This window comes from Aythya fuligula, chromosome 8 (genome assembly GCF_009819795.1).
Source record: "Aythya fuligula isolate bAytFul2 chromosome 8, bAytFul2.pri, whole genome shotgun sequence".
Lineage (NCBI taxonomy): Eukaryota > Metazoa > Chordata > Aves > Anseriformes > Anatidae > Aythya > Aythya fuligula.
The window spans coordinates 9106702-9178043 of NC_045566.1; the positions used below are offsets into that span (position 1 = coordinate 9106702).

Sequence of the window (71342 nt, forward strand, 5' to 3'; positions counted from 1 at the left end):
CAGAAACGCAATTCTCTCAAACAAAAACAAAACAAAAAGTTGTAAAAGCAATGGTGGCATTTCACTGGCATTGTTTGCACAAAAAGCTATTGCGGGTCTGGAGGGAGACGTCACTGAGCCACGAATTCTCTTCCAGTGGGAAAAAGCCCTGCAAGAAATGCTTCAGCGCCTAGATTATTTAGTGGGGACTGGCTGGAATGGGCTGCTCAGGGAATCGGGCCCTGCACCCAGTCAAACATAAGGGGATGCTGAGGATGGTGAGAATTGACTCATGCAGTAGGTAACAGAGAGCAGCAGTGCTTTGCTGGGTCCCTTCCAGCTGCTTAATTTGATGCTGCCTCTTCAGCTGCTGCCTGTCACAGCTGCTTTCACACCGCGATCAGTTAGCGAGGTTTGGCAGGGCGACAAGGAGCCACGGTTCATCAACTTTGCTTCAGGGTGGAGTGGGAGGGAAGGGGGAATGGGGCCTTCCGAAATGCTTTGCTAAGGGAGAAGTAGGGCAAGGGCTGCGTGTGGCAGACACCAAGCAAAGGAGCTGGGAGCCTGATGTTTTCTGTTTCATTGACAGCAAGCTCATAACCTAATTTGGTCCTCCTTCAGATCAAAATCCTATGGCAAGTTATTAGACAACACTGTCACAGGGGAAGTAGGGTATAGATTGTGTCTCCCCCACCATTCCCTCACCCTAAATCACCCTGGACTTCATTCAGAGACTGCTTCTGGTCAGCTGCACTGAGAGCTGTGGCGTTTTCTTTAGCTCCAGGCTGCTTGTGGGGAAAGCAGAGTTGCTTCATATATTTCCTGCTCCTTTTTCTTTCTTTTTTTTTTTCTCTCTCTTTTTTTTTTTTTTCCTTTAGCTCCCCCAGTTTCACTCGTTTGTTTCCAGGTGTTTGCCTTGCAGCAGGGGGGCTCCAGCAGAGTACCAGAGCTTCTCCAGGCTGTTGTGAAATGAAAAGGAGAGAACTCCTGGAGTTCTGTGCAGGAGGAGAGCAAAGACTAACGCAGGTTGGTGAATTGGGAACCTGGGGCCAAGTCCTGTGCTCCTTGGTCAGAGAACTGTTTTATAGGAACAATTTCAATATGAACTGTTGCAGCCTTAAAGCACCTACAGTGGGCAATTACAGGTGTACCCATGGCTCCCTGCAGTAATGTTTGGCATGGTTTAATTGCAGCCTGCTTGACCAGTACACAAGGTGGTTGCTGTGCCTTTCATTCTGTATCAGGAATAATAATTACATAATAATTACATATTACAATAAGGAATAACAAAAGGCCACATTCAGCACTGTTCAGCTGCGAGGAGGCACTGTGGCACAATCCAGGAACTGGATTTCTTGTGATGTCATGTGTGCATGTTTATGTTTTGTTTCTGTGACTTTATCCATGGAACATGCTGCTTTTGGAGAAAAACGCCTATCCCTGCCATGACTGGTACCAAATTTCCATCTGCCTTTGGCAAGGATTGGTCCCACAGTGGCTTTCTCCTGTACTACCCCTCCCTACAGACAATTCCAGTTATCTCCCACGTGTCCTCCTGTGAAACCAGCTGGATGAAGCTTTCCTAGTGCCCTGTCTTAGAACTGTCTCACCATGATATAATGCTCCGTGTTGCCATTTCTCTGCTTTTTCACCAGAGCAAAGCGCTTTCCCTCATATCTCTACAGGTGTTGTCAGCTTTATTGCAATGCAGGAAGAGGCATCTATAAAACTTGCCCCTGTTCTGAGCAGTTTACTTCATCTCACTTGAACCTGGAAGAGGCTCCATATCCTATAGGGGAATATCATGAGGGGCCCTCCAGGGTTTGGCTATCCCATTTCTCTTCATTTGAAGTCTAAACCACTTGGGCAGCTTTGCAAGCCATCATCCAGCTATTTATGCCAAAAAAAACCTACGATAGCATCCAATTTCCCCATGCAGTCTCATCGCAGAAAACCAGCAATGATCTCTGTTCTAGCAGCTTGAATACAGCCCTGGGGTTTGGGCTGAAAATGCAGAACAGTCTGATCCTGAACCTGGTGCACAGTCCCAGCTCCCAGCCCCGTCTGCAACCAGAAAGTTGTCCCTGTTACCTCTCCCTGAAATCTCAGCTACATTCCTGCAACTGTTTCTGTCTGAATTCTAGGGCTGACAAGAATTATGGCCTTGTAAAATTAATTGTTTACTAATATAACAGCCTGCAACTTTGGGGAAAAATCAATGGCAAAACAAAGGAACCCTTCAGAGTAGAGAAAAAGAGAGAAAAAAAGGTAAGAAATCGTTTGCAAATATCCCATGTCCAGAATGGAGAGCAATATTACTTAAATTCTTCTTTATTATGTTTTTTATTATTATTATTTTAAATCATTGCCATTTGCCTCTTGCTATTTTTGGCAAATTAAATTTCTTAGCATTTTCCTTCTCTGCTGTCGTATTTTTCTTTCTCCTGGAACTGAGCATTTGGGGGAGGGAAGGAGGCAGCTTTGAGTTCTTTGCTTTGTGCCCAGCTTTTCTTCTGTCTTGCTTTGTCCCAGACACCTGTGAGTCTTTCAGAACTGGAATCCTCTTTGGCATATAAATAAGGTCTGCAGTGGTCAGGAGCTGCAGTTATGAATTTATAGGGGAAGTGATCGGATTAATTGAGCAGCAGTGGGAGTGTTCAATTACACTGACTTTGGATTAATTACCCTTTGTCAGACTATGTCAGCACACTTCCCAGTGCCGAAAGCAATGTTTGAGATCTGTGGAGCAGTGAGTCCTTTGTCTTAACAAATGGCAAATCCAAACGTGCCTCAAGACTAATAGTTTTTTCCCTGCCTTCTTCTGTCATTCAAGTATTTTAAGCCATTTTAGAAAATTTGTTTCTGATTCTGAAAATTTGACTTGGGGGCGGGGTTAGGAAATTGAATGGCAACTTGTATTGGTCCTTTCCATACAGATATATCAGCTATCCTCAGTATAGGCCAGTGCAGTCATTTGAAAGTGACCCATTTAGTATTTTCTTTCTTTGTTTTCTTTCCACACACACTGTCCCAAAGGATGATCAATCTAGAGGGTCTCTGGGGAAGACAGTAAGATGGCACTGAAGCTGCTCCAAGAAGATTTGTTTTATCTGTTCAGCCTGTGTCTCATGGCTTCCCTGGAGCACTTTGCAGGTCTGGAAGTAATGTTTGCTCTGTAGCTCAATTTGCCTGCTGGAAATCAGGGCTACTCGCCTTTCCCACTCTGAGTGCAATGTAAAGATACCATGAGAGGTCTGGGCTTTTGAGAGGAGAGGCTGAATGGAACATCTTCCAGTGTAAATATCTCTACCCTTTTCTAAACATTATCCCTGGTACTCGCATTCCTCCTCAGCCTTTGCATGTCCAGGTAAATACACTTAAGCCCTTTGGGTGGGAAAATCTCCTGACTCTAGCCACTGAGGCATGTTACTATTGTACATGCTAGCACCGGTGATTTCCTGTTTGCCAGAAATGTTTCACCTGATAATATAAAGATTGCTCTGTTGTCTAGGTATTGCAGCCGCTAACTTGCTTCTGTATACCCAGTCCTTTCCTGTCCTCTGGGAACGATAGATTGGAAGTCAAGTCTTTAGCACTTAGAGCAAAAATTATAATTGCTCCCTAATGCCATTTCTGCCTGCTATTGAATTTCAGCCCTGCAACCTTACTGAGGTTGTCATCATCCCACTTCTGATATTCTGGTCCTTTTCTGTTGATGACACTGAGCCATCACATAGATCTCACTGCCTGACTTCTCCTCCTGTCTTGGTTACCAAGTAAAAATATTGTAGCTGCTTAATGGATTTGATGGTTGCCACTTTCTCCTCATTTGTTAGATCCTCCTCTATCAGCACAACCATGGCATAAGATTTTTTGGTCCTGCGCAAATTTAGGAAGCTACTGTGACTGAAGTTACTTTTCACAAGAGCTGTATAACTAATCTCTTCACAAAAATATGCAAAATCTACTTGGACAGTGTTTCTGGGTGAAAGAACGATCGTGCCTGGGAACGGAGGAGTGGGTGGTAGCCTGCCACATGAGCTGCACTGCTTTCTCAGGCTCTGCAGCAGCTAAAGGACACGCTTCCCAGATCTCCAGAGTCGGGCTTTATCTTCCTAGTGCCACATGACAATTAAAATAAGCGGATACCTGCAGTTTATAAAGCTTCAAAATACTTGATGCCTTTTGCTTTAGCACAGCAACTCTATAGCTGTAAGTAAAAGTAAAGATCTCGTGTATGTGTTTCTCTTCTGTTTTCTTTCCCATTTCTGAGTAATGTTTGGCATAACTAAATTAATATCTAAATCCCCCAGACCCTGTTTGTGAACCCTTCAGGTAACACCCTTTCTCTCCCTGCCCATGCTGCTTCTGGAGTTTATGCAAGTGAAGGGATCGTCCTGCTCTGCTCTAGCACTGTGTGCAGTTTTGGGCACCACTAAATAAATAAATAAAATCCATGAAACTATTGTAGAGTGCCCAAAAGGAGGGCTATAAAGACAGGAAGATGTACAAGGAATGGGTGAGGCCCCTTGGTTTGTTCAGCCCCAAGCAGAGCAGGCTGAGGGGAGGCCTCATGGCGGCCTGCAGCTCCCTCACGAGGGGAGCGGAGGGGCAGGCGCTGAGCTCTGCTCTCTGGGGACAGCGACAGGACCCGAGGGGACAACATGGACCTGGGACAGGGGAGGGTCAGGCTGGGGGTTAGGAAAAGGTTCTACACCCAGAGAGGTGTCAGGCAATGGGACAGGCTGCCCAGGGCAGTGGTCATGGCATCGAGCCTGCTGGAGTTGAAGAAGCGTTTGGACAGCGCTCTCAGACAGATGCTCTGAGTTTTGGGCATTCTGTGTGGAGCCAGGAGTTGGACACAATGATCCTTGTGGCTCCCTTCCAACTCAGGATATTTTATGATTCTCTTCTCTGCAGTCCAGTCTGCATGTGGACACCTCTAGCGAAGGACTTTGTTCTTGAGGTTTCTCCAAGATTTGAAATCTCTTTTACCTCACATTCGGGTGAAATCTCTTACCGGAGGCTGTGCCCTTAATCACTTCCCTTTGCTATTAAAATTCAGATACTGTTTTTCCCACTCCTAAGCAGTTCCCCAGAAATAGGGATTCCTAAAGGTTTTGCCTGGGGCCAATTTTGTGTCTGAATCAAGCTCTTCCCTTTTGCTTTTCAGGTTACATGAAAACAGAAACCAGACAATCCTGACTTTCCCATCAGGGTTTTGTTCCACTCTGTTTTGTTAAAGGAACAAACAAGCTGCCATATATCAACTCCTCTTGCCATTGACATGTGCAAGGCAACTCACTCCTCTCTCGTGGGCAGTTAAGCTCTTCTGAATTACATGGTATTTATTGCGTGATAAGCACGCACACAACCTGTTACTGGGGATCCTCATGGTGAGTTATTTGCATGCTTAAAGCCTGTGGCTGAATGTGGAAGTTTGCCAACACCACCAGTTATTCACAAGCTGCACATAAACAGATCCCTTAAATTACGGTTTTGGAAATACTCCCTGGTTGAGCTTCTTCATCATCAGTTCCAAATTGCAACAATACAGTACAGTATCTGGGTTATGACTGCCAGATTCTGGCTGCTTTTGTGCTGCCTTTCCACCTCGCCTAAGTTCCTTTAATGGGCTTAATTCTACAATTGAGCTTCAAGGGATGCTGCCAAACTTTCCCAATAGCACCAAAGTCAATAAGCTTCACTTTCTTCCCCATTCCTGTTGTAGCTTCTTGTCATGTATTTTTTTTTTTTCTGTTGAATAATTCAGCTAATAGGCTGGCGCTTGAGCACTTTAGAGCTGTGTTCCCTAATGAGGGAAGTAGCTTGCCAACTTTTTATCTTTCCAGTCATTTGACTGCAAACCCAACATCGTTAACAAATCACCATGGAATAGCTGTGGAAATACAGAACAAAATGTTGTTGTCTTAGCTTAAGTGGGCAAGGAATTAAAAATAAACAGAATGAAAGAAACCCAAGCCCTGCACAGGAAAATATGGAAGTGAAGTGTGCATTGAAGGAAGGGATGATAATAGAAATCTCTTTCTAACCTCACTTTATTTCTTGCGATATCTGCAAACAGGAAAAGATGTATGGGAGAAAGGACGTTAACTCTCCCAAGAGACAGCTGCACTAATTCAGGAGATAGGTGTAGGTGTATCTGTTGGCAGCTCTGCTTCTTTCGATGTTTATGGGAATAAAAGTTTCTATACAGTGTTTTTTTCTTTACTAACTCTTTTTTTTTTTTTTTTTTAAATAATGTTTTACAGCCCATATGATACAGACAGGATTTGAAAAATCAATATGATGCCTTTTTGCACATTGCTTAATCCCCTTTAAAATTGCATTAAGGTCATATTGTGTTTGTTCAGATCAAGATTCCTGCTGACATGTTTCAGATGAATGTTTAGTCCTTGGCCCTCCCTGCATTTTTTCTTTCCTGGATCCCTGTCTCTGCTTACTAGAGCAGAGATCAGCAACTCTTGGTGCCTGAATGGTCCCACCAGGTCTCCAGGCAGGTAAGGACATGTGCAAGGTCTCATGTCCTTTGCAGGATGACAGTGCTCTCATCTTGGGAATCAGACAGAAATGCAAGCTGGGTGAGAAGGAGGAACCTAGCTAAAATAATATGTCCCCACATGCACAAGGTAAGGGTGGTCAGATCATGTTCAGGGCCCACTCTACATTAGCATAAATGATGCTCTGGGAGCAGGTCCATAAACTCAGGATGAATCTCCTTTTGGTGGTAGATGCTAAATATGTAGCTGAAGTACTGCCAAAGAATAGTACGTGAGCATCGTGTCAGCAGCAAATGCTCTTTGCATTTATGTCAGATAAGTGCTAAAAGCTCTTATCACTCTAGGCAGAAGTGAAAATTTTAGCACAGTGTCCTATTACATGCAGAGAGCATAGGAGCCAGCAAAGCACAAACAGACATAAAGGTTTGGGAATAAACTATTTCCCCCAAAACAAAGAGAGATACCTACAAAGATGCTGGTCATCATGTCCAACAGACTTCTACCTCTTAAGGATTTGATAGTGAATTCCTTTCAGAACAGGCTGGATATCAAATAGTGTCTAGTTCTTAACATCTGTGCCTAAGGAATGGCTACTTTCTTGTTAAGCAGCAGTTTAGTTTTGGCAGAGTGCAAACAATGTCAACATCTCAGGTTTTGAAGCAATGTTCATAATGAGAACAGTCAAAATAATTACAATATTTATATATTATATTTATTATATATATAATAAATACAGTTTTTCACCCAGGGATATCAATGCCATTCACATTTCAGGGCTGAGGAAACGGACATGGGAAGCTTGCCCAAGACCAGGGCTCTCATCTTGAATCCCTGCCCAGTGAAATTCTGCAGCTGAACTAAAATTATGCCAAGTTCTGCATGAGTTTAACATTGCTATCTTAACTGCGTGACATCGTTTTCTACAACACAGGGAAGATGATCATCTTCAGTCTTGGAGGCCAAAATCTCAGTAGCAGATGTGAGATGGGATGCTTAATGCCCTAGAAAGTCATATCTCAAATATACTGACTTTAAAATGTGCATCTAAAAGCCTCGCATATGGGAAGGGTCCCTGATGTGCTAGATGCTGTACAAAGATGGCTCCGAGAGATTGTCCTGATCCCAGAAAGTGTGTTTTCTGCTTTCTTTCCTGTTGTGTTGCCTGCATTTCCACAAAGCACAGAGCACTGAACTGAATGGCAGATCTGGGCAAAATTTGGCAGTTCTGAATTGAGCTAAACGGGTTTAATTGGAAACTAAAATCCCACTCATCTGGCCTGTAATTGCTATTAAAGGATCCTTTGAAGATGGATGTTCAGGGAGCCACACCAAATTAGAGCAGTTAAAGATCTGACTTACTGTTTGCACTCAAAGCCTGGGGAAGTGCCGTTGAGATGAACACAAATGACGATGGTAGCAAAGACAAAATGAGCGATTGAGGTATCTCATAGAGCGTTGCTCAGAATGGGTCCTCAGGGAATGCTGATTTGCAACTGTTGCTTCTGAAAGGCAGATCCCCTTTGGTTTGCACAGAAGTATCACTGAACACCCTCTTTCTGTCTCCTGCTTGTTTATAATCGATCTTCTGTTTCCTATCAATCTTGCTTGTTTCTTAGTCCATCCTTCATCTACTGGTGGCAGGAGCTAAAATACCCTTCTGCTTTGCATAGCAGGGATGTGTGTGATACGAAGCCAGATGGCTGCTGAGATGAGCAATTGAGAGTGTCTGCACGTTATTAATTGCAGCTGCTGTTTTTGCAGTTGGAGGTGATGGTAAGGATCTCAGCAGCAGCTGGGAACATATGGACAAAGGGATTTGGGGTGGTGGTATGTGATTAATACCCGCTGGAGTGGGGTATGCTCAGCCCCACTCTGGGCTGAGGTCTTCTGCCAGACAATGGGATCATAGGAATGGGTTTATTTGAGCCTGCACTAAAAGGTGGTGGTCAGGAGCATATTTTGACGCACCAGTGTGATCCCGTTGTGCTTGGTTGGAGCTGAATTCATTTTCATTGTTTCTTGCTCTTTCTCCTTTGTTTTCCTCTTACAGCTGCATTGCATTACTAAAAATACTTAAAAACATATCATTTACTGAGCTGCTTCCTCTGCTTGTTCTGTTCCAGGCACAAACATCCATCTCGCTCTGAATACCTACCTCATCTGCCTAAATTAAGTCACTGCTTCAAAGCAGAACTTCACCTTTAGGGAACAGCTTCTGTAATTCTAGCTTGTCTCCTCCTGTGCTAACGAGAGATCTGGCACTCAAGTTGAGGGCCTGGTTTGGTAATTGCTGAAAGGAAGGGTTGCTAATCCCATCATCCCCTAAATGGGAGGTTGGAACACCTTGGCTTCTTGCTGAGAATTAAAAGGGCTGTTTTGGGTCAGGCTAAATCTTGTCTAACTCTGCATCCTGTTTCTGTCAGTGGCCAGAAGGAGATGCAGAAGAAAAATAATTAGTAAACTTTCCCTGCCTGTAACCCCCCAGCCTCTGGCAATCAGCAGCTTAGGGACTTCATGAAGTGGAGGTGTGTTATGCAGTCAGCAAAAGGCAGAGAGATATCCTTTTATGAAGCTTGAGTGAGACTTGCTATTCCTTGTTTTCTGCCTGATTTACTCATGACACAATACTCCTACAGCCTCATGGCTCAGGAGATGGGCTGAACTTTGGATTAAGTTGTTCTTAAATCAGGATCTCGTCCTGTAGGTGATGAGTTTTGCTGTATGGTATCTCCTGAAGATGCTAGTTTTCAAGCTGTCTTCTGGTTTTTTCTTCTGGAAAGCAGCAGTACCAGAATTTGGTGACCTCTGCATGGAAAATGTGTCTCTCCTAGTAGAAGGAACCAGAAATAAACCCCCCAAAAGGAATACCTGGAAAAGGACCCTTTGAAGAAGCAAAGTTGACATAAAACAGTTCAGCTCTGTTGATGATGCCATGAAAACTGTCCCACTTCAGAGCCAGAGAGGGGCTGGCTTGTTATATTTGGAAGCCTGCGGTGATGACAGTGGCCTAAGGCAGGAACCTGACTGGTGGCCATGCAGGTAGTTGAATCCCTAGGGAACACATTTGAGATTTTCCATCTGCCCATATCTGGCATTAAGGAATTTCTGCCACAGCAGCTCTGTCTGTGAGGGATTTTGTGCCTAAGGCAGTGCACACCTCTCTGCTCAGGGCCTCAGGCATTTTGATATCTGTAGTTCAAGGGTTTTCAAACAGGGAGGGCATTGGGTTGTCCTGAGTTTGGCCTGTTTGTGCTTTCTGCTTGGCTTCCTGCCCTGAGGATGGGAAGCAGTGGTTGCCAGCCACATGGTGAACTGAGGAAGGGAGATCTCATGAGTTTCTTTTCCTGTGGTGTGTGACTTTGACATGGTGATGTTACTGCATCAAGATCACGTTGTTGCCTGATCTATGGTTTTTATGATGTTATCAAGGCTTTTGTATTTGGCCACAATTTTTGTATCTCCCTGTACTTCTCCTCCAGAGAAGCCTTCTTCAGCTCTCAGGAGAAGGAGACTGATGTGACTTGCAATTTGGGATGGGATAAATTCCTCCTCCAAATGCAAGGTAAAGAAGCTATACATTTTCCCTTCCCATAGGGCAGTGATAGGTGAGTAAAACCCAACAAGATGCCTCAGTTGCACTCAACGTGATGGTTGTGCACAGTGGTCTCTATGTTCTTTGTATGTCTGAAATCGAGTTCAGTTTGATTCTACTTCTTTAAAAAATTATATTCCCACATAAAAACAATTTATTTATTTTTCACACATTTAGCCACAGCCACGTATGCAATTACGTATATTTGCTGTGCATGTGTTCGCACATACAATTGCTCTAATTCTGAGCATGGCTATTTCCTATCTGATGTGATCTGACTACAGCAAAAATTAAAATAAAGATTAGATTAGTAGCCATGGTAACAGCTACCCCTGCCTCATATGACGCACAGATTCTGTGAAGCGAAGGAGTACATATCAATTTACACTCTTAATTTTTGGGGACACGCAGGGTTCAGCTCTTCCCAGGAGGTCCTCTGATGACACCAAGTGATATCTCAGTTTCCATTCAGCAGGCTGATCCTCTTCTACTTTCTCTAATTCACAAGAGCTTCAGAGCTGTTGCCACCATCTCTTGGTAGAAGCAATCTCATCTTCATATTAGTTTCTTTCTTAAGCAAATGAGCAGAAAAACAATGGAAAGAAGTCTGGTATGGGGGATACGGAGGCTGTGAGAGATGTACTAGCTAAACATGCAAAAGAGAGTAACTGTCAGATTTTCTGGGCTGTCTTGGCTCATTTGTTTTCATGATGTACATCAAGGTTTTTAATGTTTCCGCCTTGTATTGAAGAAAAAGAAACAGTCTTGAGTTGCTGTAGGCAATCTAACGATGTCTTGTGGTGTAAGATCTCACTCATTACATCTCCCAGCTATCAGATCTTTTAAGGTGTAGGATGAGACAAATTATCAGGTCTGCAGGAACAGAGCACATGAAGAGATAATGCACTTGACTGCAGTTAATGATTACTACTATGTGTCTGTGTACATTGCAGGGATAATATGTCTTTCTGATTCTTGCCCATTAGGCACACATCCATGTTGTCTTGCAAACTACCTCCTTGGTCCCTTCTCAGTATTTATTCCACAGCTATCACCAGTCTCAAAGTTGCATCTGACAGTACAACATCTCATGTCATTACTTAATCACTCCGTTCCCTGCCACTTTTTGTCTAGTTCTCCCAAAGAAGTGTATTAAAGGTCCCCAGCTCCAGAAGAACCTGCTTACCTCAAGTACATTGAATACCTAGCTCAGCTATAGACTAAACAAACAGTAGACTTTGGAACTGGAAAATAAAATTTTATCTTTTAAATATATTTTTTAAAGTTTCTTTATTTCCTTTTCCCTCTGTGTCTAACTTGCTTGTAAAAATCAGTCTCTGTCCTCCGCCCATGACAGAGAGATCTCCATGCTGATCTGTGCAGCAGTTCATGAGCCTGCCTGACAGCAAACCCCAGACCTCACAGCTGGAAGCACAGCTCGGGGTTTCTTGCCTTCTTCTCCAGCAATGCACACTTCAGTGCATGCTTGTCCAGTTCAGGGAACTTCAACCAGCTTGGAGCTTCTCACCAGTGCCATCAGGACTGGATTCACTGGATCTAATTAGACTCTTTCTAAAGCTGGGACAAAAAGCCACAGGCTCTCATCAAACACCAAATCCTATGAAGTCTTTAGTTTCTTATGGCCAACCTGTCAGGAAAAGCTTGCTTTGTGGCAGCGGTTTAATGTGCTGGAAGAGGACAGACATCCCAGCTCATGCTGGAGAGACACTGGTGTAGTGTGAGGCATCAGTGCTGTCACAGCTGTAAGAACAAATATATTATGACTGCTAATTATATTAATTAAAGTAGTGCTGCTGTTTGTGTGAATGTTTATGGAGAGGAATACAGATTTTTTTCCCCCACTGTTTTGCTTCCAGATAGAAGCTGGAGGTCTGAAAGGGGCCAAGTCTGAAATACGTGATCATGCATGCTGTGATTCCTGAAATATAACAATATATATGTAAAAATATTATTTAAAAATGTATTCATTGAAAGAAATATTCCTCCTTTTCAGACTAATTCCGTACTGATTTTGACCTTTGAAATACGTTTGCTTTCTCTAGCATCCCTAACTTGAACCATGACAACAGACATGTGTCCTGGAACCTCTCTCTGCCTCAGTTTACCTCCAGTTTCAAGGAAGAAAATAAAATAACTGTTTTTCCTGTGTCCTTGCTTTTTTGTGGTACATCCAGTATTCAGGATCTTAGCTTTTGTTTTCACGTAGCCTAACACTATGGGATTGTCACTATTCCAGCCTGACTGTAACAAATCACTGTCAGTAATGAAGATGTGCTCCCCTGTGCGGTTCTGGAAGTCTTGGACTGCAGAGAACCTTTCTAGCTCCAAGGATGAACAGGGCTGTTCATCGAGCTCGCTCAGTCCCTGCTGCTTGCCTCAAACCCACATGCAGTTCCTGGGGAGCCCTGCGGTGCGTTTCCTGGCTCTCAGCTTTCTGGTGCTTTCCTAAAGCTCTCACTCTGCTGTTTCGTTCTCGCTTCCTCCTTTCCAGTCTCCAGGGCCCCACTGCTAGCAGCTAACACGAGGCACCAGCTCTGAAGGGGCAAGGTCCTTTCTTCTGCAGAGCTCTTGCTGTGGCTAGGAGAGGGCAGCTGCTGGCGGCGTAAGTGGGAGGGACGGGCTGTCTCTCAACACAAGTGCTCTATTTCTGGGCTGTTAAGGACTCCTGCAATAATGCAGAGTTCTGGATGTCTCCTTGTGGGGGCTGCAGAAAGCATTGTCTTTCCTGCTTTATGGCTTGTGACTGAAGCAGCTGTCATGGGATGGCGATGGTAAGAAATGCAGGAGTACCCGTGCCAGCTTTTGTCTTGTATTAATGCAGTCACCTTGGTTGTGTTAGCAGTGAGCACTCACAGAACAGTCCCGGTCTGGCCTCGCTAAACATCCTCATTTTCTATCTAGATTCACTTGACAGTAGCCAAGTGTTGCCCTTCCTTCAGCAAGCTAATTTCTTCCTCTCTGCTTAGCAGCCTGCTTCTTCAAAAACTCCTATAACCACAGCCTCCCTCCCAAACCGGCTGTTAGGCCCATGGGCAGTTACAGAGCCACATCCCCTCCTGCTCTGAGCATCCTGAAACTTAAGGCAAAAGGGGTAGAACAAGTACAGGGGCTTTCTAGCAAGCCCTGAAAGAAAATGCCTCCTTGTTAAAATGTCACTTGTAAAATTAGCAAAAACTGATGCAGAAAGGAAGATAGGTGTGCTCTGTGCGGGGCAGCATTGCTCCTGTTTGCCTCTCCAGCACCTGACCTTGGCATCACTGCTGCATCTTTGTCCCGTTAGATAAAGAAAACCTGCTCAGCTCCCTTCCAGCTGCTGCCTTAAGGAAGAGTGGAAATAATAGATTTCAGAACTGGAGAGGGCTTTGAGAAGACTGTCCTGCTGCCCCGAAGTGAGCTTTGTATGTTAATAGGATCAGCGCAAGCATTTTCATATGTTGTTAGATACAATAACTGCAGAGTATTTACAAGCTATAGATTGAGATAAATCTGCCTTCTTTTGGTATATGTTTCACTACAGACATTATCAGCACGATCTGGATGAGGGAGAGTGGTGGAAAAAAGAGCAGGTTCAGTTCTCAGCTCTACACCAGTATTGTGGTGCGATCCCAAACAGGCCACTTCGTCTCAACATGCTCCAGATCCCTTCTGTAAAAGGGGGCCAGAAGGATTTCTCTGGTGGCACATCCCAGTGGCCTGCCAGCATCCTTTGTCTGGGCTTGATCCCGTTGTGAAGAGCTGATGGATTTGCTCTGAGCACAGTGGGACCCCAGTCGTGCCCACCCCAGTGGGTCTGCAAGTCCTAAATGTGGGATGCAGACATTCGCCATGCTCAAACAAAGCAAAGGAGCAGGTGGCAAAAGATTTTAGTTATCCTACATGTTATTTAACCATGCCCGTTGCTATGTTTCCTACAGCAGTAGTGGTTTGCCGTGTCTGGAGGACAGTGCAGCCCCACCGCCTGTCTCAGTGCCTAATCTTGTCTGATTTGAACAGCATTCAGCTTTCCCTTTGTGTGGTGCTCTTCAGTGGCCCAAAGATTTGAGCCTCTCCATCTCTCTGCCTGATACTTTTCCAAGCAAATGTAATCTAATGCTTACAGTGGGCTTTCTCAGGCACAATGTGTTGTGCTTCCTTCCTAGTACAAGCTGTCTCTGTTGGCTCTGAACTGCAATAACAACCATCTTTAATCATCTCTCTCATTCAGCACATAATAGGCAGCTTAACCACAGAAGATGAACTTGAGAATTTTCCTAGCCCACGTCTGGTATGATCCCAGGCTGGTTTCTATTTCCTATCCCTTTGTAATAATTAGTTGGTGGTGAAACCCGAGGAGAAGTTGTCTGGCCTCAGAGAGCTGATGTTTGCTTCCTCCGACAGATGAAAACAGGAGGAGAGTGGGAGAAAAACACCGGGTCGCACTGCTCTCACAAGACTTACAGAGAGAACCAGCAGCTAATCTTCATCCTGAAATAATCACTTGGAAAGTCTGAGCTCCCTTGGGGGGGATGTGTCAGCTACAATCCTGGGAAGAGCTCCTGTCTACTGAATCAGTGACCAAACAGTCCAGCAGGCGATGATTATCCATTTCCATCATCTTCTGCTTTCTAGTGCAAGGTCTTCCCCAAACAATGTCATGAAGTCTTCCTCTCCCAAGTGGTACATGTCCCCAGACAGCCTTGCTGTGCCCTTGCAGCCCAGAAGATGTGGGATGGTGGTGACTACATGTGGAGTGGAGGAAGGAGCCCCGTGCTGGGTTAAAGAAGGCTGTAGGTGTGAAGGCTGTTGGTGTAAAGGGCTTGCATGCAGGCCATGTGTTTCCTTTCCTGCTTTGTTTTCTGTGGGTACACCTCTGGGTGAGCTGAGCAGCATGGTGTTTGACAGAAATTGCTTCTGGAACTGGCGTTTGTCCTCGGCCGGACCCAGAAGACCTGTGTGAGTGCCTCACGCAGCAGGGCTGGGTACATTAACTCGGCGGGCGGTGGGGCCCTGCAGTGCTGGCACCACAGGGCTCGGCTCCAAACAGAAGCAAAAAGAGCCACCGAGAGCATTTTGAGAAGGGCCTAAAATACAGCTTGCCTGGCAGTAATGCTGCATACCCAAGCAAATTTTGCAGAGAGCAAAGGAAGGCCGGAGAAAGTGGGAGCTTGGGGTGATTTTAAACTGAAGTCATCCTCCTGTGCTTCCTCACTGAATGAGCCGCCCTCAGGTGTTTAACTCCTAACATTTCCAGGTGTCCACAGCTGCTCTGCAGGGCAAATAAGGCTTTAGCAGGTGTTAGAAGCTGATACCTCATTGTGGATTCCTCTTATAAATAAACTGAAAACTGTTCTGCTCTAAGTCTTGGTGCTTTCCTTCTGTAACAAAACATTTAAGTATGCAAATATCCTTTGTGATTTATGTTTGAGGATTGTAGGTGTCCTTAAGTATGTAAACAGGCTAAAAATTATTTTTTTTCTGTGGGATGTAGTTGTGTTTTTGTGTGAGCTAGGTGCTGTCAGGCCAGCTGCTCTGGGATGTCAGTGTGTTTTGCAGTGACTCCAGTTTCTTCCAGTCGCTGCAGCAGGCTCTGGGGATCTGTGGCTCTGGCCTGGCACACTGCATAGGCCCCAGGCTCTGTGGGATCTCTGTAGCAGCCCCAAGGCATCAAGGTCTCTGCTGGGAGCTCAGCCCTGCTTAATCCATATGTTAGCAGGCTATGGGTCCTGGTGCCAGTCCCTGGTCAATCTAGGAGCAAAGCAGGCATCAAAGCTTTTACAAGAAAATCAGATTAGATTCATGGAACCTGGGATGTTTTGGATGAAATTCTGTATGCTTTTCTTGGTGAACCAAGGCTTTGGAAGATTTCTGACCAGCTCTGCTGCTCACATCTCCACTCAAAGAATGGAAATATCCATTGCCGCGCTGCAAACACAGCACAGAGAGACAGCTCCCTGCCTTGAAATGTGGACTCTCCAGTGTGGGTTGGTTTTTCTGGCTTCCTTTGTGAGTTCCAGTATGATCTATGCCTGTATTATTCCTGGAGACTTTCATCTTTAGTCCACATAATGTCCTCATTACACTGTGATTTTTTTTTTCTTTTAATGCTTTTGTTGTAAGGAGCTTAAAGTGTTACAGGACAGACGCAGGACACAATTTATGTTTAGTATTTTCTTAGTGAAATCAGCAGCTTTCCTGGCTGCGTCCCCAGTCTTGATGTTGATATGTTTCTCTCTGCTCCAGGATAAAAGCAGCACCTGCATAATAACCAGCTCTGAGATGGTATCTTCTGGGCAGCCCGTTTAACAAATTATACGTTGAGCAAATTAAAAGCAAATGGGAAAGGAACAATAACAAGCATAAGATATGTTTGCTGGCACTTTCACTAAGAGGTCAGGGCATTTAATTCTTGAGTAGCTCTACAAGAAGCTGCCAACTATTTTTCTCCATCCTTTACAACGACTTTCTTTCCGTCATTTCGGCTGGATGCTTCGCAGGGCTGGATGAAGCCGCGGTGTGGGCAGGCACTGTGAGGAGGAGGCTCGGAGCATCTCCCCATCACAAACCAGCACAGCAAACCTAACCCTGGCAATTCCCTCTGCCTCGGGGGCAGCAGAAACCAATTCAGATGCTCTGATAACCTACTGGCATAGACCAAAATCCTACAGAGATTTCTGACACCCTAAAAGATTCTTCTCTTCCCCAGTTTTTCCCCTCCTGCCTGCTCTGGAGAGCAGGGAGAGCTTCCAGTCCACCCCAGATCCTGTCTTCTGGAAGTGAGCCTCAGCATTGAGAGAATAAAACTTTGCAGCAGACCCATCAATTCCTGTGTAATGATTCCTCTGAATCCTCCTGGATTATACAGCAGGTTTTATTAATGCTTTCTAACAAAAATGTCACTTGTGATATAACCAGATAGCCAAGCGCTATCTGGGGGAATTTAATTGCATTAAATTTTTTATTTTTATTTCTCCCGCAGACAAGTCCTGCTTCCTTCTGCTACTCCCTCCTGACACAAACACTTCTGCCACTTGAGTATTGGAGACAGCTTTATGTTGCCTATAAAATGGGCTTGATGTCAGCTCAGTCCCTCGGCTGCCTTTTCTGTTTCTCTGGTCATTCAGATGACGGGAAGCTTGAAGCAAGGTGCAGAGCAGGAGAGTTTATGGCTGAGCAGATGAGCTAAAGAGGCTCAAAATGTAATTAATTGTGTTTTGTGGAAGGGGTGAGCAAGGTGCGGGGGGCTGTGTCATATGTAAGGTGCTACGTGACACCCAAACCATCAATAACACCTAACACGAGTTACTGAAGGTTAAAGAGCTCCAGTCTGGGACAGCACAATCCAGCCCTGCTGGGTGATCTCTGGAGGACACAAATGAATAAACTGGATGTGAAAGACCAGAAAAAAGCACTCAGGCTGTTTCTTTAGTCACAAGGCTATAGCTGTGCCCAGGGGACAAATGGCCACACCTGAAATAGTCATGGATTTCCAGGCATTGATCCAGAGTGCTTGTGGATCTCAAGCCAGGAAAATAGGCTTGAATGGTTAAAAGGTATAAATTACTTTAAATTAATCATTGATTTACTCCCCCTCCCCAGAAGCTGGATTCTATATCACTGAATGAGGAATAAGCTCCTGTTGCACACAGAACTGTAAGAGAAATGCTCGCATTCAGCATTTTGGCCTCTTGTTCTTTCTGTGAGGCATCAACCACTTCCCGCTGAGATGAGTAGGTGTTGTGCAGTCCCCAGCAGCGAGCAGAAAATCTCCAGGGCCAGTACAAGCACATTTTCAACCCTCCCAGCATTGATTACACCCATTCAGAAAAGCAGAGGAGCCAGCAGGTTTCTCCCAGGTGAGATAGGGATGGGGGGAGTGTTTCCCTCCGATCTTTACAAAATGGGGTTAAACGTGACAAACAGCTGAGCCTGCCACCCTCCTGCACCCAGGGGTGCTGAGAGCAGAGGGACAGGGCTCGCTCTGCAGCTGGTTTCACTGGCACTCCCTGGGAGGGAAATTCACTGCAAAAGCATAAATTACAGATCAGCTCCTCCTGGGTGAGCTGATGGTGAAAGCCTGGAGACAGAGAAGATGTGGAGCTTGTAAGGAGGAGAGAGGCTCTAGAGAAGATGCTCCAGCTGGCTGATGAGCTGTTTCCCTGGTGTTGGTTTCTGTTGTAGCAGCCCAACTGCTGGGTAGGAGAGGGGGCAGGCTGTGGGCACTTACAGGAGGCACCCCCAATAATTTAATTGGAGGAAATACCAGGAGAAAGATAACAGCAAGGTGATGGCTAGAAACCTCTTAATGACTTAGATGCTGACAGATGCAGCAAGTCATCAAGTCGCTGCGTGTAATGGGTAGCGAGTGTGAGTGGGCTCCTTCCAGCAGTGGCTGTGAAGGGAAAACACGTTAGCTGGAACCTCTCCCCGAGGTATTTAATGAGGTGTTCCTCATTAGCTGGATCTGGAGAGCTGGCTCTGCGCATGTACCCAGCCTGCTGCAGTTGTAGTGAAATGATGTGGGGCTGCTGACACAGCCCAGTTCCTAACTGGAAGGGGCTGTGAGCGTGTGTGTAGTTAGTGGCTGTGGCTTAGCCGAGGGCTGCTGAGAGGTGGTGCTGTCTGTTGGTCACTTGTGAACAACTTTCCCAGATCCTGAGAAGAGCTGAGAAATCCAGATCTGCAGGGACAGCTGTTAAGAAATGGGTTGCTTTGGTGGAGTTACACTCCCTGCTGGCTGGGCAGAGGCTGTGTGGCCAGGCTGCAATTAGCAACAGTGTAAATGAGCAGTAAGTAGAACCCCTGGTGCCCAATCCCTCTCTCTGAAGTAGGGAAAATCCAGTTCTCACCTGATCAGGCAGCAGGGGAAATGCTTCCATACTCCCTGCAACCACCTATCCTTTTAAAATTAAATAAATGAGCATATGTGAGAGCATGGGGGGGAACCTTGTGGTTAGAGGTGACCATTTTCCTCCTTTCAGACTACCACAGAAACGCCAGTCCAAGCTGTCTCTGGTTGTTGGGTTTATTTGTCTTTCCCTTCCTTAATCATGTTGTCTGCATCACAGGCTTTTCAGAAAACAGCTGGTGAACTCAGCCTACATCCAGCATGCTGTGGCATCTTCGGGGCAGTCTCTCTCTTGCTGGGCCACGGAAAATTGTTGCAGCTCAGCCCTGGCTTTATTAGTCCTGCAGATCCTTGCCCAGCACCTTGCTGCATTGCTAACCACCTCCTCCAGCCCCAGCAGAGCCAGCTGCTGCTCTGCTTATGGCACAGTTTGGTCCTCAAGGTGTTGGATACACATGCTGTTTCTTCCTATTTGCTTATAAAAGTGGTGAATAATTCTAGGCACTGCTTCTATTGCCTGAGGGATAGGCAAACTGTGACTCCTCACACAGACAGGTTAAGTGTCCTCATTCGTTTTTTTACAAATGATTTACTGAGGAGAACAGTGAAGCCCTTATCTTCTGTAGACCATTAAGGGATCGAGAGCTCAGTTGGTGGCTGTGGGTCCCCTGGGTGGTGGGGTGGGATGCTCACAGCAGCCTTGTGGTTGTGCTGTGTCTCTGGGTGACACAAACCCCCAGAATACCTGTCCCTGTGCATCCCAGACTGTGTGGCAGCAAGAAGGTAGGGGAGGCAGGTCGTGATTGTCATCTTGGGATGAGCCTCAGCTGATTTAGTCTACGTGCCTCAGTTTTCTGCTCTGCCAAATGTGCACATTGCTATCCTCCTGTCCCTCTTTGAGGTAACATCTGTGATATATTGCTATTAGATTACATCAGTGATATGTTATTTGAGATAATATCCATAATTTGAGCTATGTCTGTAACATCCCTTCGAGATAATGTCCCTGTGTTTAGGCATCACCTCACGCTTTCAGTCCTTGATCCCTGTAGAAGGAGTATGGTGAAATATAAGCAACTCTTACAGAAAGTGTGTTGATGTGGTGGTGGATAGGGTGATGAAGAAGGGGTGTCCAGCTCTGCCCCAACCTTTGTTACTGGAGGGTCCACCAGGAAAATGCTCCTCTAAACCAATATCACTTATAATGACACTTGAGTTTCTCAGCTCCACAAGTCTTGTTAAAAGACTATGTGAAATTTAATCAGAATTTCACATTATCATGGTGTTGATGACAGGTGAATCCTGTGCTTAATTTCTTACTTGGTCTTATTCAGTCTGCTGGGTGGAGGGGGAGTTAGCAGGGTCTTGATGACGGTTGGTTTTCCCTACTTGAGCGCTGTCTGTGTGTGGGATGGGGAAAAGGAAACAGCACAATTTCAGTGGCTCTTAAAACTAATTAACATTAAAACCTGTCTACAGAAGGATGCCTTCCTGTAGCTGCTGTCCTACCCAGCTATAGTGGGTGAGTAATGCCTCCCCTTATCTGCTGGCAGAGCTACAGGCTGCTGGTGCTCCTCTGGGTGTTACTGCTCTGGATTCGCCTACTCCCCCACCTGCTGACTTGGCATGTCCCCGCAGCATTGCGTGCTCCAGAAGGGAAGTATGTCTCCAAATTCACTGATTTATGGATTGCATCAGTCTGTGGACAGTATGGTGGAGCAGAAGCATCTGTTGCATGCTAGTTTCTTAAAAGAAAACATTGGGTTGTGTGGAGGGCAAACACTGGTGACTGCTCTTGGCAGGAGTTGAAACTTGCTTCTCTTGGGGTTCTTCACCTCTCCCTTTGAGAGGGATTCGTTTTTCCTTTGGATCATGCTCTTGATGGCAAAGAGATGTCTATCACATGCACCTAATCTCAAACCTGTGAGAAGCAGTTGCTCTGTATAGACCAGTGGGTAGTTATGGGATTTGATGTGGGGTGCATGCATGCCTACATGTGCCATAAGCAAACACAGCACTTCTGATCTGTTATGTCTGGAACCTGGATGTGTCCAGACAGCAGATACTTTGAGGGAGAGGAGAGCCTCTTCTCTGTGGCTTCTCTTCACTGGGTTGGTGCTGTAGGAGCTGAGAGGCAAAAAGATTGAGTGTGTTATGAGACAGGCTCTGCGGCTGAGCTAATGGGTTGGAGTCAAGTGTTTTGACCAGATGCTTCCCCAGGCTCTATGTAAGATAAAACTTGTGCAGACACCATGATGCTAGGAAATGTTTGACGTGATGACCTTATAATCACTTCATTTAAGGATGTGATTAATGATCTGTGCTGTGCCATGTTGTAACGTGATATCCCATATGGAGTCTGCGGACATCTGCTCTCTACCAGAGGGTAAATATTCACGAGGCAGCATCCTACAGACCTTATTAAAGCTTGCTGGAGTCACTGCAGCAGCTTTCATGAAGTGATGCAGGTTCTGCCTAAAGTACAAAAGGAAAGGATCCAAATGGCCAATTTCTTAATGCACTCTGCTGTTAAGGAGACAGGACACACACTGAAAAGGTTTCCAGACTTTCACACAAGACAAATAAGGACTACCAACTGTGACCTTTAATTTTCACAGAAGTCTTGTTTATTCTGCCGCTCTGAAGAGTTAAGGGCTCACCTTGTGAACCTTTCCGTTGTTGTGCAGCAGATTGAGCTGTGAGGGACCCAAGAATTTTTGCAAACTAGAAAAAACTTACAAGAGATCATACCTGTGTCCAAGGTGTAAAACATTTTGAAGGGACATCAACTGCTTTTCAGCACTGGCTGTGTTTCCAGCTCTTAATCATCGCTGTGTTGCTGTGGAAAGACTCAGCCCTTGGGTGAAGAACATGGGGTGAAAAACAAGAGCAGTAGCGCCTTAAGCAGCGATGGACTGATCAAGGACATGTCTTCTTCAGAGAGAAACACCATCTGGTGATAATGCTGAGTCTGACATTCCTCAAAGCTAGATTTTCCAGGAATTGATACTGGCTGGAGTATTGCGATTTATGCTGCTGGTAATTAGTGGCTCTTGTGCTCTGGCATGCTGCAAGTTGACCATCCGGTGGATGTAACAGGCACAAATTAAATCTCCTCTTGTTGGCCCACAGAGCTACATTAAATCTGTTTCGAAGGGGATTTGGGCCCCATATACAGGGACAGCTTGAACAGGAAAACCATTGAAAATAATAAAATTGTTAAGGTGTGGAAAGCTATAATCCATCATTTTACCTGCAGTAACTAGCTCAGCCTGCCTTCACTGGGAAATAGATTATGATGGTTTAAATCAGCAGGTGGGTGCTTTTCCCTATAAGGATGAGTGAAATGAACATATTTGCACCTTGTGCAGGCTGAGAGCACGCTTGCAGTCAGCTCTGGTATTGCCTGAGGCTCAACCAGGCATGACAATGATCAAAAGCCCAGTTCACTGCTGGTTTGTGGCATCAGCTAAATCCCGTGCTTGGAAACACCCTTACATTCACATAAGGCATATTCTCAACAGAAAAGCGTAATGCTTGTTGAAGGGCAGGTCATTGTTCATGTGATGTTTAAGGCTTGTGGGAAGTCACACTGAAATCAACAAGCCAATGTAGATACAAAAATAAATAAATAAATAAACAACAACTAAACAAACAAAAAACCCACCACCTCTAAGTGCTTTGTTGGATCAGGACCTCACTATCACGACTCCTACTCCCTCAAGGCTGTTAACTATCCTAGCAGCCCAAATGCTAATTAAATGTATCTGTGTCTTCTTGGAGATGAAGGGGAAGATAAAACCAAATATAATATGTAATATATAATGTATAATATATAACGTATCCTCTGATTCCAGTTTGAGGAGCCAACAGCCCTTCTACCAGCATTTCTTGTGAAGAAGCCCTAACACTGAGGTCTCTGATGGACTGTGGGGTAGAGCTGCTGCTGGGCGTGTTGTGCATTTTTGTGTTTTCCAGATCAACTCTCCTTTGGCCTGATCTGGCTGGCAGAGAGGACCGTGACATGACAGAGGAGAATGAACTGTGTGCCTGTGAGCTGGGAGAATAAAGCCACATAACTTCAGGCCTGCTCTTCAAATGAAGCTCCTCGCTAGTTAGTTTGTCAGTGGGAGCCTTTGAGAATTAAACACAGGAGACATAATCTCTCTGCAAGGTAATTAAAATTATTTGCCCCTTGCTGATAACTGACCTGCTAATTTCCTCCTGCTTGAGAAGGCTTCATGAAAAATTACTGTACTGTTTGTGTAACAGGGCGACTGCTTGCACAGATGTTTCCCCAACAAATAGGGACACAAGGACACTGTCTGCTAATTTGCTTCAGCTCTTGATATTTTCAGAGGGTTTCTTAGGAAGGAGAAACTTGTTTGAATATCTGGAAGCCTTTCATTTGTTTATATGATGAGGAATAGTGTTCTCTAGATTGTTTAAAAAAATGCAGTGGAAGTAGGTCATCTGAGCAGAGGATAGATGTGAAGCTTTAATGAGACTGGAAGTCGGGCTGGTGCTACCAGCTGACTGTCTACCTGAGATGCCAGGGCCCAGCCTGAAGAGAAATAAAGGTATTTTTATGCTACAGTCTCCAGATGGACAAACCACTGCTAAACCATGAGTCTGTAGCAGAGCAGGAATTTGAATCCTAAATGAAGCACTTAGATTGCATCAGCATTCAAGAGCTTGGGATGAGGGTCCCACACTGTCCAGCGCCTCACAAAGGCAAACGAGAGGCCCCTGCTCTGAAGGGCTGTGGGTAAGCATAAGGATGGGAGCATCTGGGAACAGTGGGCCTAGATGCTTTAGGTCATGAAGACATGATGAGAGAGCTCCTGGGAGAGCAGAGTAGAAGTATGAACTATCCCTGCTGAGATGCAGCGAGCACAGTGGATATTGCTGGTGCAATATTGCTGGGGGAAACTGCATCAGGTGTGGCTGCTGAGGCTCTCCTCTATGAAAAGCCAGTTTGGGTCCACATTCAGAAGTAACAAAATCTTCATCCCTGACACAAGAACAGTCATATGGGACCAGACCCCAAAATCTACCTTACTTGTTATTCTGCCACAGCAGCTGCTGATAGCAGAGGGTTAGAGCACAAGGACCAAGCTGAGGGCGAGCTCTGCCCTCTGGGCCGTTCCCAGTGGTCAGAAAGGTGGGGACCTTGTGAGCCAGAGGGTACAGCTGGTCCATTGTGTTTGACAGGTCCAGTTGTGGCTGCCTACAGGGTCTGAGCACATTAATGTTGTTGTACTCCGTGGCAGAGTCCTGCGATTTTTAATTACACGCTGTACAAGGAGCTGTCTCCTTTGTGGGCTTAAATCTCCCGCACAGTAATTTCACAGCTGTCTCTGAAAATGACAAATACTAATTTCTTTTTTGCCGCCTCCTTTCTGTACATGATGTTATAGATAGGTAAACACTGCTGCAGAAATTGGCCTTGCCCTCTTCTGGATTGCCAGAGCACCAGGCCATTAGGCAGAGCCGGATCCTGCTATTGTGCAAACCTTCAGATGGATGTAGTGGCATTTACAATTGGTGAGGAGCAACAGCAGATTCAGCCTGGTGCTTCCTTCCCTTAAGAGGCAATTAAAATGTGAATGCACAGAGAGGTGCCTGTTTCGGAGACCTCATGAAAACCTGCAGGGGAGTGTTTCCGAGGTGACCTTTGTCTAATGATCTTGCTGGACCATAAACTTCCAGGTTTTCTCAGGCTCTCATAAATTCTCCTTGTGTGGTGGGCATGGGTTAGGAGACAGCACTGAAGGCTGCTGCTTTTTGCTCCTGTTGTGCTCAGGAATCGGGCTGTTGGCACGGGGCTGGTCTCATAGGGTCAGATGCTGTCCATGCACTTTCCTTCCACTGTTAGCCCCTGCTAAAATTCCCTATGAAACCATAGATCCCTTATCCCTTCCATCTGTTTTCAGTTAAAAGCAGGCAAATTTTGCCTCTTATTTGGACATTTCTGACTTAAGCTAATTTTTGAATTCAGCATCAAATGGGAATGAGCAGCTTCTCCAGAGGAGAGTGCCTGCTGTCAGCGGAGGGTTGGGATTTTGCCTCTGAGGATAGCAGAGCTTCCTCGTTTCTGGTAAGTTTGAAGTTAGGAGCCACCAGTCTGGCAAAGCCCTCTTGGCAAAACATGAATGCTCATGAGCTATCAAAGCTCTGCAAGGCAGTGAATCTATTCTGAATTACACCAGTGGGAAATCTAGCCTTTAATTTTAGTTCTTGAATTAGCAGTTGTTTTAATCACATGAATGCAGCCTGCCAGGTTGTCAGGGCCACATATGCGGAATTCAGAACTGTTGCTTCAGTGGAGCCCTAAATATGTAACGTTTCAGCAAAGCCTTCCCCTTTTTATTGGGTTTATGGACCATTAAGCTGAAAGTGTGATGGAGAGTGATGCGACAGCCAATGGTGAGCTGGAGCAGGAGCAGCCTGCTTCATCACTGCCTTGTGCAATTAGGGAGCAGCTCACAGGTCATTTGGTATTAATTGACCCCATTAGGAGCTTGAGCACTTTATGAATGCTGTTATACAACATGATAGCAGGGCACTCAAATCAATGACCCTGGCGGTCCCTTTCCATCCGACAGCCTCTCTTGAACAGATCTGGCTTAGAGGGCTGATCCCGTTGAGCACCATGGAGCCGCACCAGTTTCAGCCACTCCAGTTTCTACCCAGCAACAGTCAGCAAACACCAAATGCCAGTTCTGCTGCACATGGGACTCTCTCTCAGATGTGCTATGTGGAGATTTTCCCCAGAAAGCCCAACCAATGGTGTACTCTTCTACCACTTTTCTGATATGGATGAGCATGCCAAGCCATTTTGAACCTCTTATTACAGGGCCAGAGAATCCTTAGAGGAGACACTGGATCTCTGGAAGGGTTTGAAATGAGATTTGCCTGTTCTTTCTTTTCAGAAGCTTTTCTGATACCCTCCTGCCCTCTTGCCCATGTTCTAGTTTGCTGTAGCTAAGGAGGAAGCTTGGTTTTTGCCTGAATTTTTATGCTGACCTGCGAGGTGAAATGCAATATGTTGCAGCAGAAGATGCTGCTGTATTGAGTGTTCGGGCTGGAGTAGTGCCTGGAGAATAGAGAGGAGAAGTAAGTGTTCATTCCTCTTCAGAGATTTCTCCTTTGACCTTTGTTTTTCTCCATCTCTGTGCTACCTTTTTTCCCTCTCTCTCTAGAGAGCATGAAAGCAATCATTTTAAAAAGGGGCGAATGATTCATGTTCGATCAGCTCCAGCCTGCTCCGGATAGGATTCTTCTGCAGTGAGCCAGAGAAGAGCCTCCGTTGAGTTGTTGCTGGCAACATCCCGGCTGGTTACAGCCGTGTGGCCATGGAGAGCAGATGAGGGCATGCGAGCGTCTGCGCTGCCTAAGCCGAGGAAGGATGACCTATACTCTGTTCGGCACACAGCTCGCAGCTTGTGTCCTTTCCTCCGGGCACCAGCTCTGCTGTCAGACAGCGGCTGATGCTCAGTGTGGGAGCGAAGAGCTTGGCTGTGCTTGCATCGGGGTCTGGCATCAGGGAAAATTTTCATAGGGATGCCAGCAGCACCTTTGAGCGTACCTGGGATTTGATTGCTGGGGTAGCTTTACATCTAAGTTTTTTTTTCTTATTATTTTTATTTTTTTTCTTTTTTTCTGAACTCTCCAGCTCTAACACCCTGAGCACGTCCATCCCTCGGAGGTCCTGTCTCAGCGCCCCCCAGTTACTCCAGCATCCCTCGGGGCGCTGTTTTCTCCTTCCATTTCCAACTCTCTCCCCCAGCCCCTCACTACCCTGCCAGCAGAGCCCCCTGCCCCCGTGCTCCTCACCCCCGGAGGCCAATTCCCGGCCGGGGGTGTCCCCCTTTTTTGTCCTCCCACCCCCGGTACCGCGGCTTTGTTCTGCGCAGCGGTCTGGGGGGGGGGCTCGGGGCTGCCCCTAGCGGAGGCCGCCCGGGGGCTTCCTCTGCCGGGGAAGGGGCTGCTGAGCCTCGGGCACCCCAGGGGGCGGGAGCTGCAGCCTGGAAGTAGAAAAGGAGGACTAAAAAAGAAGGCGGGGGGAGAGGCTGCGAGCCTGCCGGGCGGCGCTGCCCGCCGCAGGGAGGAAGAGGAGGCAGGGGAGGATGCGATGCTGCGGCTGAGCCCCGCCAGAGGAGGAGGAGGAGGAGGACAGCATCCTCCGAGGGGAAGGAGGGAAAAGGGGAGGAGGTGTCTGAGCTCGCCCGGAGCCTGCTGAGCCCTCCGGGGGACTCTGCTGGCACCCGAGGAAAGTTTGCCGAGGAGAGGGAAGGAGGCAAGTGAGAGCCTCGGGCACCGCAGAGCCGCCGCTGCAGGGGACACCCGAGGCACCCGCTCCCTCCGGCTCCAACCCAGGTAAGCATCCAAGCTCCCCCTGGCCCTGCCGGGGACTTTCCCGGAGCTCTGCCCGGGGAAAAGTCCGGTGTTTCTCCCCCAAAAACTGCCTGCGGCTCTGTATGAGAGGCTGTCTGGGCGCTGGGGTGGTGGGAGCTGTCTGGCTGCAGTTGCCGATTGCTGCTCGCTGGGGTTTTTCCGTGGTGCCGTCGCACCCCTGGGAAGGAGGCTTGCTGATGGGCTTCAAATATTTCGGTGGTTCTACCCTGGTGAGGTGGTGTGGATGGGTGACAGCTCGATCCTCCTCTCTGCAACTACGAGGGAAGCGCGGTTAGCGGTGGGTGATCCTGGTGCTGCTGGCATGGCTTTAAGGGATGCTCCTAAAATGCTGGCCGAGTCTGTCAGCACGTCCTTGGAGATCTAGGAACTCTCAGAGCTAGAAATAAAAGTCTCTGTTTGGCCCCTGAGAATACAGAGAGGGGTGAATATTCCCCTGGAAGGAATCACTGTGTCCTCTGGATTTCCATTACTCAGGCTTGGATATGCAGCTTTTTTTCCTTTTTTTTTTTTCTTTTTTTTTTTTTTTTTTCCCTTGACACTAATGCATTTCGAGCTGAAACATTTGGAGAAAAAAACCCTAGATTCTAGCTGATAAGAAAAGAACCTGTTTGACGCAGCTCAAAGAAAACTTTCCCCTCTCTTAATGGAAAGGAGACTTGTCATTCTGGACAGGATAATTTGGCTGGAAAGAAAGTTGCTCATTTTTGAGCTGGTTAACTTGGTAAAAGTGGAAGCAGGAAGGTAAAAACTGCCTGATATCAGCAGTGGGAACAGCCCCCCACTCGTGAATTCCTGTGACTGCAGGGGGATGGAGAGGGACCCCTCTCCCCACAGCATCAGCCCGTGCTCTAGGAGATGACAGGCTTCAGGAGAGTTAAGATGCTTCTGTTGTATGTGGCCATCAGTACAAGGACGGGCTTTGTGTGGAGGGTCTTATTGCTTAGAGGACGGTGTAAGGCATCCTGTGACTTTAGCTGGTTTTTGCTTCATCCTCTACTGCTCTGCTGGCTTTCTCATCCCCTTTTCCTCTGGTTTCCCAGAATTTTGGAATCCCTTCCATGTACAAGCCCCAGCACTGCTTGCACAGTTTGAGATCTCAGCCCCTGCCTCTATTTCTGACCACTCCAACTAGCTCTGTGTGATGGTTCTGGGTATGTTTCCATACAAGTAACACCAATGAGTGGGATTTGGCTCCCTGTGCTTTTCTTTCATGCCATCCAGTGTGCCTGGTGGCTTGGTCCCTCAGTCACCCCCATGTGCTTTTATTCCTCACCCAAGTGTGTATGGTACAAGTGCTTGGATTCACGTTTTTACAGCTCTGCTCTGGACTGTCATGGCTCTTGTGTTAGGACTGGCTCTTTGAACTTACAGAATCCAGGTTTGACAACCACAAATGCAACTCCAGAAGCCCAGATTTTTATTTATATATATATTTTTTCTTTTTCTTTTTTTTTCCCACACTGCCTGCTCTGGTCTCTGACCTTTTGTGCAGGCTGCTACTGACGTGTTCCCAGACGCCCATCCCAATGGGCCTCCTAGAGCGATGGCTTCTGGCAAGCTACCCATCCCTGCTTCCACTGCAGCAGTTTATCTCCAAACTTTCCTTCTTCCCTCATCCCCTGCCAGCAGGCAGGTAGTTGCCAGTGCCTGGCCAACCCCTTGGCACAGCCCCAGAGCTCTCTGCCTGTCCTAGGCTGACCCGAGGAGGGAACACTGCCTGCGCCAGCCCAGCTGCGGGGTGAAGGGTCTCCATCCTTCTCCAGCATGTGCAACGGCCCTATTTCTGTAGATAGGATCCCCTCTCTCCTTCTGGGAAATGTTCACGAATGTCTGGGAAAAGCTAATGGTAGCAGCACCCACCCAGAGCCCTGCTGTATAACGTCATTTATCCTTCCAGAGTGGAGATGTGGTTTTCTTTTACCTGCTGGAGTGAGTTGTCCTTGGGACAGGCTGCCCTGATTTGTTATCACTAATGGTGCCTGAACAAGCCTCCTTGTCCTCCCCTGTTACATCCTGGTATGGAAGGATTTTACCCCAGCTTAACCCCCCTGCCCTCCTGGTGATAACCATGAGTGGTGTCAGGCAGGGAAAAAGCTACCAGGGTCTGTGCTGGCTGTTATCACTGCAGCCTTGAAAGCATCCAGAACCCAGCATGGTCCCCTTGGAGTAATTGCAGGTGACAGATGTGATGGGTGCCGGGTAGAAGCTCCTCTGGAAAATCTCAGAGGGAACGTGCCCTCTGGTCTCTGGCTTGCCTAGGAGCAGAGGCAGCCGGTGTGTTTGTTCATCCTGTTAGGGCTTGGCACACAATAGCTGCCTGGCTCCCCAGGAGTGGGGATTCTTGCAGGGTGGAAGCTGAGGAGGGAGCAAACTTTACAGAAAAAATCCGTGATGTGATTTAACCTGTGTGTGTTTAACCAGGAGCTGTCTTGCTGCTGTTCTAGGGCTGGTGGAAGAAGCAGAATCGGGGCTCCAGCTCACATCAGCGTGCCAAGGTTCCCAGGCAGAATAAAAGGACACTGCTGGAAAAACATCCATATTGTTAGCCCGGCTAATGTAGAAAATGCCCTTTCTCTCCTGCACATTGTCTGTTCTGAAAAAATCTTTGCCTGCAGAAAGGCTTCCCTAGACAGACATCCCCAGATGAGGAAGAATTGAATCCTTCAGTGCATCCGTGCCTGTCAGCTCCAGCTGATGTCTCACTCAACAGAAACTTCACTGGAAGTTCACTGCTGCACTTCATTCAGGTCTGAACAAAAGCCCGAGCAAAGGCAATGAGACGTGACACTGGAGAGAGCAGCAGAGAGAGCTTTGCCTCAGCTGGAGGTATGGGAAAATTTTATACCCTGGGAAGCATGTTGGAAACGGCCGGCTGATCCCACTGGCGTGTTTCAGGGTGATGGGTGAGGGATGTTAATTTAGTTGCTGCAGTGTTAATAGCACAACAGTGATTTTTGGCTCTTTCAGTAGAAATCTGCATGGTATCCGTTTTTCCCTTATGAAATATTTGACAACAGAAGCGGGAAGAAGCTAGGGAGCCAGGCAGGGGAGTACGAGAGAGCAGACTGCTGCTGTTTGCAGTCAGGCTGGGGAGAGAATTGCTCTCCTGCCTGTAAAATCAAAGGCATCACCAGCAAACTGCTGGCAATTTGGCTTCTGGCAATTTGGCTTCCCAGTGAAGTTCAGTGAACAAAAAGCCAGCTCCTATCATGTCCAATAACCTCAGCCATGGACAAGCTGCTCTGGTCGGCCAGGGCTGTGTGTCATAGGAAAGGGTAGGTCCCCACACAGGATCTCTCCCAGCTCAGTCTGCTTGTGCACAAGTTTGGGTTTACACCTGCTGAGGCAGACAGGCTTCCTTGCCCCTTCTGCGTGGTCTCCTGTGATCACACTCAGCGTGGTGTGATGTATGAGATCCATATTGTCTGGGCCATGACTAGCGCTGTGAGACCAGCTGCCGCCCGAATGGACAACAAATACAGCTGAAGAGGCTGCGTTTTAAGGGAAGAGTGGGTGGAGAGGAGTCAAGAGAAGTAGGCAGCAGGTCCCAGGCCTGTGTGAACCTTGTCTGAGCTGATGATGTGGGTCTGTCCGCTCAGCCACACAGCTGCACTGCTCTGCTGGGGCTCAGGCTGGAGGCAGAGCCAAGGTCTAGGCCCCAGGGCATTGCTTGCTCGGATTCAGTCATGCTGCATACATCTGGATGGCTGAAGGCATTGAACGCACTGACCTCAGTGCTCCAGCCTGAGCTGTCTGCGTGTGAACAAGGCCTGGGAGAGCCCAGACTTGAGAGCAGGCCTGGATTTTTGCTTAGCTGTTGGTACCAGCGGACTTGGAGGCAATGCTGGTCACCTTGGGTGGTGGCAGAAAGGTGCCTTTGGTTTGTTGCTCTAACAGCCGCATGCTGTTCTCTTCTCCAGGGATTTCAAGGTAGCAGGAGACCAGCAGCAGCCTTCTCAGCACAGAGTGTGCCCTGCGAGGACTGAAGTGACCTCTGAGACTCGCCTCAACATGTTCAGCGAAAAGAGCAGCGCCTCTTTGACCCAAAAACCCATCCAGAAGAAGACACGACCTCAGGGCCTCCCCTCCCCTGCTCTCTGCTGCGCGTGTGGACTTTGCATCATGCTGGCAGGGATCAACATCACGTTAGTGGGAGCGTTCGCGTTCGGGACCTTCCTCCCCGTGAACAACCCCCCCATCATCATCGGGCCCATCTTGCTGGTGGTGGCCTTCACCTTCTTCGGGGCCTGCTGCATCTGCAGCCGGAGGCCACCGGCTCACGGGGCCAGAAAATCCAAGCCAGGATCCAACATTGGTCTCATCAAACCCGGCAACACAGCCTTTGAAATTGAAACGAGCGAGCACACAGTGCAGGACACCACCGCCGTCCAGCTGAGCCCCACCAACTCCCCCATCTCCTCCAAGAAGTCCACGCCGGTGCACGAGAGCACGAAGACTTGCAAGCTCTTCACCATGGAGGGCAACGGGCCGGTGGCCAAGTACACGACAGGAGGAGAGGCGATACAGCTCAACTTGCCCAGGGACCTGGCCGCATCCTAAACCCGGGCAGAGCTTTTACCAGCAGCCAGCCAGACGCTGCAACAGGTGAGCTGGAGTCTGAGGCTGAGGTGCTTGTGGAAAGCCAGCAGGCAGGCTTCTCTGAACCAATTTAAGGAAGAGGGATGCCACAGCAGGAAAACTCCGGATTTTTGCTGAAATGAGCGTGCCCGTCACTTGGCTTCACAAAGAAAATTGCTAATGATGTTGCTGTGAAAGGACGAATTGAAAAGTTATTGGGGAAAAAAACAGCTTTTTGGGGAGCAGAGAGGATGAGGAGAATGAATTAATTTGTCTAGCAGAAGGTAGAAACGTGATGGCTGAAGGAGGGGCTACACAGGGTGCTGAAAAATGACAGCTCTTTTTTCCTTTTTTTTTTTTTTTTTTTTCCTGAAGTGAAGCAATTCTTGAATGTAATGGAAGCAGGAATGCAGTAAATTACAGCGTGCTGCCACTCAGTCACAAGAAGATTTCAGCATTTTAGAGCCAGGCTTTTTGGCAGTAGGGACAAAATATCTGTGTTTACTGTTGAAAAAAGCAGTGTGGAACAATCTCCCCTCCTCTGAAAATCCTTGCCCCATTTCTCCTTGAGTTGGGTGACTTTACCATCCATGATAAGAGACGATGAATCACAGGGATCACAATTAGCACTGGCATTTTCCTCTAGTTTTAGTCGTGCTGGGCTGCAGTGGTGCTGCTCAGTGCAGTGTGTATACTGGGAGGTCAGCAGGACCAAATTCTTGGGGACAAGCTCCCGGGGTAACTGGAGGCTGGGAGAGTCTGAAAATGAAATCTTTGGGCAATGATTACATCCTGAGTGCTGCGGGGAGGCATCTTCCTTTCCATCATCTTATGGAAGGCTGGCCTGGGACACATCAGCTTGGGGCAGGGGACTAATAATTGTATGGGCTTCAGTATATCTGTGCTGGAAGGTGCTGACTATCTCCTTTCCTGAGGTGCCAGTCAGACCCACTGCACAGTGGGCAGTCAGTATGGAACTCCTTGCTGCAGGAAACCAGCTGCTAAGGGTGCTCCTGGGCTTGCGGAGCAATGGGATGAGTTTGCAGAAGAGAATTCCTAAAGAGCTGTTCAAGGCAAAGGCACCAGGATAAAACACAGATATTGCTTGTCCAGACTGCCCTCCCAGCCTCCAACCAAGACACTCGGAAGCTTCCTGAGCTGGAAGTGGTGCCTGTGTTTAGTAGCCCTGAATTGATTTTTTTTTTTCTTCTTTTACTTCTTGAGTGTCTGTCAGCTTTTATCATTTGTGCTCCTGCAGCATGGAGTTGTACAGCTTAATGAGAGGCCGTAAACATCTCTGCCCTTGTTTTATTTTCAGCCTGCACCCTACTAATTCTCCTCGATACCCCAAAGCTCCCAAATTAGAAAGGCCAGCAAACAGCCCGTGCCTCCCCACACCACTCAGGTTTTCTGGGGTCTTTGTCATGTTTCTTTCTGTCATCTATTTCCTGTGGTACTTCACATCTCCTGTAGACAGAGGGAGGTAATGCTTCCCAGCTTGGCCAGCACCCCATTCAGCCCTGAGGCTTTAACCAGCAGGTATATGGAGAGGTGTGAGGGATGAAGGGGAGATGGCTGATGTGTGGGATTAAGGGATGGCACCTGGGGACACGGAGGGGATGGCCAGAAGAGCCACGCTGCTGTACAGGCCATGCACGGAGTGTCCTCGTTGTCTGGGGAGCTGATGTCCCCTTCATGGGCTTGGGGAGGATGAGGTTGAATTTCATGCCTTGATGAGAGGGAAGAAAAACTCTGGCTTGAATGCTGCAACAGTTTGCTGCCTTGAGCAGCTGCTTCTATACTGGAGACTGACTTGTGACACCAGAGTGATTTTAGCAGGGCTGCCCTGCTGGCTGGAAGGGGCAGGGGCAAGCCCAGGAGAGGGACTTGTCTCTGGAAGATGTGGGTTCACATCTATGCTACAGCCTCCAGGTCCTGGGCAAGTGGTTTAATCATACTGCTGCTCGGCTGCCTGCCTGTGCAGGAGGGAAAATAACTGCTCCCAGCTCCACAGAGCCGCTTTGAAGCTGAGCACATTGCCAAACAGCAGGGCTCGTATCAGCACACCTGAATTTGGAGGCTGCTTGAAGGTGGACAGGTCTGTCTGATCTGATCTCTTTGTGATCCCCTTTAGAGCTCATTTTCATGGGCGATCTCCGCTTCCAGCACCAGCTCCCCTTTGGCACGTGGGAACTGCTGTACTGAACAAAAGGCTCCCGTGATTTTTGCCTGCTGGTGATTGCGCTAGCAATTAAATGGAACAGGTTGCTGCTCTGTGTTTGGCTCCCAGCTGCTGGCTCACCAGCCTTTTGGAATAGCTCACAACACTGTGGAAGTCCTTTGGAGGCATTGCCTGTGTGAATACAGGTGTTGCAGCACTTTTCTTTGAGCACTTGGAGGCAAAAAAAATAGTAAAATTGAGTGGTAACCGTACAAATTAACCGTCTGCTCACCAAAGGCTTGAAAACCAAGTCTGGAGTATATGTGCTGGAGTGACTCCTTGTGACAACTACACCATGAAACGCTACCAGTGATGGATCATGCAATGACAATACAACACAAGGCTCCTTTGGCAGGAACAGGGGCAGATGCAGGACACGGAGGGCCAGCTAGGAGCTCAGAGCGATTCTCCCTTGCACTGTGGCATCAGACAGCCCTGGGACCTGGCACATGCCATGCTGCACATGCAGGCCTCCTTAATTCTGGTGTTGCACTGGGACCTGACACCCTTGGGACCCAGGGGACACCAAGAAGCAGAGACAGCGCCCGGGCGAGCAGAGGCATAGGACCAGCAGGACGGTGATGCCCTGGTGTGGTGGGTCTCTATGCCGAGCTGTGACCCTGACCGGTGCAGGAACATCTGCTACCTTCCTCCTGAAGCATAACTGCCCTGCTTTTTCCTTTTTCTGTCTTTTGGGATTTCCATGTCTGTCTGTCTGTCTGCCTCCATGATGGGCTGTGACTGATGTTATTGTGAATCTTGTGCCTTCTTCTTGTGTCTTGAAACGAGGAGCGTTTCTTGTGCTCCGAGTCAGTTTCTGGTGTGTGAGTCTTCTTCTCTCTTTTTTTTTTTTTTTTTTTTTAAATCAGTATTTATGTGTGTGCAATGTGGAATTTAGAAAAGGCAGACCCATTAAAAGAATTGCACTCAGTGAGCATTGGGCCTGGCTGCTCTTTTAGTCTACCACTGCATACTCCCTTTCCCCAGGACTGTGTGTGTGTTCCCCACAACCGGATGCGTTCATTTGGCCTCATGCTCCACACTCACCTGCTTGATTTTCTAGCCAGCACAATTACCTTCAAGGAAAAAGTATCCCTAAAAGTTCATGTTACCTGTTCTGAATTCAGCTTCTCTGGCTGTGGAAAAGGGGCCAGGTTATTTGAGCTGATCCTCTCCCATTCTGGATACGGGAGGTGTTTTGTTTGCGGTGTGGGAAGGGGTGGAAGCTGCATCTGTGCACGTCTGGGTGTAGGGCTGGTGCCATCACCTTTCTGGGCTCCTCCTGGGCTTAGCCCAGCGTGGTCTTTTGGAGATGAGGCAAGGAGAGAGCACAGCAAGAATAAAGAGGATTTGAAAGCCTTGCAAATGCGCCCTGTCAAAGGGCTTCTCTCCAAAGTGCAGCCAAGTGATCTGAAATGAGAGGGAATCTCTCCATGCCAGGCAGGCTGGCTGGTTAAAGACCTGAGAAATGAACTGGCTAAGAAGGCTGCACTGCCAGCGTGTGTAAAATGAGAACCCGCTCCCTTCAGGAAGGATTTCTTTTGGCCTTTGGAAAGAACTTCCCAGAAGGGCTTTTCTCTTTTACAAGTAGGAGCAGAGAGAAAAGCACAGAGGGGGGTTTGCTGACCTGCTGCTGCTGCTCTCCTGAACCTGCCCCCAGCCTGTTCCTGCTGCAGCACCTGCCCAGCACCAACCCCAACTGTGAGCTTCTCTCTCCACCTGGAAGAATAAAGCAGAAATGTAACATGGAATCTAACTAGCTTTTCTGGTTCTCAGCCCAAGTTTATAGAATCACAGAATATCCTGAGTTGGAAGGGACCCACAAGAATCATTGAGTCCAACTCCAATTTATTCATGACTAGTTTATTCCCTGTTATCCTTGTGCCAGTGATGTCTTCACACTGAGATACCTCCAGACAATTTCTACCCCCAAAATATTTTATATTTGTAGCAGATTTCCAGGAGCCCACAGAAAACTTACAAACCTGCCAGATCCCTCTTGGGCAAGAAGTAGGACATTTTTCCCTGGGAAAGAATTGGAAGAGGGAAGAAAACTCCATGAAAATGCAGAAATATCCATAAAAATGCGAAGCCTCCATGTGCAAAGTCCCTCTTAAATACATAACTGAGCTTTTATGCCATTAGTCCTTGGTGAGCCCATAGCAAATGTGCTCAACTTAGAGGCTGAAAGGCTGCTTTTCTCCAGCTGCCAGAAGCTGTCAGCATCCACGGGAGGGACCCTAAGACACAGGCAACTGCCCCACTGCCACCCCTGCAGAGCCTCAATGAGGAGGGGACCAGGGCTCAGGCTGCAGAAGGCAGCTGGGCCATCGGGGTTAGTCGGTGGGGATTGTTCCTTACAGGCTTGTTTCCACGGCTCTGTTCAGTCTAATTTATGATGTCTGTGGAGAGGAGATTTTGCCGTTTCCATCAGCAGATCTCCTGCTACTTGCAATCACAGTCAGCCTCTCGCCGTGGGACTCGCACACGCTGACATGGCTTTGAATTCTCAGAGCACAGAAGGTGCCAGGGCTGGCAGGGCAGATTACATTTTTTAAGGGCATCCTTGAATATAAAGAGTCCCCAGGAGTTTTTCCAGGGAGCAAATTTTCATCAGAAAAAAAAAAAATGATTTCTTGAAATTGGCCTGCCCTGAGAAGACACTGGCTTGTGATGCTTTTGCCAGGCAAAAAATAGCCCAGGTTCCAGAAGAAATTTCTGATCGAGACACTTGAGAATTTCTCTGCTACCCAATCCTCTAGGCAACACCTAAAATAAGATAGTGCTGGGCTCTGCCTCCACGTGGAGACCAAACTTCTAGGCCAGCTTTAGGGCTGTGGTCCCTTCCCAGACCCCCTGCTCCCATCAGGTTCCAAGAGCCAGACCTCTCTCTACCAGGGCTTTTAATAACCTGTGCCTCCAGGGACCTGTACACGCTTTCAAAGCCATCACAGGGGGTCTCTCCCGCTGAAACCTTTGCCTGGGTTTCTGGCGTTAACCTGCTGTGCCGGAGAACAGAGCTTTGCATGCAGCTCTCTGGCCTGGTGCCAGAAGCATATCTGACGAAGTTTGCTATGAAGTCAGGGAAATTATTTCTCTTGCTGGCACATGAGGCAGAAAAGACACTTCTCTTGGAGACAAATCCTCCTCCTTTGTTATCTCGGTATGAGAAATCGGGATGATCTGTGGTTTATCTCCTTATCGCCAGCTGAGCCGGGCAAACATGATGCTGGAGCTGTTCCCCCCTCTCCCTCCTCCAGCAGCCGGTGCTTTATCCAGCTGGGGGGCCACATCCAACCCTCAATCAAAGCCTGCGGAGCCCCTCGTTCAGGTCAGCGGTCCCCGAGGTGCTGGGAAGGGAAGCAGGGACGAGCTCTCTCTGCAGGAGACTGAGAAACAATCGTGCTCGTTTTGTTTTCCTGGCGTGATGCATTTCTCCGGCACAACACTGAATTTCCCCAGAGCTCCGAGCCACGTATATTTTCATGCAGCCTCATTAAAAACATGACTTTGAGTCTTAAACTTGCATTTGTTCTAAAGAGGAGCTGTCTGCCGGGAGAATTAATTCCTCTGACTGAAGTCACCTCCCTGGAAGTGCTGCTGTTGTCTTCGATTTCATGGCTGAGATGATTACTCTCTTCCAACACCCAAGAATAACAAGATTAGGGAATTTGTGGCAATGAAGGCAAGGAGGAGGGATTGGCTGAAAAAAAAGAGAAGATAAATTGAATTTCCCTTTTAAAAGAAAAAGAAATGGCTATTTCGGGGAAAGTTTGGCTTTGGGGAGATAATAGCAGGGATAGCTATGCCGAACCCAAGTCAGGTGAAAGCTATCAGGTGCTTTGTGGCGTTCTGTTCATCTACATTGCTTCATGACTCTTAGGTATGTTGTTTATAGCTAATTTACGAAATATTAAACCCAGTCCCAAGAACTAAAAATCAGTGAAAAAATGAGCATAAATTGGCAGAAATTCATGTGAAATACCTTGCTGGTGGAATTTTGGTGTGCTGCAGTTGAATGACAGCCAAACGCTGCTCATCAGGTCTGGCCACGGATTTTTGGTGGGGAGAAGATCTGGCCATAGATTTTTGGGGCAAACCTCTGCCACCTGGAAGGTGAGTGCAGCCACCGGGGAAAACCAATTCAAAGGGTTTGGGCCATACTTGAACATGACTGTGCTGGAGACAGCAGCACTCAGAGGGGGCAGTTGGCATCCATCATCAGCGAGGGGCTGGGCATCCCTCTGGCACTGCGCAAGAGCAAAGGAAACCCAGGGAAGTGGGTCAAAAATGAGACATTTCTGGATGATTCAGGAAAGTTAGAGGAGGAGGCTGGGAGGAAGACAGCAACTTTCTGGTGTGGGGCTGCAGGAGCATGCTGAAGCCATGGATACTGAGGGTTTGCAAATCTGGAACGGGGATATTCTGAAATGTGGGTGATTTGCTGCACAGGTGGCACACAGAGAAGTGTGTGTGCATCACACCAGAGCTGTCACATCCCAAAGAAACCCCAGGCTCCCTTTTCCCTGCGGGGCAGGGCAAGAGATGCCCCCCGGGAGGGACAATTGCCAAAGAGAAAGGCTCCTCTCCCTTGACACCAGCAGCACTTGAGCAGGGCTAAGGCTCGCGCTGTCATTAGGCTTAATGCTTCTGTTATTTGTGCTGTCAATTCCCTTAATGGCGCTCCAGCAGCATGGAGCGGGGTGAGTCACAGCCGTAATTATTAACCAGGCTCTGGCGCTGAGCAGGCAGCCGAGGAGCAGCTCCGCAGCAGCCCAGGTCGATGCGGATGGAGCACGTTCGCTAATGAGCAGGTGCAAAGTGCATTCACCGGGAGAGAAAGGGAGAAAGAGTGGCTGGGGTGAGGTATTTTGCCTCGTTATCCCCCTGAAATACCTAAGTGCAAGTGGAGGAAGAGTGCCAGGGGCTCACCTCGTCCTCCCCACATCCCCGTGGTTTTAAGAGCCCTCCGGATGTAGGCCCCTGGGGTTTTGTGACATGGGAAAAGGGCAGGGAGCTGGGGCCTGAGAGCCTGAGCAGTAATAAGCAGCAATGGGGTGGGAGAAGGGAGTCAGTGCTCCCATCTTAGGGCAGCAGCTGCCTGGAACAGCAATTACAGGCCCTGCAGAGCCAGTGCAGCTCTGGGCGGGCCAGGGGACCTGACGCGACCGCTTGGCATTTTGCAGGCACGGATCTCTGTCGGTAAAAGAGCAGAGCCTGCAGTGATAAGGGCAGAGATTCCTCTTCTTTTACGCTCCGTGAGGCAGCACTGGAGGAGGGCGGCGGTGACGGGATCGAGGTTCATCTGTACCCTGCCAGGAGTGATAGCACGACAGATGGAAGCGATGCCCATCCCATGGGAGCAGAGGTGGCAGGCAGCACCCCGACGGGTGACACAGCCCTCCAGCCCTCCCCAAGCCTGCTTTGTGGGGCCAGGAGGCAAAATCAGGGGGAGCTTCTGCTGCTGGACAGGTGGAAGGAGGAGGCTTAAGGGCTCTGCCTGCCATTTGCAGCCTTCCACCCTTAAACAAAGTCACGCAAAGCCCTCTAATAGCCTTCAATCATTTTCCAATTAATTCCCCTCGCTCCAGAACCTTGTTTAAGGCTTATGGGCTTGAATCTATTTCCACAAAGACCGTTCGCTGCTCCAGAAGGTGGAAATTAGGAGGTAGCAATGAGAAAAAAGAGCAGTCTTGAGGGTGCACTGCTCACTTTGGCTGCTGTACTAAGCAGGGTGGGTAAAGCACCCTTAAGGTCTGTATAACTCTGTCCCTGTGGGACACAGCTATCATTTAGTGTCTGCCTATCTCTGAGATTCAGCTTGTCCCTTTATTCACAGATGGGCTAACCTGGGGCTGATCATACCCCGGCTGCACCAACAAATAAAAAAAGAAGAAACTCAGAGGCTGACTTCAAAATAACAAAGGTTAGCAGTCCGTGAGTAGGAAGAGATACAGGTTTGCTTCTTTGGTCTGCTAATTTCAAGATCCTTTGCTCCCAGCTTCCAGGGGATGTGTATATTCCCTGTGATGGACTCTTGTAGTTTCTTCTGCCTCTTCAGCCCTTGCTGAAAAAAACACCACTGAAACTCTTGCAGGAAAAAAAAAAAAAAAAAAAAAAAAAAAAAAGTAGTTGAAACCATGAACTTCTGCCAAAATATTAGTGCCAAGGAGCCAACATACTCTAACAGGGCCAGCTTAAGTGAAAATTTCTGGACAGGCTCTGAATTGGGCTTCCCATTTCAGCTTCACAGCTTATTGGTACTGCATTAGTAACTGTACTCCTAAAGGGCAACAGATCTGTACAGGCTCCTGGGATTGTTTCTGCTCAGACTGATGCCTCCAGCTCCCCCAGAAGGCAAGTTCCACAGCAGCAAAAAATAAATAAATAAAAAATAAAAATAAAAAATCTCTATATTCTTGGCTCTAATTAACTCCCTGCAGCAAGAGCCACTTGGGTCGTAATGGGCGAGTGGCTTTCAGCCACGCTGTTTATCAGCTCCCTGGATGTAATCAGAGGCAGCTTGATCCTATTAGATGGCAGCAGCACAGGGCAGTGCCATACATCCTGCGGGCAGCAGCATGTGGGAGGAGGAGGAGATGCATGCTGAGAAAGTGCTACCTTCCCCTCAGGATATAATGTCATCCTCCCTTCAGTTCCCATGACTAAGAGGAAAGATCTTGATGCCTCAGAAAGCTCTTCAGTGGCTACCAAGGGCTGAGCCTCTAACTCATGGGGGCTGTCCTGACATCTCTTCCAGCCTGTTTTATGGTGCTGAGATACCCTAATGTACCCATCCATGCTGCTCCTGTCCTCTCTGACTCTTGGAGACTTACCTGGGGGCAGCAGCCCCTCTGTCCCCTTGGCCTCTTCTGGTATTTCTGCTCAATGCACACGTGGAAGGATGCTGGTGGTTTCACTTCTTACAAAGAAGTAGAAGATGCCTGTGATTTTCTGCGAACAGCTATTAAAAGAGAGGAAGACTTGCACTGCCTCAGCTAAACTTATGCAACTTCCCCTCTTCTGGCAAAATAAATAAATGAATAAATAAATTGACCACCTTCCTGTATATCTCAGTTTTGGCTTGGAGGGGCTGTCTCCATCCCACCTCATGCCGTTGGGCCCTGTGCAAGCACGTCCCCGTGCAGACAGGCTGGCCCTCCCCAGAGCTGTCTGGTTAATACAGGATCCATCTACTTCTTTTTTATGAATTTGTGTATCCTTCAGCAGACAGGCTGTGAGTTACTGCCTGATCTGTTTTTTTTCTGTTCAGCAGGTTACAAAGGCCTGGTTAAACAGAAAAGAATACGCAGAATGAAAGGTGACTTTCCACTCGGGCACTGATGGAGATTGGAAATGCCAGGCAGAAAGACAAGAGCTTTTACATCAGTGCGTGCAGAGCTTTATGCCCCAAGCTATGTGTTTGTATAAAATCGTCATCAAGCCATAAATGTAACTGAAAGCTGACAGTCTGCATCACAGACTTCCCAGCAAGGACCCACTGCCCAGGTGAATCCCAGCTTTGTGTTAGGAGGTGGGCTTTATCCAGAACACCACGATGACTGATGGAGGTGTGCAAACATCAGGAGTGCAGTCTGCCTGAGTGAGGAGGGGCCTGAAACAAGCAGTTTGTGCTTGATGGGTGCCAGAGATCCGACCCTGAGCAAACAGGAGCTGCCAGGTGGGACCGGGACAAGGAGATACTGGGTGCTGCTGGAGGTGTGCTGGGGAAGAGGCAGTGGGCACAGGAGAGGGGTTGGGGTCAGGATCAAGGCTGGGGATTTCCAGAAGCCTGGAAATAAGGTGACTGAGGGACTGTCATGCTGATGGCTTCTCTGGAGTGTTTTCCACTGCCTTTGATAGGTCAGGTGGACAGGGTACACAGAGAGGACTGGATGGATGGATGAACAGATGGACAGAAGGATGGATGCTCTGATGCTGCTGTGGCTGCTCTCCCAATGAGGGCAAAGCAGCAAAATGTTGGTGTTTGACAGGAAGAGCCAGCACTGAACACAGGGCTAATTTCCCACCAAATTGCTGCTTTTCCCCTGAAAAGCCCAAATTTTTGCCACCAGCTGTGCTTGGGCATGTCCCCAGGTGTCCCCTTCTGTCCTCTGTATCTGCCTCCTTCTCCCCTGCCCAGAGCTCTGGGGACCAGCAGCAAGCCAGAGCTGCTCTCTCACACACTTATTATTATTATTTTTTCCTTTTTCTCTTTCAGCTGGATCAGCCAGTCTAATAAAAGATATTGCCTCTCCCTATAAACCTTTCCTCTAGAGACTTAACCACGCCGAGGTTGCTATAACAACTCCCGAGCCCTTACCAGCGAGGAGTGGAGGGAAGAGGTGCTGGGAAGACTGGGAGGGAGCTCAGCAGAGAGCCCCCAACACGTTATCCCTACAAGGGGCAGGGATACAGCTGTGAAACAGCAGAGAACCACGGCCAAGGAGCAGTTTTGGGAGAGGAGGAGAGCTGCCTCCAAGCCCTGCTCCTGCTAGGGGTTTGCCACGGGACCCTCCCCACTGTGCACACAGGGCAGGTCTCCTGGGTGGAAATTTGCCTCATTTGGGTGAAAAACCACATGTGGGTTCTGCACAGAGCTGCACAGGCAATGGGTGCCACGTGCCCCTCTGTCAGCAGCTGGATGGGGAAGGTCCCACCCTGCCCACTGAAGCAGCAGGTGAGGGCAGCTGTGCCTTATTTTGGGCTGAAAAGAGCCAAGAAAGGCTCAGGTGAGAAGGAAGAGGGGGAAAATGCCAGTGGGAGCATGCTCGTGCTAGGAAATAGTAAAGTATAAGCAGGCAAAAAGTGGCAGGGAGCTTATCCGGGGTAGCTATAGATACCTCCAGGCAGAGCACTCGTCTCCAGCCTTTTCTGTTCTTTTCAGCTGATTGCAAATGCCACAGTGAAGCTCTTCTAACTCTATCAGCTAGGGGTTTATTCGAACCAAATCTTCATTTTTCCCTCCCAAGTTATGGATTAGAGGCTCTGAATTGTTAAACAGCTGAGGATTGCCAAGAATAGGGGGTTTGTTAAGCGTTCTGAGAGCTGCGCATTAGAGAAAGTTAAATTATTATTCTCGGATCCACTGCAGAGCTGAATATTTATGGCTCAATCTCGTTTTCCAGAGTCTCATCATTTCTTATGTCAACTGTACTTTATAGAAATGTCCACAGGGAAGGAATTGACTTTTGTCTCGGGCCCAAACTAAACAAGCTCAGGCAGTGATTATTTGGGGTTTGAAACAGTCGGATAATTTAATCTCAACATCTATTGATCCCCTTCTGCACTGGAATCCTATGGCTAAACATCTGCAAGGCAATTAATAGCCTCGAGTACAAATTCATTACCGATTTATCAATAGCTGCTAAGTTTTAGACTGAGAAAAAAAATTGTCTTTTAATCTGCTTACTTTGAGGTAAGAAAAAAATAATAATAATGCAGTTTTGCACAGATGGGGGTAAGTCTGAGGCCATGAGAAAGCTGCTCCCTGCTGCTGGCATGCTGGAAAGCCAACCCATTTCAACCCAAGTGGTGCCAGACTGGGGTTAGAAAGAGGAAAAATCTTTTAACAGAAATACTGACACTTCCCTCAAAAAAAAAAAAAAAAAAAAAAAATTACAAATTGAAAAGTTTCACCCCAAAAGCCACCAGCGATGTCCAGCACTGCCGCCCCTGGCCCCTGCTCTGCTCTGCAGGCAGCTGCTCTCAGCAGCCACAGAAGTGATTCCCGGACCAGGTAATTAATTGACACAATCTGTTAATGAGGTTTCCAGTGTACTCTGTGGGCCATCTGGACAAAAGATGATTTGCGAGGATGACTGCAATGTGTCCCTGCCTTTTATATTTGACAATGATTAAATATGGACTAATTACTTGGGGGAACAACCTGGTTACAAAGAGCCGGGGCTCGCAGTGATGGATTTAGCATCAGTCAGTAGGAAAATCTGTGTCTGTATGGCAAGCCAGAGCCCATTGTGGGTTTGGTTGGGGCATGCTGGCCCAGGCAAAACTTGAGGAGCACCAGGGATGCAGGGAGGCTGCAGGACCAGCCCAGTGGATGCTTTGCCCTTGCCAGCAGCTCCCCAGGATCTCACCTGCCAAAATTTGGCCCATACTTCACCACCATGGTTAGAAATTTAAAAAGCAGAAGATTTTCATTTTTTTTACAAACATTGCAGTCCATCATCTCTTAATATAATAACTAACTGCCAGGTGTCTGGGAGATTATTTTAATGGAGACAAGAAGTATTCCTGCATGGGGAGAAAAATGGTGAGAAGAGACAGAACCACACGAATCCAGAGAAATGTCTTCTCTTGCCCCCCTCCCTTCCCTCAGCCCCCAAATAATGTGATATTCAGCTCATCCCCATTCGTCAGAGCTCATTTCCCTTGCAAGGAAATAAAGAGTGCTCAGCTCCAATTTATGCAGCAGGGGGATACGTGAGTGTCTGGAATGGAATCAGCTCAGTCAATCATGTGCAATGTAAACCCTCTGTGAAAATACCCCAGATCCACTTTGCAAAATGACTCCATTAAATGACAAAACAATATGCATGCACTCATAAGGAAGTAAGAGATTAAACAAAGACCTAGAGCTTATAATCATTACTGCTCTAGGGTACAAATAAAATGTGGTGATAGAAGCCTGCCTGATGTGTATTTTAGCAGTTTTTGCAGGTTTTTCCCAATTCCCTTCCCTAGTCAATATTTCAAATTTGTTTGTACGCAGAATGATTACAAAAAAGCATCCTTTTCTACTTACCAGTGCAAGTGTAGACTGTCAGAGGAGGCATCTGCATCCTTCGGCCCCCCGAGAACAATTGGCTGCAGAATGATGGGACCCCAAATTACCATCTATTTACTACCATCTATTTATTGCCTCTAAAGAGCAAGGCTTCTTCAAAAATATCTGAGCTGAGCAACCTTGCTTCCACTGGAAATCACTCCAGTTTAGTAGTTATATGTAAAAGTTATCGTTGTTATTGGTTTAATGTCAAAATGCTTAGCTGCAGAGGAAAAGTCTCAGCAGACTTTTGGCGGACCAGGCCAGAGTACTGCTATTTGCCAACACTAAGGGCATTCACTGACCTGAACCACAGTCCTGAGGTCTTTAGAGTAGTGAGACTTCTGGGGGCTCAGTGCCTTCAGGAACATCAGCCTTGTGTTAAACAGCACCTGCAGGGAGCAGAGCAAATGCAGTTGTTTCTGCACTCCTCAGGCTCCGGCTTTGCCTCCCTCATTCACCAGGTGCAAGCCCCTGCCATGTAGTGCCCAAACATGCACGGCAAATACACGCTCTACACTTGTGCACACTGCAGCTCTGATGCCTATTTTTTAACCCCCTAATTCTCTCCAAGGTTCCTATTAAAGCAACAGGGATGCTTAATATGGGGTTTGATAATTCGTTAAGGGGTCGAGATATCTGAAATGAGCACCCTTCCCTGGGAAACCAGCACTTTGAGCTCATTGCTGTTTCTTCCCCCTCTGCTGCGAATGAATGGTGTTTTATTTATAGGCAAGACACAAAGCTGAAGGCCCAGGATAAGAAGCTGCCAGCACCAGAGACAGAAATAATATCTGTGATTGACCTAAATGTTCAAGGCAACCGCTGACAGCCCAAACACAGCACAAGAGCAGAGCCTTTGACAAATAAATGGAAAGAAATTTATACCCAAGGCTGTAAGAGCAGACCTTGGGGGAAAATAAATAAATAAATAACCCTCAGCCTTTCAGCAGCAATCAGTGAAGGTGCACAACCAAATTGCGTCCTGCTGTTATGCCAACCTCCCTGAGCAGGGGGAGAGCCTCCAGAATAAAGCCCGTGCCTTGACAATTTGCAAACACAGGAGGAGAGCCCAAGCTGGCATTTTCGTTCTTGAATTTTGCATGGGCCAGCACCTGCTCCGAAATATCCTGTGTCACAGCAACAGGAGGCTAATAAAAGAAGAAAAACACCTGTGCACCAAGCGAGAGGTTTGCAAAGGGTCTGTGGTTTGGGTGATGGCTGGCTGAAGCAGATCCCAAGCTTTGGTTCCTGTGGGCAAGGGGTGGCCTTAATAGCAGGATGCATGTGGGGAAGATGCCTCAAAATCCTCATGCAGCAGCCAGACACTGCTGGAGGAAACTTTCTGGAGGCAAACCAGTCAACAGCAATGCCAATCTAGGGAAATCTGGAGCTTTCTAGGCTCACAGACCAGTCCTGGAGCTCATTTATTGCCCATTGCCCTCCCTTGGCCCTTGAATCCTTCCCCACCTTTGACAGAAACAGGAGCCTCTGCTGAAAACCACAGTCCAGGATGCAAAATGTCACGGGAAAAGAGCAGAGATGCTGGAAAGCAGCTGGGGAGCTTTGCTGCACAGTGAGATGTGATGGCCAAGGTCGTGGAAAGGTCCCTGGGGCTCAACAGGGACCCCCAGAGCTAAATTCAGCCCTGGCTCAGAGCTGGTGGGGCAACCCAGGGCTTGTAAGAAGCATCTCTCCTTGCAGAGCACAAGGAAATGGGGCAGTGCTCGTTTTCTGCACTACCAGATGAGGCTGGTAGGTGTCACCAGCAATTAATACAAAAAGATACACATTTATTTTTTCTGCACCAAGCACTCACAGATGGGTCGGGCTGTGTATTTTTGGCACTGCACAATGCTGGGGGGAAATCTAGGTGTTGCACAAGCCGGTTTAGGCTCGTGGTGTAGAGATGCTTGCCTCATCTTCAGTTCCATAGCAAAATTGTTGTCCACAGCTTGGATTTGGCTGCTGCTGTCAGTCCAGTTAAAAAGGACAAGATGGGGGAAAAGGTGGCAATTGGCTTGGGCTGGCTGAAGGCACCTGTGAGACCACAGCCTTCCCTCCAGGCAGGAGCATCCTCCTCCTCAGCACCCTGCTGCAAACCGAGGGGACAACGCAGCACAGGGCTGTGCAGAGGCTTTGGTGCTGAGCATCCTCGTCATGGGCAGCCAGTGAGGATTCCTGTCTCCCTCCTCATCTGTATGGTCTTTTTTTTTTTTTTTTTTTCCTTTTTTTCTTTTTTCTTTTCTCTCCATGACATCTCACAGGCTTGGACTTCTGGAACCTGTGCTCCGAGCCATGGTTATTGCACACAATTTCTCCCCTCAACCGCTCTGGCAAGTAATAGAATTAGCCTCCCTCCCTGGCTCATCGGCAAGCTTTAATTCAGTGATAAATCTTTGCTCCATGGAAGGAGAAGGGCAAGAAAGGGGGAAGGAACTGGATAGCCACAAACAGGGAGCTGATAAATGCTAATGAATTTACAGGGATTACACCAATCCCTTAGCAGAAGCCAGAGAGCAACAGAGACCCTTGCAATCACTCTGCATCTCACCGTAATAAATAATTCAGAAGACAGGAAATTTGCCCTTTGCTGCAATTAATTACATTTGGCCACAACAACACAAACCAAGGTAAACATTTCACTTGGCTGCAGGTGGAGGAACGTGCTGTGACCCAAATCCAGCTGGAAACCTAGAGAGCACTTTTCCAGGGCTGGGCTGAGCCATCACACACCTCAGGAGATGCGGCAATTCCTGCCACGGTTGCATTTTGCAACACCCCCAGACCAGCCAACACATTATATATATATATATAAATATATATAGATGTATGTATATATTTTATACATATTTTTTTAATACATATTTTTTTCTTTTCCCAAGACAGTGCAGCAAAAAAAGGGCTGCTGTTTTTTGCCTGCCTCTTGCAGAGATTTAGGCAGCAGAGGGAGCTCGCTGCCCTGATATGAACAATTTCTCACCAATTTTGCTTGTCCTCTGAGCAGGTACAGACTGCAGGATGGAAGATTGCAAAGCCATCCATCTGTGGGTCAGGTGTGTAAAATCTGCTGGATATTCTCAGTTTGGGTAGATCCCACCCGTCCCCATGGTAAATGGCTATTTCTTGTGATGTGGTTTTGCTGCCTACAAATGTAATGAGCCTGAGAGTTGCTGCTCCAGAGCATCTTCCAGGGCTGGACCCCAAGGAGGTTGGCTGCCCAAATACCTGGCCAGCAGGATTTTGAAGGGAGCTGCTCTCCAGAGAGATTTGCAAAGGGCAAGAACAACCTAGATTTGATTTGATTTGATTTGATTTGATTTGATTTTTATATCTGGTAATCATAAAAAAGCTTCAGGTTGAAAGGAAAGATAATGAGTCATTTTAGCTTTCAGTATTTTGAAAGGCTTTCCTAATAAAACTTTTTTTTTTTTTTTTTCTTTTTTCACACTGATACTTTGATATTAACTTCAGGATGCAAGAAGCATAAGAAAGCAGTTTTCCTTTTTTATTTTATTTTTATATATATATATATTTAATCCTTTTTTCTCTTTAACTCATCTACATTGGATGAGTTAAAACCGACCTCAATTCATACTCTTTTCAGTATTGCTGAGTGCACATTTGTGTTTCCCCCATCCCTACCAGCACAAAGCCACCAGGATTTCAGGCAAAGTGCTCCTGACAGCTGCACTTCTCCAAACTAACACGATTTCTGAGCAGTCCCTGGACAACGCAGTAGATGGCACTCCAGATATGATATTCCGGGCCTAAAACTCCACTCCTGAAGTTAAACTAAAATTAAAAACCTGGAAAAGTTCAGGAAAGCTTTAAGCCTCTTAATTTAAATACAGATGCTGAATGTCTGGGAGAAATTCCTGACACTTGAAGCTGCTTTTCCCACCTTGTTCAATAAGAAAGGTCTCTTCCCCGAGTTATCAGCACAGTTTGACTGTGGGATCCCTGAAGTAGCAGGTAGCTGAACACAGAGAGATTTGGGGAAAGCTGGGGAGAAAAGGGCATGGCTGATTTTATTATCATTAATAAAAACTAATCCTTCTCTCAAAAAAACTTCTCACCCAGCAAGGACCCAGCATAAAGCTCGGTGGAAAAATGGCATTGGATGCGGGTGCTTTTCTGTGTCAGGGCTGGTGTTTCCAGCTGTGGCTTGGTTTCGGGGGAAGAAGTACCATGTCCCTGACCTATTTTCTCTATTGCCGCATGCAGGAGTCTTCTGAGCATCTCAGCATTACACAGCCACAGAGGCTGCAGGTCTGTCCCAGGGACACCATCATGGAAATGCAATAGGAGGCACTGCTAACAACAGAGGTCTGATAAAAATAAGAAAATTATGCCCAATTGATTCTTAAGTCCTGCTGAGCAGCTGGATGGATCATTTGGGTGTCAGGAGTCATCGCAGGTAGAGAAGCAGCAAGACACAGAGTCACTGGAGTCAGAATGGAGCTGCAAGACCCTGCTCCCATTACAAGTGCCTCTCCAGAAATCCTACTTTTTAAGTTGTTGCCATTATTTTTCCTCATGAAGTACAGTGATATTCGGTTTTACCTGCAATTTATGTCAAGAGAGGGTCTCTATCCTGCATTTCTGGGGGACAAGTGTTAAAATTACTTACAGACATTCTTTGGAAAGTGGCACTTAAGGATTTTTTTAAAACAAATTATCTGTTTTTAATTAAAAAAAAAACAAAAAACAAAAAAAACATTGTGTAATTTCTGGTTTTGGTCTGTTACTAAACTCTTTGATCTCAGGAAAAAAAAAATCAACAACAACAAAACAAAACTGATATCCTGATGACTTATTTCTCTGTATTTATTTAGTCCTTCTCTTGTCTGATGTAACCCTTAAATAATAAATGCAACAGGCATAAAAACAACCCCTACAAAACTAATGTTCTCTGCAGGTGAATTTGGCCCACGTAAAGACCTACAGGAAGCAGTACATGGAAAAGGGCCTTTGACTCTCAAACTTACTCCCTTGGTCTTCATTCAGACTTCATTTTGGGGAATATTTTTTAAAAACTGATTTGTGAGACAGCTTTGAGGTTAGAGACACCAACATCCCAGTTCGGATGGGAGAAACATCCCAGATAACCATGGGAGAAAAGCTGTGGGAAAAGCCTTCCACATGCCTTGAGCTCCAGGCTTGTTACCACCAGTGACCAGACACTTTTCTTTGGTTTCACATAGCTCAGGACGGGGCATGAAAACTGCACTCAGAGGTGCACGCTCACATCTGTCACAGTGTGATCATTGTCAACGTTTCAACATGCTGAAACCTTAAGGTGTGATGCAACAAGGTTTTCATGGAAATGCTGTCCAGGTGAACATTTATTCCTGACTTTTTGTGGGTTACAGAAGGAAAAACTCCAATCCTCTGCATATCTGTCCAAAACGGGAGCTGCTAAGTTATCAGGAGAACATACCAGCAACCTTGTTGCAAAGGCTACGTACAACTTTCAGGTCTGTTCATGCCTTCGCATGCCGAACATAGGGTGGATTATAAATGTATGTTCTTCCTAACACCTCTCTGTGCATGTCAGTGGCAAAGGCAATAACAAGACATTTTATATTCTGCAGGTTACGTCCTACTTCAGTGACCCAGGTGCGAGAAACCTGATATTAAGTAAGCTGGGGAACTTGTGTTTCTCTCTTAATGGGATTCTGGCTGTCATTAATCCTTTACTGAGATGTGTGTTACCAGAAGAAGGCATGTGCAATCAGCAAGACTGATGTGCTGGTTCTTGGATGAACTATGCTCAGTTGCCATGGTGTGGAAGGCCCTGCTGGGTTAATTCCCACAGCCGAGCCAGAGCAAGGAGCCACCCCGCAGAGAGGTGTCACACAGAGGGGAAGGTGATGGGTGCCCAGATCCTCTGGCTGGGGGACAGAGGGGGCAGGTGGGGTGGATGGCCAGCGATGGCCAAACATTGCTGGCTGTGCTGCAGCAGGGCTCAGAGCTCTGCAGCAGAGCTACGTGTCCTGCTGTGTAATTAATTCCTTCTCTGTAGCTTTCAGAAAACCATGATCCCCAGAAGTAAGAAATGAATATTGCTAGTTTTATTTTCTGTGCAGAAAGACACAGCGAAATTGTTCCTCTGCTGCAGGTCACAAGCAGTTGGGACAGCAAGAGCCAGGCAGTGTGCTGTGGGGCAAATAGAGCAGGCTGCCCGGAGAGGTTGTGGAGCCTCCCTCTTTTGGTCTGGATGTGGTCCTGTCCTCACCCCTTTAATCCACATCTCACAGGAGTTGTTTGAGACCTTCAAAAGCTTCTGTACAGCACCGTAACTGCTGGAAAAGCATTGACATTCAGGAGGGTACCATTTGCACTGAGAGATACTTACCTCTTTGTTGTGTATGGGGACAGAGAGTAACTAAATCAAACCCACAGCAAAATTCCCAGGCAGAGAATCACCAGTCCCACACACAGAGTGATTGCAGGGAATTTAGGGGCTTGCCATACGTCAAATAAAATGATAAACCTACATACTCTGTATAAAGGTCCTGAATACAAACGAAATAATTTGTTGAAATTCTGCTCTGGCACTCATCTCTTTTAGCCACTGCAAACATTTAAAGTCTGGAGAAGAAAAAAAAAAAAAAAAAAAAAGAAAAATTAATAGGATTAAAAACAAAACAAAACAAAAACAAAACACAACTTTAAGTACTTAAAGAGCAGCTTACAATCAATTAAAGACCTCATAAACACAAGAAAATAAACAACATCAAAAATTTCCTGCATATTATAAAATGATTTGCCATAGCATAGCTTGCGTGAAGAGATTAGATATGCTTTGCAGCATAAAACATTATTCTGTAAAGGCATTATGTTTCAGCAAACACACCACGCTAATTGTATTAGTGGAAGTTCAGGTGAAGCATAATTCCTGGATTAGAAAATCGAAGACACAGGTTAAACAGTGTGTGTTGGTCAGACTGCTTGAAATTTGCTGGCAGATCTTAAATGGGATTTTTTTTTTATATTGATTGAGTTACTGATATATTTTTTATTGCTATAGTCAGGATCTGTTTTAAAACGTACTAAAACTGTAAGCAACTTTAAGTAAATATAATGGAGTATATGTTATGTATAAAAAAGAAGGAAATATATTTCATAGCTATTTCAGATATTTAATCAAACCAACTAATTATGGAGTTGGAAACAGTTCCTAAAACTGCTGTTACTCTAAAAATATTCCCTACACTGGCAAACTGTTCTAATCCACTAAATTATTTCTCAGATCTGAAAATAATTAACACATACTACAGGATACATATGCAGAGGATAAACGGTGAAACCACTGAGGATATATTTTTGATGAACAATGATGTGATCCATATCTGAAAGCTGGAGCCAGGCAGTGCACTGTCCGGGTTGGTGAAATTTTCCAGCAGTCACGGGTGGCATTTCACACACACACACAGGGTGAGGGTTTGCATGTGCTGGCACTTAGAGTTTCTGGTAGAGATGGTATTACCAGCCAATAACTTTAAAAAAAAAGGACCTGCTGCCCTCCTATAGCCAAACTTCAGTTCAAAGCTTCTCAGATGGAGGAGGAATAACAATATACAAACAGGGTGAAATCATCTGGTTTTATTAAGTTGGAAATACTGAATATGGGATGCAGAGAAGAAATTCATCCTGTTCTTCCCAACCCAATTTTTGGACAGGCAGCACATGCACAGAAACAACACTGAGCATCCCTGACAAAAAAAAAAATAATAAAAAATGACTTTGTCTTGTCACAGCAATCCTGATCTGATTTTGTGTGACAGGAACCTACAATAAATTAAAAAAAAAAAAAAAAAAAAAAAAAAAAAGATCAAACATAAGAAAGAGAAGAAAAATGGCAGTCACCCTGGGAGGAAGCTTCCTAGCATATGATAAATTGGAAAACGGACATACAGAACATACCGACATACATTTTTAATGGCCCAATTGCTCAATTAATTCTTTCCCTTTTCCCGTTTTAATGTGAAAATCGTCATAATTCCTCCCAGATTAGTATAGATACAGGCCGACAGTCTCTCCTGCTCAAGGTATTTGCAGGACATAATTCATTCATAAAGCCATAATGCACTCATCTATCATCTGAAATATTTTTTTCTTTCTTTTTTTTTCTTTCTTTTTTTTTCCTTTTCCTTTCCCCCTCTCCCGTTTGTGCTTGGGGCTCTCGCTGAGTCTCTGGGCACTGATGTATTAGCTGGCATATGCAAGCTATGAATTATCAACTGAAAGGAGTCAATTATCCACTCTAAAAATGAGTGTCTGGGCACCAATAGCCTGAGGGGCCTTTTTTGTATTTACGAAATGATTTCATGGCAAGTAGAGGTGTGTGTGGAGGGGGATCGAGGGGGGGAGAAGGGAAAGGTTTTTTTTTTCCTTGTGTCCACCCGTTAACCAGAGCAAGGCAAGGAAAAAAAAAAAAAAAAAAAAAAAAAAAGAACATTTTGAACTTTTAATGCAATAATCCATTTTTATATACACAGACTTTTCTGAGTGATTTCGGCTAGCTGGAAACGAGCCTCGCCTGGTGGCCATATTGCCTGGGCTTCTCCTCCTCTATCTGGTCTCAGCTCAGCCTTCAATCAAAGCCGGAGCCCTGGCTGACTTCAGCTGCTAATAGACTGGATAGGAAATGGGATATTGGATAGTTTTGTGGTCCCCAGTCACTGGCTGTGTGCCTTGTCATCTCTGCAGACATTGATTTCTCCCTCCTTCCCCGCCACCCCCTGCTCTGCTAAGGGGCTGCGGCCTACCAAGAGGCCATGCCGCAGCAGCAGGCCTCGCGCTGAGTTACGCTTAGGGAAATGAGGTCATTAGACGGAATTACGGCGCGTTTTGATAGCTTGGTAATAGGTTTTAATGATGGAATTTAACACAGGACCCCCACTAGGGACAAGGCTGATATACATCCAGACAGGTCACTTAATAAACCTCCACTCGGCTCTTGAGTTGAGGAATTTAGGAGGCTCTGAAAACACAGCCCTTCCTAGCCAAGCCAATGCATCGCTGGCAAGAAGTCTCTTTGGAAGGCTTTTAATTGTTATTTTTGAGGTGTTTGATTGACTTAAAACATGTCATTCCTTTAAATACACACATTTGTTTTACCAGACACATTTTTGACGAGGATTTCTTTAGGTGGCAGATGTTTTTGTTAGACCTGAACGGGCCGTTGTGCTCTTGGATGCTAAAGAGCTCATCTGATGGTGCAGTAAATTGTTTGGAAGTTTGAAGAGCTTAGCTGGCCTTTAATGTATTTGGTACTGACAGGTAAATTGCAGGTTAAGTGCAAAAGCAGCATTAGCAGAGGAGTCCTGGCTTCCACAAATCTACCTTGGCCTCTAATCTGAATACAAAAGGAAGGAAGGAATTAAATTTGACCCCTTGAATATGCTGTTCACTCAATCTCAGACTTATTTAGTAAGCTCCTCTAAGATGCTTTCTGTTTGTTCTGGCCTCATCTCAAGCAGGTACAAGAATGCTCACAAAAGAGGGCTCTTGATAGCAAGCAGAGTGGATCAAAGCCAGAGCTATTGCTTTGTGCGTCCCAACAATACAGAAGGGGCAGGTTTGAGGCTCTTTTGAAGGACAGTTCATTTAATTTGCTCTCCAAAGGCTCTAATACCATGATACCTGCTGCAGATCTGCACTATCCCCAAGCACGGGAGTCCCATGAGAGCCAACAAGCTGTGTGCCAAATGGCAGGTCATTTATGTGCTACATCTGTTCTCAAATCAAGCTCAGTGAAGGTGTCTATAGCCTTGATTCCCTATGCAGGGGGGTGACAATTGAAGTTTGCCATCGATGGATTTCACAGCAATGTATTGATGCGCAAAGGACAATGGGATTGAGACATGGAGATGATACATGTCTTGTGGCTATATGGTTTTGTGTTACTCCTGTGTTAACAACTGCAATGTCCTTTATACATTGTAAAGGAGGGTGTGAAATAGGAGAGGTGAGAAGAAAGGGTCTAGCAGTTGGGGACAGACTCCCTAAACTTGAAGGGTGGGGATTTTATTGACTGCTCCACCATCACATAGAATCATAGAATCATTCAGATTGGAAAAGACCTCCAAGATCATCTGGTCCAACCATTCCCCTACCGCCAGTGTGACCAACTAAACCATGTCCCTAAGCACCATGTCTAACCTTTCTTTAAACACCCCCAGGGACAGTGACTTGACCACCTCCCTGGGCAACCCGTTCCAATGCCTGACCACTCTTTCTGAGAAGAAATGTCTCCTAATTAATTGTTGAAGAGTAGCGCTCTTTGTTCAATTCTTTGTTTTAATTGTTGAAGAGTAAGGGCATGACTTTTCCATTTTTCCACTCACCAGGGACATCACCCAAATGCCATGACTTTTCAACTTGGATCGAGAGAGGCTTGGCAACTCCATCAGCCAGTTCCCTCAGGTCCCTGAGATTCATGTTATCAGGTCCCGTAGACTTGTGTCTGTTCAGATTCATCAGGTGGTCTCAAACCTGCTCTTCACTTACAGTGGGTGGGACTTTGATCCCCCAGCCTCCATCTACAGGTTCAGGGAAATGAAAGACTTGGGAAGCCTGCCTACCAGTGCAGATGTTGTTGTGTTTGGATGGCAGGTAGCAAAGACATGCTGGGGTAGTCCCAGGCCTGATCTGGCCAAGGTGGATCCACTTCCATCGGTTCCTCCACATCTGGTGGACCCAGCTCCATGGGCTCCATGATGTTTGGCAGAAGGATAAGCCAGTCCTTGCTCGGGACCGCCCAAACAGGATGCCTTCTGTCTGGAATGTTTTCAGGCCAGGGTGCTGAACCAGGGGTTCAACCAGTTTTATCCCTAGGTCCTATGCCACTGTACAGACTGAGGAACAGCATCTTTCACATCATGGCTGGGAGATTTGGTGAAGTTCAGATCCGTAGGGAAAACCCTTCTTTCATGGATGTTTTGAATTAACTGAATTTGGCTTTGTCTCTCTTGTTGTTACCACCTGCTAGCAAACCCCACCACCACAGAGACCCTGATCTTCCCTGTAGTTTAAACCTTTATCGTCTTCTTTTCTCCCGGTTTTCTTGAACAAAGGTGTCATAAGTGATTTGCCAGCTTGGATGATATTTGCTCTAAGTGTGAACTCTGGGCTGTAGAAAGCTGTCTGTTTAATTTTGAAATCCCTGATGAAGCTAAGGAACAAGGCCTGGAACAAAGAAGAAACTGCCACTTTTTGGCAAGAGCGTGCTGATTTACAAAGGGCATCCTTCAATTATTTAAGGAGCAGTCAGTAGTGCCATAACTTTAAGTATGAATCAAGTGGCATGACTGAAAAATTTGTCACAGTGTGTTAGATCAATGGTAATTACCTTACTGACATGAGTACTGTTATTATTTTACAGGGCTGCAAACAGGATCATGGACGTGAGGAAACACAAACTGCACTGTGATCAATACTCTCTGAAATATGACTCTCTGTGGCCCAAAATGGAGTTTTCGAGCCAGGCAAACCATTATAGGCTGATTCTCTCTCTGCCTTTAGATGGATACCCTGAAGTAAAACACAGCAGCAATTGGTCAACTTGTTTCTGGCTTTGAACAGGCAAATAGTCACTTATTATTTTTAAGGACAACTGTGTGCAAATAAAAAGTCTGGGCAGCCAAACTCTGGATGAAGAGAGAGCTGTGGAGGGTGTGTGTGGAAGGAGGGCTCTGGCTCATGCTGTGTGCATTGTTTAAAACCCAAGACTAACCTCTCTGCAGCAATGCGTGTTTAACGTTGAAGGTTTTCAGTTTCTTCCCTATCTCTGATTTTGAAGGGCACTCCTGATTGCACAGCATCCCAATTGGTGGAGATAAAATCTGAAGCTGCCACCTCCTGCCAACACAGGCCATGAAGGATGGCACTTCCATTGACTGAGGACACTGTGTGTGGCATGTCTCTAAATGTGCTTTGCATTGCTGCCCATTGTACAAACCGTGTATGTGACCATCAGTGTACAAATCCAGGAATGTGCCTGAACTGTGGTGCTTATTTGGGATTGCTTCTTAGTGTAGTGCTCACAGTCTTGCTGAACAAACTATTTAGATACTCTCCTCAGGCAGCTTCTAGGAGAAAGGATGCACTTGCCAAACCAGTAACTGAGAACTTGCTCAGCTTACATGGAGGAGACGAAGAGTGCTCAGCAAGAGACAAAACGAGCACTCATGGGATAGACCTGGGATGTTTGTGAAGGCAAGCAGGTGATAGGACATAAATCAGCAAATACATCTCCCAAGTTGTAGAGTGGCTAAATTGGGACCGTATACATCAATGGAGAAGGAAAGGATGAGGGAAGGTAACCCAAAAATTCAATCAGAGGTACCCACTACATGTGTATAAAGCACAATGTCACCTTCTGAAGAGGTGAAGAAGGAAAGTCCAATGATGAAGGCCACCAGCAGAATGTGGGAATCTCTCACAGAACGTGGGAATATTACATCTAACCCAGGGCTTTCAACCACACTCCTCATCCTATAATGTTAGCTGATGGGAATCTGATAACAAATGAATATACAAAACTCCAAGTTTCAATGCTTTGAATAAATCAAAGAGCAAAGCAATGAAGTATACAGGGGGGGCAGCTGTTCCCATGCTGCCCAATGTCTCAAAGATCATCTATAAGACAATGGAAAATAAGAAAATAGAGAGGACTACTTGGGAATATCTGAATTTCTGGCATTCCTATTCTTCTTTGCTGTTAGGAACACATAGTCTTGGCCTTTTTAGCAGGAAGGTTAAAGCATGTTTTTGGCTTTGTTAGTGCTGTTTTGTCCCCTTGTTCTATATTTTTTGAATTCCAGAGTGCCATATGGAATGAATTGGGTCCATCTCATTGATGTTTTATTTTTGAGTGTGTGTGTGTGTTGGGAAGATGAAACAGTTGAATGGCACATGATGCTAAGACATTGTCTGGTTGGAAACAAATGTTGAGTGCAGTAAGAAGCAGCAAAAATGAGCAGTGTCTCTTGTAAGGTGAATAGTTCAGAAGTGGCTATGTATTATTTTGGAAAGGGTCACAAATTAAGGTGTAAATTCATGTACACCTTAAGTTGTGACCTCATAAAAATGATCAATGGTTAATGGTGCAGATAACAGGATTCATAAGGGAAATTTATTGGCCACTTTTGTGAAATAAATATGTTTATACCATACCAGTGGGAAATAAAAACACATCAATAAATCATATAATATCTACAACTATACTAATAGCATGAGTAGCTGTAGGTATAACCAACATTTTTAGACCTGCAGACACCCCCTCTGGCGTGGTAGAAATATAATACATGATAGCAGCAAAATGTACTTCCGTAAGAGACAGCCATGTATATCCCACTTGTGAGTTATCTGGGCAGGCACCCCTCATGAATTACAGTCCCCCCTCAAAACATGAACCACGGAACAGAAAAATAGATATTCTGTGGCCATACAATATGGGTACATACAAAAGCACTGTGGCAGAACAGTGTAATGTGACTATCTCTTCAAAGCAAGGTGATCCCTCTGCCAGCATGCAGGAGCACCTAGGCAGCGGTACTCATTTCTCTCCTGAGTTCACATCATTTTTTATTCTCAGCTGGCTACTAGCTAAGATAAAATTCGAGGTAGGCTCACGCATGGTGTCCTGCAAAAACATATCCTGACTGCATAGGATTCTCTGCACTCTGATGGGGTAGAAGTTCATTTATCCTGGGAGTCCACAGAAAATTTCCCCATGTCCCAAGGAGCTGTGAGGTTTGCTGGCCCTGCCTTCACCTTTAACAAGAGCTCCCAGTGGTGATGTTCCTATTCCAGGAGCAAATCACAGCCTGCCCTACCTCCTGTGCCCACAAGCCCAGAGTGTCCTGTTTGCATTAAAGACCAACAAAGACAGGTTTCTCAGTCAAGCCTCCTATATATATGAAACACATTCTCTGGTTTCAGACTGGGAGTGCAATGTTCTCATGACTCATCTGCAGAGCCCTCCTGAGGTCCCCACCTCAGCTTAAGTCTACCGTGTGGCTCTCTCAAGGCATCACCTAAGCCAAATTCCATTGAAATCCATGAAAAAAAAAAAAAGTGGATTGCCTTCCACAGAGTTTGGAACAGACCCATTTGATGAGTTCACGTCTCTGGTGCCATATTGTTATAACTGTCCCCAGTACCGAATTCACTTAGAATCAGATCAAACCAAAGGCACCTCATAGCTACCTGCAATTTTCAGCTATTATTAACTTTTGTTATGGTGGCAATCTATTCGTGCTGCAATGTGACATGGAGAGGTATGCTGCACTGTGGGGTGGAGAGATGTAGAATAAAACCAAGAAAATATAACCTAAATTGTTTGGTTTGCGTGAGTTTGGGAGGCCATTATTCAAACACCAGCATGCTTGACTTCATGAAGGAAAAAAAAAGACCTTTTTCCACTAGCAGAAAATAACAAATTGTCCTTGTGTTTCTTACATACTTTAATCTAAGCTTCTCCCTTCAAAAAAAAAAAAAAAAAGTAGTTATGAATTTGTTTTCCAAATGTATTTTTCATTGAGTATTTTATCATCTTTAGTCCAACAAAATTTTCTTTAAAAACAACACATTATTGTGTCAGAAGGGGAGGAGGGTAAGAATACACCAGGGAGCCTTTTAAAAATGTTTAAGTATTAATTTATTTCATGATGAATTTTCCACTGTCATTTTCTTAATAGCATGCACATGAAATAATCATGTCTTAAAATGCTCAGTAATTGAAGGACATTTTCATTTCCTGATTACTGAGGGAATCCTGCTTTGAACCTTTATGACTTAAGGATGTAAGCACTAGGCTTTCTTCTTCTTCTTCTTTTTTATCTTTTAATTTATGTATTTCTTCCCTTTGCTAGTCTGATGAAACAATTCCACTCTGTGAAAATTTTCACATGCATGGAAAATCACCTTTCCTTCTAGATGGGATCGAATCCTGGTATGTCCCTCACTGAGGCAGAGTGCTTTGGTCCTGCAGTACCCTGTAGGATTTGCAACTTTTTTTTTTTTTTTTTTCTGTATTTTGGTTTACATGGGTTCTTGGGGTCACTTATAGGAAGGTTGGCAATAGGGGCAGCTTCAGCTGCTGGATTTTGTCTGAAGTAGGTGACAGCTCTGCCTTGTCCTGTCCTGATGGGATGCTGGGACATGCTGATCCACTGTGTCCCATGGGAACAGCCCCAGCATCTGCCCGTGGGGTTGTGGCCACTGGGGTCTGTCTCAGGAGGCAGAGCCAGGTCAGAGCCCTCTTTCCCAGCCTGTTTTTGCTCTCTGTTGCCCAAGGTCCCACACTGATGGGGTGAGCCATCAGCCTGGGTGGATCAGCTGGGTGCAGAAGATGTGTTGGAGTGCAGCAGTGAAACACCCACTGGTCCACATGGTGCTCATCTAGCCCCTGCACACCCGTGGAGCTGAAAAGCAGCAGCTCAGAGCTGCAAATGATGAGCACAACCCCCTGAACCCTGTCCCACCCACCTCCCCGTGGCTTATAGCCAAATCCTGCTCCTAGAAGCCCCTTTGCACTCACAGCTCAGCTGGCCTTTGGGGGCTGTAGGGAAACGAATGACCATCATCACTCTAGAGAGGGGAAACTGAGGCACGAGACTGCGACTGAGCTGTCCCAATCACTCACCAGCAGCAGGACTGGAGGTAGCAGGGCTGGTGGGAGGTTTTGCAAGCCCACAGTTTAGGAGTTTTCCTAGGGCTTGACCACCAGCCCCACATAGCTCCCTGCACCCCAAATTCACCTATCCCCTTGCACCAGCGGCAGAAGAGGAAAGACGGGGGGAGGCAGGGGAAGCTCCACTGGCTGGGAAGAAAAGGAAGATTTATTAGTGTTTATCCAGAAATACCAGCTAGCCTACTGCTGATCCAACCGAGCCCAGCGGGCTGCAGATTGAGGATTTGCACCAAGCCCGTTCTGCACGGGGCCATTCATCAAACCCAGCCACGGCGGGGCCGGCGGGGAGCGCGGTGCCCCGGGGGGCTGGGGGTGTGCAGAGGCAGGGGGGTGCCCCTGGTCCTGGCCCCCACGGCTCACACCCCGCGAGCATCCTCGGTGCTGTGCTGCCTCCGTCTCTCTCTCACACGCTCCCTGTCTCCGGCTGGCTCCGGACCGCGCCGTGCAATCATTTTTCTCTCTTGGACTCGCTGAAGCAAGCGAGACATGTCAGCGCCTGATGAAACCCCATTTTCACTGATTAGCTCCCTTAAAAATATTTCATTTATCAGTGCCAAGATTTAAGTACTTCCCACTTGCAGGCAGCCAAGTGTGTCTTGTTGACTATGTAGCACGTCCATTTACATTGGCGCTGACAACGTTACAGCAAGTGCTAATGTCCCCGCTCCCCCCGGCCGCCTCTCCCCCAGCCTCTCCGGGCTGGCGAAGCTTAGACCTGTTTTATTTCAGACCTGTCCTCCTCATCTGCGGGAAGAAAACGAGGAGGGAGGGAAGGAGGGGGGGATAAAAAAGACACCTCTGATGTGTGTCTCTCTTTTCTACAGGAGTCATTTGCAAAGTCATAAATTTCAATTTCCTCCTCCCCCGTTCTATTATTACCTGGGCCTCAAACAAGTTTTACACTCATTTATTCCCAAATAGAAATGCAATTTCCTCAGCAAATGATACCTAGCCAGAACTCCATTTGTGTTCCACCAAGAAGACTTATTTTCATCTTCTTTATTTTTCCCCACTTTTTTTTAACACCTTCATTTGCATGTCACTCTTTGGGATGGTCCCCCTGCTCCTGTCCCCTCCCTTGGGGGCACATGAAAGAGACAAATCATTTCACTTTCCTTCCCATCACTTTACCAAAAGTTTCCAGTATTTGGCGGCTGTCTAGCTGCAGGAGGAGATTTGGGGCATATATTTTTGCCTGAGATTGACAAAACAGGTGGAATTTGGGAGCAGGGTCGGACAGAAGAGGGCTGTCAGATTGGTGAACTCTTTAAGACAGAGCAGCAGCATTGAAAGTTGCCCTGTTTGGCATGGCTGAACAGGCTGAATTTCCAAGGTACTAGTGAACATCGAGGATGAAATAAATAGAACCAAGGCCAGCTCCATTTTTCAGGTTTGCTGATAGAGTGCATTCAATAAAATCCATAATTTTGGAGCCCCATCTCTGGTGGGAGGCAGCATTTAGATCATTTGGATGAGGACTTAAGTGTTCATAACCACCCCAAAACTGAGCAAGAACAATGAGAATGGGGAAAAAATAATAAAAGGTGACATTGTGGAAATGAGAAAGTCCAGTGTGTAAGGGAAATTTAGCAAAATTTAGCAAGAAGGGGGAAGGTGGGGGGCTTCAAAAATACTTATAATTTCTGTGAACCAGTCCACCCACTGCACTGTGATGTGTTTCACACTGCTTTTTGAGCCAGCATATGTTGTTTTGTACAAGTCAATAGATTGCCCGTAAAGCTTCATGTCAACAGAAATACAAAGGGAGTTCACAGCTTCTGTGAACTGGTCGCTGAACATTGGTCAGCTCCTGAATGGAGAATGTCCTGTTGTAACTTACGGGAAACAAACCCAGGCCTGGGATATGGCGTTGGCTTAAACAAAACATCTCTTGGGGGACTAATGAGCAGGGCGTGAATAGTAAGAACCAGAGAACTGGAGAGTTTTCTGTCAGTTCTGTAACCAGGTCTCTGCAGCAAGTGTCAAGCCCCTGGACAGGACCTCATGATGGAGATAGAGGGTCTCTGGCTGTCTTGCTGGAAGAAGGAAGTTTGCTGTCACCAGATCGTTGCCTCTATGACCCCTTTGGGACTTTGGGGCTCACATCTGGCGGGATTATTCAAGATCTTGTTAGACACCAGATCCCAGACCTGTGCTCTCTCCTGCTCTCTTTTAACAAGGCAGTGAGCCCAGAGGTCTCCCTGGGACATCACCTGTGTGGGGTGTCCTAGGAGTTGCAGTGCCCAGCTCGAATGATGCTCTAGATGTCCCTGCAGCAAGTCTGGAGGTAACAATGCCTAATTTCACCCTGAAGCCATTTGCTGACTGAGATGCTTGTTACCTGATTACCTGACAGAAGTTGGAGTCACTCCACTGCTATCAGGATGTTACCCTGGAGTAACATCCAGCACAAACAAGGGCCAGATGTGGATTATTCAGAATATTCCCTGTGAACAAGTGAGCCGCCAAGGAAATCTGTCTTTCTTGCTTGTGCCCAGGCAGTGGCTGGGCTGTGAATCCACCTTTGGCTCTGGCTCTGTTTTCTGCTACCCACCAGCTCAGCAAACTTACACAAGAGCAAAGCTTGTTTACTGAACACCTTCTGGAGCAAGTCTTATTCAGTTTCTATTTTTCTTCTATAACTGATGGTGCAAGACCTAAATCCTAGTGCCACCGTTTGTAGAAACATCAGATACGTATTCTTTAAGAAACGAATACAGAAAACCAGCCATCCTTTAGCTTCCCTTCTCTAGCACTAGATTTCCCATCCCAAGATTAAGAGCCTAGGAAATATTAAAGGCTAGACGTTAAGGAGATTCCTTTCATTGGCTCATTGGCGTCCTGACATTTCCACTGAAAACAGAGTGCTCTCATAGAAGAGAACAGAAAATGCCCAAGCCAACACAGCAGGAGTCTAAAAACCAATATAGTCCTATGGCTTTTGACATGTTGCAAGTGACATAGTCAGCCACTTCCCTAATACAGGATAATTTTGCTCTATCTGCAAGAACGTATGGGGGAAACATTGCACGTAGCGCTCAATTGGCTTCATGCTGGCTCGGCATGGAGAGAGAGCTCCGTATGGGGGATCTCATCCTCAGGTGCCAGAAAGGGACTCAGGGGGCATGAGGATTTCTGTGGAGAAGATTCTTGGCTTTTGAGAGGGAGCTGCCCTTGCTGTGCTGATGGGTCTGACTGGGAGTGTTGTGTGGAGTGCTGGTGGAGAGGGCAGGAAGAGAAGGAGAGGTTCGAGGGAAGAGGTAATATCTTTTGTTAGACAAATTGTACTACTATATGCCTGGAAAGGTGTTTCTTTTCCCCAGCAGTCTCAACTGAGCTCAGAATTGGGCTGCCCTCATTCTGCAAACCAGACTCATTTGGCTTTTCTGTGATTTATTGAAATTTTCTGTGTGGAAGTTGCATGTGAGGAATTAAGCAGCCTCAAGCCAAAATGAAGGCTGGAAATGGGGAGAGTCAGACCAAAGGTGCGTGGGATTTGCTTCTCCACACCTGCTGCTGGTCGCTGACCCAAACCAAAGTCCTGGTGAGAAGTTCTGGAACAAATCTTCAGGAATCAAACATCCCCATGTAGACCAAGGTCCTGGGAGTTGCCTTGATCCCAGCAGCCCAGAAGGGAGCAGGAGAATGGGGCCAGACAGCTTGGCCTCGTGCACCAGGGACCAAGTGCAGGCTGTGTGCTGGGCCAGCACAAAGAGATCCGAGGCTGCCAGCAGAGACAGAGGGGCTGCAGGGGTAAGGGAGAACCTGGCACTTGGTGGGGAAAGGCAGAGAAGGAGTCCCCATCCCCCCTGTCACTCAGAGAACAACTGGCCTTGCAGTCCGTAAGGGGGGGACGTAGGTAGCTTTGATGTAGTTTTGCACCTATTAGCTTGTCTGCTTGTTTTCCAGCTCCCTCAGAAGTCATGATGTTTAGTGTGACACATTTATTTACTAAGCTAGTAAGCACAGAAATGAGCTGTGTGGCAGCTCCATTGAGCACAATGCTAATAATTGACAGGGCAGTCCAGATTGTGAAATAGAGGTGAACAGAATGGATTTTGTCAGATATTAAACTTGACCACAGATGGAGGTGGCTATTTTATTAGTAAGCTCTGAAGGGGAAATGCCACGCACCCACATTTACGCTGCTATAACACTCCTGGCTTTAACTTCTACGAATCTGATTTTTCATCTGCAGATCTGAAAGAGCTTTACAAAGAAATCACACCGAGGAGCAGAAACCAGGTTGCTTAGCTCCTAGATCAACATGCAATCTGTCGAACAGTGTTTGTCAAACACTTCAGCCTTTCTCGTGTTTCTTGGGCACACACGACAGTCCGAATCACAGGTACGGTGCCAAGGGTTTTGTACTGAGAGGTGGAGTTGCTGCTGGTCTTGGAGATTTTGGTGAAAGTTAAAACAAGGTTGGATGGAGCCCTTGAAAATGATAGGAACTGAGATTTTGCTTATCTGTGCTGAATCCCAGTGGGATCTGGGGGACTGCTATATTCTTCCTTTGTTTTTATTATTTTTCTCTTCCTTAAAGCTTAAAACCCCAAATAAGCACTTTCTCTTCTTTTGGTCCCCCTCCTCCTGAAATCCATAATGCTATAATTAAAATGTCATAGGGAGACCACTCAATATTTATCAACAGTCAGATGCTGGCAGGTACAGTAAGTGATCCAGATCCAAAGCTAGGGTAAAGTGGCACAGCTAATGGGGGTTACTGACACTATGCTAGGAAACAGTTTGGCCTGGGGTTTCATGTTTTCTTGTCCATTTTTGAACATATAAAGGCCAGTTCAAAAATATATTTTCCAAAGCTTTTCTGTGAGCATTAATTTGAACAAGAGCAATAAGAAATCCCTGATATTCATGAAAGCTGTATAGCTGCTATTTCCTCCTGTGGGAGGGAAGTACAGTTTCATTCACAGCATCTGTCCTTTTAAGTGGGGGAATAGTACTTATCTTCATCTGTTTTATTTATCTTACCACTGTTGTCAACCCATACTTGCAGATTGTGGCTCAGTATTTGTTGTTCATTCAACCATTCCACTTAGGCAAAATGCCTCTTAATATACTCCATAAAGAAACTTTACCCATTTGGCTCATGGTGCTGTTAATTTGCATATCATTACCATCTCATTAGATTTATAGCTTTGATCAAATACTTCCACTGCCCTGATAGTCTGTGCTAGAAATCTACAGGCTTTCATTAATGCTCTGTATCTCAGAAATGCCTTTCCTTCCTTCCTTCCTTCCTTCCTTCCTTCCTTCCTTCCTTCCTTCCTTCCTTCCTTCCTTCCTTCCTTCCTTCCTTCCTTCATTTCTTTCTTTCTTTCTTTCTTTCTTTCTTTCTTTCTTTCTTTCTTTCTTTCTTTCTTTCTTTCTTTCTTTCTTTCTTTCTTTCTTTCTTTCTTTCTTTCTTTCTTTCTTCCTTTCTTTCTTCCTTTCTTTCTTCCTTTCTTTCTTCCTTTCTTTCTTATTTTGCTTCATTTTTTTGTCAGAAGAATTAGTGGAGAAAAAGTATATTCAAGGCCAGAGAAGTCAGCCTTGCTTGCTCACAGGGACAGTAAAGAGGGATAAAAGCATCAGGAAAGACAGAAAGAGAGGAAAACGTGTCTGATAATGATGTGTGGCACCTCTGAATTGTGATTTAGGAAAGCACCAGCCAAATGCAATCTTAATCTTACAGACCTCATTTTCCTTTGAGGCTCAGTCCATCTTCCACTAAGGGAACAATCCAGAGGTAGTATTTCATCTCAGATATCCTTAAAAAAATTAATAATGCAACAGGTCAGTGACTCAAAGCAAACACAGTCATGCCAGCCAAGGTTGGCAGCCGGTATTGCCGCTAGTGAACAAGTGCTCTTATTTAAAATATTTGTAGTCATTTAATTCTTTGTGTCTCTGGTGATCATGTGCAAGTGATTCACACCGCAGTCTGTCCCTGAAGAGCCTGGCGTGATCATAATTCAAACAGATCTATTACCTTTTAGCTTTCCAAATGTAATTATAATGCAATTAATTAGGTACTCTCAGTTGATTCTGGGTTTCTTCCTGCAATCTCGGTCTATTGCCCTATGAAACTAATGGCTGTGAGTCGTTAAGAGCATTCGCTGTTTGTGCTGATTCTTCAGCAGAGGCTAATAAAGTTAGGCACGTATTTGGTAGTCCGTGTGAAGAAGCTATCGTAGCATTTTATTCACATGACATTCAAACAAATTTTGCATCCCATTTGGGCTCTCTGTGATTTGATTTTATTCTCTCTTCTGAGCAAAACACTTTTCTCGGAAGTCATAATAGGCTAAGAAAAAAAATAAAAATCTGTTCCATTATGCTGCGTCGGTCGCTTAACAAAACAGGCTCTGTCCCCATTAACCATGCCTCAAAGACAAAAGCCCCAAGCTCTGGTGGAAGAGCAGAGTGTGTGATAGCAGCTGAGGGTACAGCAAGGAGGTAGGCAGTTTCTGCTGCAGCTAGAAGGAAAAAGTAACTTCCCCCATCCCACCTGGGGAAGTGACCTAGTTAAGTAACAGAAAGAGGAACAAATAAATAAATAAATAAAAGGAAAAGGTATAGGAAAGAAGGTATTAAAAACCTTCTCTTCTTTCTTTGCTTTCTCTGTTAAAGCATTGAGGCATCCTCACCAAAACCCAGGAGGAACCCAAACCAAGGCTCCGGGACTGGTGGGTCTACATCCACAAAGAGGTGACTGTATTCCTCAAAAGCTGGATGGTCGCAAGCACTCGCTGTCAGATAGATGATGGCCCTGCCCTAGTTAAGCTCCCTTCAGGCCCCCTATCTCACCACATCCCACCTGAGTCCAGCAAAATGCCTCAGTTAACAGCTCCAGGTGCTGCAGGATGGCCTTGCAGCTCACAGAGGATTTTGGTTAGAGACAAGGACAAGCAGGGTGTCTGCACTACTCCATGTCTCCGTGGGTTTGCAAGCTCTAATCCTATAAATACATTGATGCACGTCTCTAACCCCAGCCTGCAGGCCCCTGGGAATGGGTCATCTTGTAGGATTCATGTGTAAGTGGTGTGTGGATGCAAATGGGGGAGTTGCGTAGCACCTTAGCTCTGCCAGTGACATTGGCCAGGTCACTTTAACCCTAAAGCTGTGATCCATCTTTGTTACAGATTCTTCTTGAAAATCACCATCTCTCATTAGACATGGCACTGTGACGCTCTGATTTTTACCTGAAGTTTCTAAAGGTTGCAGAATAGAAATCATGATCATTAAAATGCTCTGCATTGAGAGCTCTCAGTAAGATCACTGATTAATCACAAAGCATCCCACACTGATCTCCATCCAACCACAACTTCCTGGTCACTTCATAGTTTTAAATGAGAAGTGTTGGTCCTGGGTTAAAATCAGGGACATCTTTGGTGCTGTCTGAGAAGAGACACACATGTGAGGATGGGAACACTGATCGTAATTAAACCATGAGAAACAGAGGAAGCCTTTTCCAAGTTTAATACTCTTTATAAGTTCTCATTCTTTTTTCTTTTTTCTTTTCTTTTCTTTTCTTTTCTTTTCTTTTCTTTTCTTTTCTTTTCTTTTCTTTTCTTTTCTTTTCTTTTCTTTTCTTTTCTTTTCTTTTCTTTTCTTTTCTTTTCTTTTCTTTTCTTTTCTTTTCTTTTCTTTTCTTTTCTTTTCCCTCAAAATGCCGTGAAAAAGACCTTTCAAAAGTGGGCGGAGGAGGAGGGCAGCAAGAGATAGCTCTGAGGTACATTTCAATCTGCATGGTTCAGGAAGGAAGGAATTTTCAATCTCCTCTCTATCATTTTCGATATCATTAATCCTGAACACTCCATTTTCCATGCTCGCCCGCCCAGGCCCGGAGAGTGAGCGACACATAAAGTGACACATATTCATCACTTGGCATTCGGCGCCGTGAAGGCTGTAATATAATATTAGTGTTGTGTTATCACTGTGTCTCTCTCGCCAGCCTCGGCTGCGGCGACGGTAGATGACATGAATCGATCACCTGTGACATTTTTGATTTGGTGTCACTTTCCCCATTTCTGCCATTTGTTTTGGCAGTTAAGAGGTAATTGTGTGACATTAGCATGGAAAGACTCACTTTCCTGACCCCTCTTCCCAAGAAGAAGAGAGGGATGAATCGCTTTTGTCTTGTTGCATGGGTTCAGAGGGGCTTGTGAGAGACATGGTACAGGCTGCAGACTCCTGTACCCTTTGCTAAAGCCAGCAGGGCTGTGATGTCTAAGCCAGGGACGTCTGTCCCATGGGATGCTGCTGAACCACTCTCCTGAAGCAGGGAGAAAGTGGTAGTGCAAGAAACCAGCAAGCTGTGGGTCCCTGCTCTGCCAGAGTTTTCCCCAGCTGACTTTGGGTGCCCTGAGTCCTCCCTGGGATGAAGACAGCAGCTCCCTGGGTGGTCACTGCTTGCTGAAGCAGCGCAAAGAGGATCCCTGCTCAGGCTGGAGCTGGGGAATGAACTGGGCTGAACTCACAGCAAGACCATTACAGTGACTGTTTGCAAAAGTTAATATTTTGCACCAAATCCTTAGCTCTCACCATTCACCAAAACCACAGGCATGGATGCCACAACAGCAGCCAGGAAAACAGCAGGGACCTCTGTTTGACTGCACCTTCTCACAGCAGATAGGGCAGATTTGTAATACCCACACATGCTCACTTGTTACCAGGAACCCTTTGTTAATTTAGGAATTGTTCTCCCCAGAGGGACATTTTTTTTTTTTTTTTTTTTAAATAATTGTCCTTAGGGAGCTTTCTTACAACTTCTGCTAAAGCAACTTGCAATGGCCACCGTTGGAGACGAACACCTCTCCCAGCTGGCTGATCTGCTCCCCGAGGATGACTTTACGCTGCCGTGCTCCCCATGCTGTCAGTCCCTGCCTGCTCTCAGTGGCAAGCCAGGATCGCATCACAGCACTTTCACAAGCAGCTGCTTGGTGACTGCTGGGACAGAAGCCAGGCAGGGACCAGAGCCACAGCAGGGACCTGGTCCCCAGCCAGCCCCTGGCTGGAGGACATCAGCTGCTGGGGAACCCTGCCTGGTCACCCCTGCTCTCTGTGGGTGCCTCCTGCCAGCAGGACCCGATAACCGGGGCAGGAGACAAATTGTTCCCCGTGTCAATTTTCCATTTAAAATGCAAACTAGATTTGACAGAGTAAACCGAATAAAGATTTGGATCGGATAATCCAGTAAAAGCTAATTACTAAAACAAAATGAGACACTGAGACGCAATCTCCCTCCTCCCTTCTCTAACGAGGTTCATTTGATGAGTTCTCTGCCTCGAGTATTAGCACTTTCTATCAAGAAACACAAGCTATTAACTCCTTTTAACAATTTATGATGTTCAATAAACTGATTAGGAGCCCATGGTACATAATTTAAAACCATTTGGATGTCCTATGGCCATTAAAGGGAAAGCAATGAGTCTGAACAACCCTGCTAATTAGAGGTCTTGATGACTCCTGATTAGAAATCCTAATTAGGTGTCCTAAGTAAATCTTTTCTTGTTTTTAAATTTATTGTCTTCATCTCTTCACATTGTTTATGAGATGATTTTAAGAAAGTTAAAATCAGACCTTCCCTAAACTAAAAGTTCATTTAGCCAAACAGAGTAAGGTTCACAAAAAAATGCCTTAACACCAGCCACTACCTACTCTGTGTTTGGTTTTATTCTGAAGTCTAAAACTTGTTACAGAGTTTGGTGTGATGGCTTTCTTTCACGTCTCTTTTATTCTCCAACTTACTGCATCTTAGTGAGAAGCCTAAAAGTCCCAATTCAAAAATTTTAATTTTCCCCATCCCAGTATTTTTTATCAAATTTGAAGCTCTCCTAGAAAGTTAAAATAAAAATGAGGGAAAGTAAAAATTTCTAATTCCCATAGTGCTTCAAACATTTTCTGTGTTTTCCTTTTTATTTTTTTTTCTTGAAAGCATGACTTTGGTATGCTATTTTCATTGCTGAATCAAAACTTGCTCTATTTCTTAGCAATTTTTGAATCAATACTACTATGATAATGTTATAGAAAAGCCTAAAATCAAGGGCTTGTTTCTGGTGCAAAATTAGGGGCTAACAGCAATCTTCACCTGGCAGCTCAGCCCTCATGCCCCTCCTTTGGAAAGGGTCTTTAATGTTTAATTCTCCTCCCTCCTAAAACTCCGTGCCTCATTTCTGCTCTAAGTTCATTTGCTTCATCTTCCAGCCACTGGGCTTTTTTCAGCTTTTGTCTGCTAGATTAAAAAGCTGTCTGCTACCAGAACTCAGCTTCCCGGGCAGGTCTTTACAGATGAAAATCAACTCCCCACCGCATGGCAAGGGTGGGGATGGCCAGCAGAACGGCCATCCCAAACTCAGCCCCAGAGAAAGCTGGTCTGAGACAAAGGGCTGTCATTTGTGCTTGCTTGGCACATTAGCCAATGGTGTCTCTATCCCTGAGTTATAAATATCATCGCAGTATGATTGGGAAGGCAAAATCTTCTTTTAGGATGTAATGTTCCATCCTGTACAAAGCCATCATGTGAGCATTAATCTGAAGCTTTGCCCTTTAGTTGTGTTTGCCATTAATTTCACTTTCAATAATACTTAGCACAGGAATGCACAGGTGTAATCAGCATGATCTCTTTTGGGGGAGATCCACGGGGGAATATTTGACCTTTGCTTCTTTTTAATACCCAGTGGAGAGA

General features: G+C 46.2%; 1 protein-coding gene across 2 annotated transcripts; it reads left to right on the top strand.

The window, feature by feature from the left end:
• Positions 1 to 27035: 27035 nt before the first annotated feature.
• TMEM275 (transmembrane protein 275) lies at positions 27036 to 56378 on the top strand. Of its 2 annotated transcripts, XM_032192789.1 has the most exons (4): positions 27036 to 27319; positions 29803 to 30184; positions 31279 to 31963; positions 56339 to 56378. In XM_032192789.1, the coding sequence occupies exon 3, from the start codon at positions 31370 to 31372 to the stop codon at positions 31916 to 31918; it is 549 nt and encodes a 182-aa protein (XP_032048680.1). In that variant the 5' UTR covers positions 27036 to 27319; positions 29803 to 30184; positions 31279 to 31369; the 3' UTR covers positions 31919 to 31963; positions 56339 to 56378. The 2 variants fall into 2 exon arrangements, with proteins under 2 accessions (XP_032048680.1, XP_032048679.1); XM_032192788.1 differs by lacking the exon at positions 56339 to 56378 and having other exon boundaries at positions 31279 to 32309.
• Positions 56379 to 71342: the final 14964 nt, after the last annotated feature.

Excerpts from the sequence above, each read along its gene's own strand:
- TMEM275 (XM_032192789.1), top strand. The coding sequence starts at position 31,370 with ATGTTCAGCGAAAAGAGCAGCGCCTCTTTGACCCAAAAACCCATCCAG.